A 70,050-nucleotide genomic window follows, 5' to 3' on the forward strand; every position below is an offset into this window, starting at 1 on the left:
TTCTTACTGTAGAGTGAGACACGTGCATTCTGACAACAAAGACATACACATGGGCTGAGAGGCATAGGCCATGTGTACACAGCAGACAGAGAGAGGAAACAGCAATTAATCCTGACTTGGGAAGCTTGTGGATGTCTTTCCAAAAAAGAAAGAGAACATTCCGAGCACCCAGCCTTTATTCAGAATAATTAGGCCAATGGCAAAAGGGCATCTAGCCAAAAGCTAGAGGGATTGAGTGAATGAATGAATACCCTGATGTTTCAGGTGATGGTTCTCACTGTGAGAGAAGGAAGATGTAAGTGGGGAATGCGAGAAGGCAGGGAAGAACTCTATGGTATTGGATTGGAATTGGAGGTATTGACATGAGTTTATGATATTTTTAAATTCCTATTTCTTATATTTGCTGGAAAAGCCTTTAGGCAATGATATCTCAATAATAGTAGGCATACCCACTGCCCAGATTTTTGCTATATACTTCCCTCACCAAATGAACCTGGGGTTTCTTGGAGAAAAAGCCAACTCCAGGGCAAGGAAAGTACAAGATGAGCCTAAAACGTCTTGTTGAGTCTTGAACTCCTGCAAGTTCAAAAATGTTGGGAATAGGTCAGAAGGACACAGGGTATAGCATGAAAGTATTACCATAGGTCAAATCAGAAACGATTTGAGCATGTTAGACAAAAATGGGAAACAACCCACATACCCAACAGTAGAATAGATAAATTGTGATATATTCATACAATGGAATACTCACAGTAATTTTTTTAAAAAAGGAATGTAACTGAGAAGAATGTCACAGTCAAAATGATGAACGAAATAAGTCAAGCACAAAAAATGGTATATCATATGATTCTATTTATATACAGTCAAAACCAAGCAAAACTGATCTATAGTGATAGAGGTGAGAATAGTCTTAACCTGGGACATTGGAAAGAGGGTTGACTGGGAGCAGACTCAAGGGTACCTACCCTCCATAGTGTTGGAAACAGCATAGCTTGCTCTTAGTGGCAGTTACATGAAGATACAGACATAGATGAAAGTACAGACATGGACATAGATGCAGGCCCTGCTTCACGGATACGCAACCAGGGGAGCCACACAGGGTTCTGTGCTCAGAAGAGCCCCACACTTTGGAATTTAATGGTCTAGGGTCACCATCTTGAAATTGTTGCATTTATCTTTGAGTTGGTTTTGTAAGCGAGGTCTGGTCAAAATTAGCTGGGAGTCGTGACGTGCACCTGTAATCCCAGCTACTCAGAAGGCTGAGGCAGGAGGATCGCTTGAACCTGGGAGATGGAAGTTGCAGTGAGCCGAGATCGCACCACTGCACTCCAGCCTGGGTGACAGAACAAGACTCCATCTAAAAAAAAAAAAAAAAACAAATTGTTCTTCCCATATGAGTGGGCAGCATTTAATGTGTTAATTTGTTGAGGGCTTGTATAGAACAAAAAGGTAAAGGAAAGTTGAATTTGCTGTCTGCCTAACTACTTCAATAGGAACATCGATCTTCCCTTGCCCCCAGTGCTCCTGGTTCTCGGGCCATCAGAACTGGATCACATCTACAGCAGCAGATCTCCTGCTCTCAGGCCTTCACGCTATACCACCGGCTTTCCTGGGTCTCCAGCTTGCAAAGGGTAAATCATTCCCAGCCTCCACAATCATGTGAGCCAATACCTTATAATATATCTCTTTCTATAAACATATATGAAACTAGGGGCCATATATAGTAAGTGTATATATATATATATATGTATGTATTTGTCTTGTTTCTCCAGAGAACCCTAAGACGCCACCTTACCCAGGTGATCAAAATAAATGTCACCAATGCCATGGCAAACTGACAGCGTGAGCCACCAGATGTGATACACTGAAAAGGACACAGAGTCACTTACGTGGTATTCCTACGAAAAACTCCTATCCTGATCCTGAATCTAATAATGAGGAATGAATACAAAACTAAGGGACATTTTATAAAACAACTGACTCATACTCTTCAAAGATGTCAGTGTCACGAAAGACAAAAAAAAAAAAAAAATGCTGAAAGGACTGTTCCAGGTAAAAGAGACTGAGTTATTATCAACTAAATACAACGTGTGATTCTGGGTTCGATATGGGATCATTTCTTTAAAGCCATAATGAGCCAGCCATGATGGTTCATGCCTGTAATCCCAGCACTTTGGGAGGCCAAGGCGGGTGGATCATCTGAGGTCAGGAGTTCGAGACCAGCCTGACCAACATGGTGAAACCCCGTCTCTACTAAAAATATGAAAATTAGCTGGGCATAGTGGTAGGCACCTGTAAGTCCAGCTACTTGGGAGGCCAAGGCAGGAGAATTGCCTGAACCTGGGAGGCGGAGGTGGTGAGCCAAGATCGTGCCACTGCACTCCAGCCTGGGTGACAGCACGAGACTCCGTCTGAAAAAAGAAATGCCATAATGGACATTAATGGGATAATTTGCAATATTCGAATATAGACTCTAGATTAGATAATATTCTATTTTAAATTTCCTAAATTTGAAAACTGCACTGTGGTTATGTAAAAATGTCCATTTGCCTCAGAGGTACATGTGGAAGTATTTGGGGGTGAAGAATCATGATGTCTGCCACTTACTTTCAAAATGGTTTTACAAAAATAAAACGACAATTAGAACCCTAATGCAAGCACATATATGTATATACATTGAGAGCGAGAAAGAAAATGTGGGAAAAGCCACAACTGGTGAATGTAGGTGATGATATATGTTCATTGTATAGTCATTTTCTATTTTGCTATAATGAATTACCACAAACTCAGTTCTGTAAGTCAGAAATCTGATGCTGGTACCACTAGACCAAAAGGAAGGTGTCAGCAGGGCTGCATTCCTTTCTGGAGGATCCAGGCGAGAACCTATTTCCTTGCTTTCTTTAGCTTCTAGAAGCCACCCACATTTCCTAGCTCATAGTCTCTTTCCATCTTCAAAATGGCAGACACAGTCTTTCTCACATCGTATCACTCTTTTTTTTTTATTTGTTTATTTGAGACAAAGTTTCGCTCTTGTTGCCCAGGCTGGAGTGCAGTGGCACAATCTCGGCTCACTGCAACCTCTGCCTCCCGGGTTCAAGCGATTCTCCTGCCTCAGCCTCCTGAGTAGCTGGATTATAGGCATGCACCACCACGCCCAACCAATTTTGTATTTTTATTAGAAACGGGGTTTCTCTGTGTTGGTCAAGCTGATCTTGAACTCCCAACCTCAGTTGATCCACCTGCCTCGACCTCCCAAAGTGCTGGGATTACAGGCGTGACCCACCACGCTCGGCTGTATCACTCTTACATTGACTTTTCTTCTGCCTCCATCCTCCACCTTTAAGGACCCTTGTGATTACATTGGACCCACCCAATAATCCAAGATAATCTCCCTATTTTAAGATCAGCTGATCAGCAACCTTAATTTCATCTATAGCCTTAGTTTACCTTTGACATATAACATAACATATTCACAGGCTCCAAGGACTGGAATGTGGACATCTTTGGAGGACTGTTATTCTGCCTACCACAATTGCAGTAAACTTTTCTATAGGTTTAACTTTTTTTCAGAATAGAAACCTAAAGAAAAACCTTTATTAACAGAAAATCCCTAGGAATTTGCAAAATGGCTGCTAGAATTAATAAGTGAGTTTAGCAAGGTCATAGGATACAAGGCCAACAAATAAAAACAATCCTATTTATACATACTAGCAACAAACAATCAGGAATTGAAATTTTAAAAATACCATTTTTAATAGCATTAAAAACTATTAAATACTTATATATAAGAAAATATGCACAAGATTTGTATAGCAAAACCTACAAAACATTAGTGAGAGAAATGTTTTAAAACTTAAAGAAATGGAGAGCTATACCCTGTTCATGGATTCAGCATTGTTAAGGTGCCCATTCTGCCCATTCTCACTTTTTTTTGTTTGTTTGAGACAGTCTTGCTCTGTCACCCAGGCTGGAGTGCAGTGGCGCGATCTCGGCTCACTGCAACCTCTGCCTCCCAGGTTCAAGCGATTCCCCTGCCTCAGCCTCCTGAGTAGCTGGGATTATGGGCATGCACCACCATGCCCAGCTAATTTTTTTGTATCATTTTTAGTAGAGACAGGGTTTCACCATGCTGGCCAGGCTAGTCTCGAACTCCTGACCTCGTGATCTGCCTGCCTCGGCCTCCCAAAATGCTGGGATTACAGGCGTGAGCCACCGTGCCTGGCCTCCTCACATTTATCTATAGAGTCAGTGCAATTCCAGGCAAAATCCCACTGGACTCTGCTGTTGAAATTGACAAGCTGACTCAAATTTATATAGAAAAATAGGCCGGGCATGGTGGCTCATGCCTGTAATCACAGCACTTTGGGAGGCCGAGGCAGGCAGATCACCAGGTCAGGAGATCAAGACCATCCTGGCTAGCATGGTGAAACCCTGTCTTGACTGAAAATACAAAAAATTAGCCGGGCACGGTGGCGGGCGCCTGTAGTCCCAGCTACTGGGGAGGCTGAGACAAGAGAATGGCATGAACCTGGGAGTCGGAGCTTGCAGTGAGCCGAGATTGTGCCACTGTACTCCAGCCTGGGCAACAGAGCGAGACTCCGTCTCTAAATAAATAAATAAATAATAAAAATAAAGAACCTAGAATAGGCAAAATAATTTTTAAAAAGAATAGCAAAGTTTGAGGGCTCACACTACCTGATTTAAAGACTTATTATAAAGCTGCTTACCTTAACACTGTAAATCAAAACAATATGTAACTGACATAAGAATAAACATGTAAATAAATGGAACAGAATAGAAAACTCAAAAATATACCCAAACGTCTATGACCAATTGTTTTTTGACAAGATATCCTTAAAGAGCAGAAAGCAGTAACTTCTCATGAGCTGAAAATGTCCATCAAGGCCTGAGCCTTTGAATAGAGAAAACCTCACCGCTGCATAAGAAGGGGCAGGATAGCGCTTTGTCCAGAAGAGGCTCTTCTTCAGTGAGGCTAATCTAGTAGATCTCCAAATCTCAGCCCTCTGAGATCCATTCCCAAGGCTGCTGAGGCAGCAGGGAAGGCAGGTCGCTGTCCGCGGTGCTGAACGCACAGCTTCCCCCTTATCCTCCTGCGCTTCCATCCTGGCACGCTGGGTAACCACAACTCCCGATGCCCCTGATTTTCCTTTGTTATGTTCTATCTTGGGGCATCTTTTCCTATTTCTATGTGCTATCTTTTTCTTAATAGGAGAAAAGGCATACAAATTTAATGTGCATACACGGGAGCCTTCAGAATGAAGACCCAGCTTCCCCATGAGTTACAGAATCTTACATACCATTTTGAGGTTACAGAAAGAACAGGAGCTTAGATTCTGGTAAAACAGATTATGAGAGGGGGAAAGAAGCTTGACTAGCAAAGGTGTCCTTGTTAGGTGGATGAAGCCTCCCTTGGAGAGAATAGATGGTAAAGATGTGAGAGTCCCAATCGCTCTTGGATCTGGGGAAAGAATAGAAAGGTGGGGGAGGGGAAGGGCATGGCAGCATTCATGGAGATTCTCTACAGATGCAAATTTCCCCACTTAAGGCAGTTTTGCAAGGCCGCTTCTGTCAAGATGACCAAGTGGCAGCCATTTCAAAATATGTCAAAGAAATATATTTTGATGTAAAATATTTTAATTTCCTTCAATTCTGCACTTTGAAACTTCAAACAAATTTCACATATCGAAAGCCAAGCTAGGATGGCTGCAGTGGCTTGCACCTGTAATCACAGCACTTTGGGAGGCTGAGGTGGGAGGCTCACTTGAGCCCAGGAGTTCGAGACCAGCCTGGGCAACACAGCAAAACTCCATCTTTTTTTTTTTTTTTTTCTTGAGAGGAGTCTCGCTCTTTCGCCCAGGCTGGAGTGCAGTGGCGCGATCTAGGCTCACTGCAAGCTCTGCCTCCAGGGTTCACATCATTCTCCTGCCTGAGCCTCCCGAGTAGCTGGAACTACAGGTGCCCGCCACTACACCTGGATAATTTCTTGTATTTTTAGTAGAGGTGGGCTTTCACCACGTTAGTCAGGATGGTCTCAATCTCCTGACCTCGTGATCCACCTGCCTCGGCCTCCCAAAGTGCTGGGATTACAGGCGTGAGCCACCGCGCCCGGCCCCATCTTTTTCAAAATAGAAAAAATTGACCAGATGTGGTGGCACACACATGCCCAGCTACTCAGGAGGCTGAGACAAGAGGACTGCTTGAGCCTGGGAGGTCAAAGCTGCAGTGAGCCAAGATCATGTCCCTGCACTCCAGCCTGGGTGACAGAAAAAAAAAAAAAAAAAAAAAAAAGCCAAGCTGATAGCTTTGGAGAGATTTCAGTTAGAGGTTGTTAGATTGAGATAGAGAAAGGCGGGGGGGAAGACAAATTGGATAAATAGGTGCTCGTCCCATACTGTCAGAGGCATTCAAACCAGAGTGACTCCTTTTTGAATAGGGGCTGGGTAAAATAATGCTGAGACCTACTAGGCTGCATTCCCAGGGGGCTAGGCATTCTTAGTCACAGAATGAGATAGTAGGTCAGAACAAGGTACAGGTTACAAAGACCTTGCTGATGAAACAGGATGCAGTAAAGAATCTGGCCCTTGAGGCCGGGCGCGGTGGCTCATGCCTGTAATCCTAGCACTTTGGGAGGCCAAGGCGGGCGGATCACTTGAGGTCAGGAATTTGAGACCAGCCTGGCCAACATAATGAAACCCCGACTCTACTAAAAATACAAAAACTTAGCCAGGTGTTGTGGCACACACCTGTAATCCCAGCTACATGGGAGGCTGAGGCACCAGAATAGCTTGAACCTAGGAGGCAGAGGTTGCAGTGAGCCAAGATCATGCCACTGCACTCCAGCCTGGGCAACAGAGTGAGATTCCATCTCAATTTAAAAAAATAAAAAGGGCCAGGCACAGTGGCTCACGCCTGTAATCCCAGCACTTTGGGAGGCCAAGGAGGATGGATTGTCTGACGTCAGGAGTTTGAGACCAGTCTGACCAACATGGCGAAACCCTGTCTCTACTAAAAATACAAAAATTGGCCAGATGTGGTGGTGTGTGCCTGTAATCCCAGCTACTCAGGAGGCTGAGGCAGGAGAATTGCTTGAACCCAAGAGGCAGAGGTTGCAGTGAGCCGAGATCGTGCCACTGCACCCCAGCCTGGGCAACAGAGCGAGACTCTGTCTCAAAAAAAAAAAAGCTGGCCCAAACCCACCAAAACAAAGATGGTGACGAAAGTGACCTCTGATCGTCCTCATTGCTCATTCTACACTAATTGTAGTGCATTAACATGCTAAGAGATGCTATGGCAACATGAGGAAGTTACCCTATATGGTCTAAAATCTTCTGTAATGAGCATCTTAGTCCTGAGAATAGATCAGTTCAGTTAAACATCCATGTCTCATTCCAGGAGGTGGGGTTAAAGATGGGCTAGTCCTTTACATGTGATGTAGGCAATCAGATTTTTTTCTTTTTATTTTGAGACAGGGTCTCACTCTGTCACCCAGGCTGAAGTGCAGAGGCACAATCATAGCTCACTGCAGCCTCACCCTCCTGGGCTCAAGCAGTCATCCCACCGCAGCCTTCTGAGTAGCTGGGACTACAGGTATGTACCACTACATGCAGCTAATTTTCTTTTTTTTGTATGGGTCTCACTATGTTCAAGACCCAGGCTGGTCTTGAACTCCTTGGCTCAAGTGATCCTCCCACCTCAGCCTCCCAAAGTGCTGGGATTACAGATGTGAGCTACTGCACCTGGCCAGCAATCAGATTTCTAATAATAAGATTTCTGTTGTGAACCTTAAAGTATCTGAGACAGTATTAATCAATTTAGAAAGTTTATTTTGCAAAGGTTAAGGACGCATCCATGACACAGCCTCAGGAGCTCCTGAGGACATGTGCCCAAGGTGGTCATGGTGCAGTTTGCTTTTATACATTTTAGGGAGACATAAGGCATCAATCAATACATGTAAGATGTACATTGGTTTTAACTGGAAAGGTGGGACAACTAGAGTGGGGAGGTGGGTCGGGGCTTCCAGGTCTTAGGTAGGTTTAAAGGTTTTCTGATTGGCAGTTGGTTGAAAGAGTTATTATCTGAAGGCCTGGAGTCAATAGAAAAAAATGTCTGGATTATAGTAAGGGGTTGTGGAGACCAAAGTTTTATCATGCTGATGAAGCCTCCATGTATCAGGCTGTAGAGAGAATAGATTGTAAATGTTTCTTCTCAGCCTTAAGGTCTCTGTTGATGTTAAATGCTGGTTGGCTTTTCCTGAATTCCAAAAGGGAGGAGGGCATAATGAGTCATGTCTGACACCCACTTCCCATCATGGCTTGAACTACTTTTTCAGGTTAGCTTTGGAGTGCCCTTGGCTTCGAGGAAAGAGTCTGTTCAGATGACTGGGGCAACTTCGAATTTTATTTTTGGTTTACACTATAGAAACAGAAGAAAAACAAAGGTTAACTTTGGTGCAGTCCATTTGTAGACTAGTTTTTTTTAGAGCATGTAAACCAAAAATAAAATTCTAAGCCCCCCATCCCCCAAACCACCTGAACAGACCCCCCTCCTCTTGGTCAAGAACATTCCAAAGCTAACCTGAAAAGCTATTTCAGGCTATGATGGGAAGTGGTGGTCGGGCATGCCTCATTATATCCTACTCCCTTTTGAAATCACAGATAGAAAATATTCTTTTTTTTGACATTTCTAGTAGCTTTATTCATAACAGCAAAAACTGGAAACAAAGTATTAATATATTCATTCATTGAGCAAATGGTTAAACAAACTCTGGTACATCCACACTATGGAATACTATTCAGCAGTAAAAAAGGAATGAACGATTGATAAATGCAACAACCTGGATGAATGTCCAGAGAATCATGCTGAATGTAAAAAGATAAGCCCCAAAGATTACATGCTATATTATTCCATTTATATAATATTCTTGAAATAACAAAATTACAAAAATGGAGAATAGATGAGTGGTTGTTACGGGTTAAGGAGAGGGTGGGAGCAAAAGGGAAATGAGTGTGCCTATGAAAGCAAAACATGAGGGACCCTTGTTGATAGATCACTTCACATGGAAGTGATCTATCAATGCCAGTATCTTGGTTGTGATATTGGACTATAGTTTTTTTAAATGTTTTATTTCCATAGGTAACTGGGGAACAGGTGGTGTTTGGTTACACAAGTAAGTTCTTTAGTGGTGATTTGTGAGATTTTGGTGCACTCATCACCTAAGCAGTATACACTGCACCCAATTTGTAGTCTTTTGTCCCTCACCCCCTTAGAACCCTTTCCTCCTGAGTCCCCAAAGTCCATTGTGTCATTCTTATGCATTTGCATCCTCATAGCTTAGCTCTTACTTATGAGTGAGAACATACAATGTTTGGTTTTCCATTTCTGAGTTACTTCACTTAGAATATAGCCTCCATTCGGCAGAGCTTTCAGTGAGCCAAGATCGCGCCACTGCACTCCAGCCTGGGTGACAGAGCGAGACTCTGTCTCAAAAAAAAAAAAAAAAAAAAAAAGAATATAGCCTCCAATCTTATCCATATTGCTGCAAATACTGCAAATACCGTCAATTCATTTCTTTTTTATGGCTGATGGCTGAGTAGCTTTCCATCATATATATACACCACAGTTTCTTTATCCACTCATTGATTGATGGACATTTGGGTTGGTTTCACATTTTTGCAATTGAGAACTGTGTTGCTATAAACATGCATGTGAAGTATCTTTTTCATATAATGACTTTTTTTCCTCTGGGTAGACACCCAGTAGTGGGATTGCTAGATCAAATAGTAGTTCTACTTTTAGTTCTTTAAGGACTTTCCACACTGTTTTCCATAGTGGTTGTACTAGTTTACATTCCCACCAGCTGTGTAGAAGGGTTCCCTGTTCACCACATCCATGCCAACATCTATTATTTTTTGATTTTTTGATTTTTTTATTATGGCCATTCTTGCAGGAGTAAGGTGCTATTGCACTGTGGTTTTGATTTGCATTTCCCTGATCATTAGTGATGATGAACATTTTTTCATATGTTTGTTGGCCATTTGTATATCTTCTTTTGAGATTTGTCTATTCACGTCCTTAGCCCACTTTTTGATGAGATTTTTTTTTCTTGCTAATTTGTTTGCATTCATTGTAGATTCTGGATACTATTCTTTGTCAGATGAATAGATTGGGAAGATTTTATCCCACTCTGTGGGTTGACTGTTTACTCTGCTCGTTGTTCCTTTTGCCATGCAAAAAGCTTTTTAATTTAAGTCCCAGCTATTTATCTTTGTTTTTATCGTTTATTTGCTTTTAGGTTCTTGGTCATGAAACCCTTGCCTAAGCCAACGTCTAGAAGGGTCTGTCTGATGTTATCTTGTAGAATTTTTTAGTTTCAGGTCTTAGATTTAAGTCTTTGATCCATCTTGAGTTGATTTTTGTATAAGGTGAGAGATCCAGTTTCATTCTCCTACATGTGTTTTGCCAATTATCCCAGCACCACTGTTGAATAGGGTGTCCTTTCCCCACCTTATGTTTTTGTTTGCTTTGTCAAAGATCGGTTGGCTGTAAGTATTTGGGTTTATTTCTGGTCTATGTGTCTATTTTTATACCAGTACCATACTGTTTTGGTGACTATGGCCTTATAGTATAGTTTGAAATCACGTAATCTGATGCCTCCAGATTTGTTCTTTTTGCTTAGTCTTGATTTGACTATGTGGGCTCTTTTTTGTTTCCATATGAATTTTAGAATTGTTTTTTCTAGTTCTGTGAAGAATTATAGTGGTATTTTGATGGGAATTGCATTGCATTTGTAGATTGTTTTTGGCAGTATGGTCATTTTCACAATATTGAGTCTAGCCATCCACAAACATGAGATGCATTTCCATTTGCACGTGTGGTCTATGATTTCTTTCAGCATTGTTTTGTAGTTTTCCTTGTAGAGGTCTTCCACCTCCTTGGTTAGGTATATTCCTAAGTTGTTTTTGTTTTTGTTTTGTTTTGTTTTGTTTTGTTTTGTTTTGTTTTGTTTTGCAGCTATTGTAAAAGGGGTTGAATTCTTGATTTGATTCTCAGCTTGGTCGCTGTTGGTGTATAGGAGAACTATTGATTTGTGTACATTAATTTTGTATCTGGAAACTTTGCTGAATTCTTTTATCAGTTCTAGGAGCTTTTTGAAGGAGTCTTTAGGGTTTTATAGGTATACAATCATAACATCAGCAAACAGCAACCGTTTGACTTCCTCTTTACCGATTTGGATGCCCTTTATTTCTTTCTCTTGTCTGATTGCTCTGGCTAGGACTTCCAGTACTATGTTGAAGATAAGTGGTAAGAGTGGGCATTCTTGTCTTGTTGCAGTTCTCAGAAGGAAGAAAAGCTTCTTTAAATCTGATAGGAAATATTTACAATCTATTCTCTCTGAAGCCTGCTATCTGGAGGGCCCAGAAGACAGGAATATGTAGGAAAGTTTCAAACTTCCTAGAGACTTGTTGGTGGATAGTTTTGGCCAAAATGCTGATAGCGATATGGACAATGAAATCCATGCTGAGGTGGTCTCAGATGGAGATGAAAAACTTCATGGGAACTGGAGCAAAGGTGACTCTTGCCATGCTTTAGCAAAGAGACTGGTGGCATTTTGCCCCTCCCCTAGAGATCTGTGGAATTTTGAACTTGAGAGAGATGATTTAAGGTATCTGGTGAAAGAAATTTCTAAACAGCAAAGTGTTCAAGAGGAAGCAGGGCATAAAAGTTTGGAAAATTTGCAGCCTAATGATGTGATAGGAAAACCCCATTTTCTGGGGAGAAATTCAAGCTGGCTACAGAAATTTGCAAAAGTAACAAGGAGCCAAATGTTAGACATCAAGACAATGAGGAAAATGTCTCCAGGACATGTCAGAGAACTTCATGGCAGTCCCTCCCATCACAGGTCCAAAGGCCTAGGAGGGAAAAATGGTTTCCTGGGCCAGGTTCAGGGCCCCCCTGCTGTGTGCAGCCTTGGGACTTGGTGCCCTGAGTCCTAGCCACTCCAGCTGTGCCTAAAAGGGGCCAATGTACATCTCAGGCCATTGCTTCAGAGAGTGCAAGCCCCAAGCCTTGGCAGCTTCCACATGGTGTTGGGCCTGCTGGTGCACAGAAGTTAAGAACTGAGGTTTGAGAACCTCCACCTAGATTTCAGAGGATGTGTGGAAAGGCCTGGACGTTGAGGCAGAAGTCTGCTGCAGGGGTGGGGTCCTCATGGAGAACCTCTGCTAGGACAGTGCAGTAGGGAAATGTGGGGTCAGAGCCCCCACACAGAGTCTCCACTGGGGCACTGCCTAGTGCAGCTGTAGGAAGAGGGCCACCATCCTCCAGACCCCAGAATGGTAGATCCACCGATAGCTTGCACTGTGCACCTGGAAAAGCCACACACAACTCCAGCCTATGAAAGCAGCAAGGAGCAGGGCTGTACCCTGCAAAGCCACAGGGGTGGAGCTGCACAAGGCAATGGGATGCAAAGCTGCCACCTCTTGCATCGGTGTGCCCTGGATGTGAGACACAGAGTCAAAGAAGATCATTTTGGAACTTTAAGATTTAATAACTGCCCTGTTGGATTTTCGACTTGCATGGGGCCTGGAGCCCCTTTGTTTTGGCCAATTTCTCCCATTTGGAATGCATGTATTTACCCGATGCCTGTACCCCCGTTGTATCTAGGAAATAACTAACTTGATTTTGATTTTACAGGCTCATAGGCGGAAGGGACTTGCCTTGTCTCAGATGAGACTTTGCACTTGGACTTTTGGGTTAATACTGGAATGAATTAAGACTTTGGAGGACTGTTGGGAAGGCACGATTGCGTTTTGAAATGTGAGGACATGAGATTTGGGAGGGGCCAGGGGTGGAATGATATGGTTTGGCTGTGTCCCCACCCAAATCTCAACTTGAATTGTAGTTCCCATAATCCACGCATGTCATGGGAGGTACCTGGTAGGAGGTAATTGACTCACGGGAGTGGTTACCTCCATGCTGTCTCATGATAGTGAGTGAGTTCTCATGAGATCTAATGGCTTTGTTAGGGGCTTTTCCCCCTTTTGCTCAGCACTTCTCCTTCCTGAAGCCGTGTGAAGAAGGACATGTTTGCTTCCCCTTCCGCCGTGATTGTAATAAGTTTCCTGAGGCCTCCCCAGCCCTGCAGAACTATGAGTCAACTAAACCTCTTTCCTTTATTTATTTATTTTTGAGACGAGAACTGCTCTGTCACCCAGACTGGAGTGGTGCAGCGGAGCGATCTCAGCTCATTGCAACCTCTGCCTCCCAGGTTCAAGCGAGTCTCCTGCCTCAGCCTCCTGAGTAGCTGGGATTACAGGTGCCCACCACCATGCCAAGCTAATTTTTATATTTTAAGTAGAGACAGGATTTCATCATGTTGGCCAGGCTGGTCTCTAACTCCTCACCTCAGGTGATCCACCCACCTCAGCATCCCAAAGTGCTGGGATTACAGGTGTGAGCCACCACGACCAGCCAACCTCTTTCCTTTATAAATTACCCAGTCTCAGTTCATAGCAGCATGAGAACAGACTAATACACCAGGACATAGGGCTGGGGCAGAGATCACTTTACTAGCATCACGTGATTCCAGCTACAGATGGGCATATAACAGCCCCCTTCCCACAGATGACATGGAGCAAGTCTGAAGCACAGGGCACTGGCTCAGGCAGGTGGTCAGACCAATGGGGTGGTCCCCAAGGACACCAGTGCTCAGGAACCACAGGCCCCAAGCACACTCCTGCCAAGACAGGTCTAGGTCAAGATTAATTACATTAGAATCTCTGCAGAAGAGCCCTGAGCATCAGTACTTTGACCCAGAATTCTAGTATCCAGACAGCGGGAGCACAGCCTGCCCTGGGCTTGAATGCAAACTTCACCATTGAATGTATAACCCGAGACAAGGAACCTCAGCTCTCTTAGCCTCAGATTCCTGGTCAGTTTAATTTACTATGGGTCACCCCCATCCTACATTTACACTTGCACTTTCCCTTCCAGAATGACTTTCCTGCCAACCCAAATTCTAGTATCCATAAAGACCCAGTTCAGAAACCAGTTCCTCTGTGGCTAATCCCGTCCTGAAATCATTTCTCCTTCCCCTTACATGGTGGCATTTATTACATGTGTTATGGGCTTGGAGAGGAGCTGGAGGCTCTTTAGAAACCAGCTAGTCCAACCCATGACTTTCAAGACAAGAAATTGAGGAGCTGATCAAGGAAAAGACTTGCTCAGTGTCCTAGAGCAGGTGCACAATGAAGCTGTGATAGTCGGGGATCTTTCTGCTGCCTGGAGCACAGATGGGCATTTCCAGATCAGCCACTTGCCTCTCTGAGCTTCAGTTTCCTCACCCATAAAATGGGGAGGATAATGCCTACCTCCCCAGGGTTGCAGTGAGATTTAGATGATGGGCTTTGTAAACTGCAAGGTGATGTGTACTTGTGAGGGTTGCGTTACCCGTTACCTCCATGGAGATAGCATTAGAGGCATAGGAGCTCCTTGGGGAAGGGATCTGCCTCAGGCAGCAGGAAACACCCAGCATGCAACCGGTGCTCAGAAATCCAGGCAGGGAGGCTTGTAGCCGGCCCAGGAATGTGGCCCACAAATGGGAGCCATAGCTGCTCCAGGGATCTAGGGCTCAGAGAGGTTTCTGGCTGGGATACCAGGGGAAAGAAGAGGGTGGAAGACCCAGAACTTTAGCAGACTTGGTGGGAGACCATGATACAGGGGCCAGAGAGAGCTGTGACATCGCACAGGTCTGGACTCCAGTGGCAACTCTTCTGTGTTTTGCCTGGACTACTGTCTACCCAGGGGCTGATGTGAGGCTCACAGGAGGCCCCCCAGTCTGGTGCCCAGCACACTATGAAATGTAATTAACACACCTTCACTCCCCACTGCCCCTTTCTGAGCCGTCATCTCCGTCATTTGATATAGTCTGCAGTAAGCACTTAATTTTATTATTTTTTTTTAGACAGAGTCTCACTCTGTTGCTCAGGCTAGAGCGCAGTGGCACGATCTCGGCCTGCTGCAACCTCCGCCTCCCGTGTTCAAGAAATTCTCGTGCCTCAGCCCCCCAGGTAGCTGGGACTACAGGTGCCCGCCACCATGCCTGGCTAATTTTGGTATTTTTAGTAGAGACGAGGTTTCACCATGTTGGCCAGGATGGTCTCAATCTCTTGACCTCAAGTGGTCTGCCTGCCTTGGACTCCTAAAGTGCTGGGATTACAGGTGTGAGCCACCATGCCCGGCCATGAGCACTTAATTTTATCAAGTAAATATTCCATGAGGCGTGTGTTATCATCTCCATTCTATCCAAGAGTGGCCTGAGGCCTTGAGAGGTGAGGAACTTTCCAGGGTCACATCAATGCTGACTTGTAGAGATGGGACTCAATCCCAGGTCAGCCTGAATTCACAGCCCAAGATCCCTTTTCTGCTCCATAATGTGGGGCTGTGTCAGGAGGATCCTGGTAACAAGTTGGGGATTCTGACCTGGGTCAGTTCCTAGGCTGTCAGCTGGGCCACCTCTAGGCTCCAGGCAGGGCATCACACCAATGGTAGATGATGGCTCTGTAAGCCAGGTCAAGCTCATTCATTCTGAGGCTACATTAATAGAGGCAGTGGTCAGGAGGTGGGAGGTAAAAGACAATTTAGAAACCGTACTGGTCATATCACCTCTGGGGCACTGCTGGACTCCATGCTCCCAGGAGGTTGTGAACAAACTCGGGTTATGGGGCTGGAGCTCCCTGAATAGCATCACTGGGTTGGCCATGTCCCTGAGGAGTGGTTGTAAGGTGTGAGCTGTTCACCATGGAGAAGACTGACCTCAGAAGATCAACACCCTTCGGCCCCTCTCCCCAGGCAGGCAGAGCAAGCAGAGTCTGTGAGTCCAGGGTGCGGAGCTGGGACCCATGGGGAAGACGCAGGCAGTTGGATTTTAGCACCACGTGAGCAAAAATCCAAGAGTTAAATAAGATAAAAACGAGGAAAGTGCTTAAAAACAATGAAGTCCTGCCAGGGATGCTTGTGAATGGACTCTGCCATTGTCTAGTTGCCAGCAGATAACTTTGACGCATGAGCCACAGATAATAGAGATCGAAGAGACGTTTTCAGAGCAGAATGTTGTAAGCAACTGAGATATTCAACCATCTGAGCCAGAAACATTTCCCCACACACTGCTTGGCAAAGGAGAGCGATGGAGAGGGAGGTAGGAGGGGCCAACTATCTTTCCCTGGTCTAAGTCACAAAGCGAAGCAATGGGGACAAAGCACAGGTCAAAGCCCCCGCTATGTAAAGAACTGACGAGGGAGGGGTGATCAAGGGAGGCTGAGTGCCTGTGGGCCTGGAGGCCTGTGTCCGTGACGAGGGACAAAGGGCAGGGAGCAAGAATGTTCCTAAAGGCCTCTAAATCCTTCGCCTGGTGACCCAGGTGGCCGGGTCTCCCCTCTCCACCGGGAGAGGAAATGCCAAACCCAGTTCCTGAGGGTGGGGACAGTGCACAGAGCATCCCAGCTCTGCAGACACTGTTGTGGGAGCCGCGGACCACCTGGCTCCAAGTGGGACAACCTTTTCCTGCTGCAGGGACAGTGTCCATACCTGCCCCCACCCAGGAAACAGCCAGAGGGGCAGAGTCCTGCTCCGACCCAGGGGGTCCTGGAGGGAAGGGGACAGCCTCCTGCATGCTCACTATCTGCCCCTTCCTCCTCCTTTTCCAATCCCACTGCAGCACTGGGCCCTCCTTTCCTCCACTTGCTCCCTTCTCTCACATTTGTTCCCCAAATCCAAACTCCTCGCCATGCCCCGACAGTGCCCTCCTCACCCAGCCCCGACCTGCCCTGCTCCCCCCGCCCCCACTCACTGTGGGCCCTTCTCTCCTTCAGTCTCACCCCAGGGCCTTTGCACCTGCCGTTGCCTCCACCTGCAAAACCCAGCCTCTCATCCTCAGTCTCAGCTCAGCTGTCACCTCAGGAAGGCTTTCCTGGGCCACCTGGGCCAATGTTGCTCTCACCCCCACCCTGCCCCACTCTCACACGATTTTGTTTTCTTCACGGCCCCACCACTCCTGGAAAAATCTCATATTTACATTTTCCCATTTGCTGTTCAGCATCTGCTCCCGCACGCCCACCAGAATGTAAGGTTTCTTCAAGGCTGTGTCTCCAGGGCCTATAACTCACTAAGCATAAGCTGAATAAACGAATGAAAGAATGAATGAGTGGCTCATTGTCTCTTTATTTATTTAGAGACAGGGGCTCACTTTGTTGCCTGGGCTAGGGTGCAGTGGCGTGATCATGGTTCACTGCAGCCTCGACCTCCTGGGCTCAGATGATCCTCCAACCTCAGCCTCCCAAGTAGCCGGGACCACAGGCATGCACCACCATGCCCAGCTAAGTTTTTATTATTTTTTTTTACAGACAGGGTCTTGCTATGTTGCCCAGGCTGGTCATTTTCTCTTTAGTTCCCACGTGTATTCCTTTGCTTCCCATTCTCACTCACACCTCCATCTCTCCAACCTCCCCATCTCCACTGAGGCTGAGCATTTCCTTAGGGCCTGGCCAGGGGCACAGCATGGGTCATGCTCTGCCAATGGGGAGAGCAGTGACTCATGGAGAGGCCAGAGGCCTGGTGTCCCTGGCATCCTCTCTGCCCCAGGTAGAGGCACAGGTACGTCACAACCCTTCTGCAGGAATGAGGCTGTGGGGGCAGCAGGGGCCACTGGGCCCAATAGAAGCACCCACAGCTGGAATCCTGAAAAGACGCGGACCCCCACCTCTCCTCCTCCTGCTTCCTGCCAGGGCCTTCCACCCTCTGGACCTGATAGGAAGTCAGAAGTCAAGGTTTCCTGAGTGGGGTAGATCCCGGGGGTCACCCCCAAGGGCCACTGCAGGACTGAGAAAGAGTCTGGGGGGAGCATCCCCACCCCATCATCTCAATTGGCTCCTCTGGTCTCTGACGCAGGCATCAGGCACTTTCTCCGTCTTCTGTGAGGTGCTCTGTGGGCAGCTCCACGGCAGAACAGGAGCCCCTCTCCCCAACAATGCTGCCCTCCTAGTCCCCCCGTGGAAATTCTGGAAGTAAGACGTGTGTCTCTGTGGCTGTCCTCCTTTCTCTCCCTGATGAGATGGTGCAAGAGGGAGGGCAGGTGACCTGGGTACACAGTGACTGGGGACATGCTGACAGGCTGCGCCCCAAGGAACTAGCTCCAAGCTGCAGGGTCTCCATGGAGATTGGCAGGGCCTCTTCCCTCTGGGGCAGATGTGGGCACACAGGACAAAGGCCAGAGCAGGAATCAAGGGACACCAGTCACGGGGCTGGCCCTGCTCGGCCCCCTCAGGCCTGATGGATGGGCCCGAGCTCCTCCCTATGAGGAGCTATCTGGGGTTGGAGGGGGCTTGCTTCCAAGACTCCAGTGGCCGGAGGGCTGTGGAGGGAGGAGAAGCCACGGGTAAATGCCTGGGTCTCGGGAAGGATAGGTGAAATCACGTGGGTGCAGAGGCGCAGCCACAGTGAGCCCAGGTCACTCTTCCCCCAAATCCTGCTCTGAGGGAGGACCTATGGCCCTCAATGTGGCTGAGCTGGAAGTGTCAGGGAGGTCCTGGGATGACCACTCCCCAGAGAACTGCACTGATGTCCCTGCTAAACAGATAGCTGTCAAGTGGGTGGGGGAGGGCCGCAGGGGACCCCCCAAGTCTGGACGGCCGGTTAGAGGAGAGGGACCAGGCCACCGCAGGCCAGACCACACACAGGGCCAGCCTCGTCCGAGGTCACATGGGGACGTCTGGAACAATGGCAGGAGGACTGGCAGGGAGCTAGTGAAGCCGCAAGAGGCGCCTGTCCCGTGGGTGGCCCAGTGACTGCACCTGGCAGGTCATGCAGACTGACCGAGGTGACTGTCGTAGAGCGTCTAGCACAGGTCGGGCGCACAGCAGTGACCAATACACGTGCCAATGGCTGCGTGAGTAGGCCAGAGGGATGCAGGTAAGCAGGTGGGCAGGCAGATGGCATGGACGGCCTGCCCAGGGTCCAGGGAAGCAGCTGGTGCGTTCCCCCCAGCACAGCCACCCCCTCTCCATCCCTGCCCTCTGCCCACCTCACCTGACGGGCCCAAGGAGCTGGGCCTTGGTCCTGGAGAAAACCTCGAGGGCCACACTCCTCAGCAGGCCCTGCATCCACCACAAGTCTGCCGGCACATCGGGCAGCCACGCCACCAACCTGGAGGAAGGGGCAGGTCAGCTTTGTCCAGGTGAGCCTGGGGTGTGGCCTCACCAAGCCCACCCTCCCCACAGGCCCAGAGCAGAGCCGGGGGCCCCTGCACCTGAGGGCTGCCCAGGTTAGGGAAGAAGTGCCAGCAGCGTCGGCCACTGTTGCAGAGCAGGTCGGAGCCACAGGGGCACCTGCAGGGTTGGAATGATCCGAAATGGACTTTGAACTTGGCAGAGGTGGCCAGGCCTTAGGTTCCTTGACTCCAGAGGAAACAAGTAGGAAGCGCAGGGAGGGAGAGGGTGGACCTTTAGGGTCAGGCTGGCTTGAGGGTACAGCCCAGCTTCCCTCCCCATCAGCTGGGTGACCTGCACAGGTCAGGGAACCTGTCTGGGCCTCCATTTCTTCACCAGTCAAATGAGGACAGTCACCTCACCCATAGTTCCTAACGTCCTCCTTATCTCCGTCCATTTCTCTCTCTTCTCTCCAGGCCAGCCCCTGCCCTCCCCACCCCATGCCCCTTCGTCCACTCTCCTCTCAGAAGCTGCTGGCCCTCCGAAAACACAGCTAACAGAGCCCCTTCTTGCTCAAGATGTCCCCATGGTTCCCCACTGCCTTCATGATGGAGCCAGCCCCAGATTCAGGGTCCTTGGAACTGCGTCTTCCCAGCAGAGAGGAGAGACAGCATGAGTCTGTCTGCAGGGCCACAGCCCTGTGGGGCCAGGTGTGAGAAAGCCCTGGCAGACACCTCAGACACTGGCCACTGCAGGGCCTCAACCTGCACCACAGCACCCTTGGAGGGGCCCCTACACCAGAGCTCAAACTAGGCGTGTAGTCCAGAGAATGTGGTGTGATGGCAAGACATAAGCTGGACTGTCACCTCCCTTGTTCTGGACCTCCTGCCTCTATTAATGCAACCTACGTGTTGAACATATGTATTGTGAAATATACCAAGAGTGAACTTCTCTGTGGTCTGGGCAGGCTCCCCTTTGGGGCTCACACAATGAGTTTTTTTTTTTTTTCAACTGAAAAGGTTGGACTTTACATTTATACTTTTGGATTTCAACTTGTGGTTTCCGTAACCAGCTCAGCGTGAGGAGAATCTGTCGATAGAGAAAGCTCTCTTGGCTTTGGGCCACTGGCAATTTCAACAGCACGGCTGACCCAGTCATTAACTCAACATCAAGCAGGACAGAGACCTGTGGTTCACCGTCATAGACCTTCTTCCAGAGAATTTTTAAAAATACAGGTCTCCCCATGACACCTCGCTGCTTAAACCCTTCCCAGCCTTTCCACCACTCTCCGGACAAAGACCACACTCGGCTGGCTCCAGAGCTCCGTGCATCCGCCCCTCCAGCCTCCCCTGCGTCGCGTACGGCACACTCCCTGAGGCTCCAGCTCTATGGCCTCCCTTCCTGCTCCTCGAATGGGCCTTTCTCCCTCCTGCCTCTGGATCTTTGCACATGCTGTGCCATCTACCGAGAACGTTCTCCTTGTCCTCTTCGCCTGGTGGATGCTGACTCATCCTTCCGATTATAGTCTAAGAGTCATCTCCTCCGGGCAGCCTTCCCTGGCCAGAGAGTCCCTAGATTGAGCTGTGCAGCTGGAAGCCAGTGTAGACCTCTTCCAGGGAACCTCTAGGTGGAGCTGTAGTTACAGGTGAGTGTGTGATAATTTGTAGGTCGTGAGCTCCACCAGGCCAGGAGCTGGGTCTGCGTCAGGGCTGCTTCCATGGCCCCCAGCCAGGCCTTGGCCCCTGAGAGGTCCTCAGAAACTGCTGGTGGAATGAATGAACAACTGATGCAGAGGGGCACATTAACCAGCAAGTTAGAATGTTACTGAGAGCCTAACCACAGCCGGCCTGACTTGGAAGGGGCTTGTTTTACAGAAAAGGAACCCGTAGCGGTGGCTCACGCCTGTCATCCCAGCACTTTGGGAGGGCGAGGCGGGCGGACTGCCTGAGCTCAGGAGTTCCCCACTAGCCTGGGTAATAAGGTGAAATCCCATCTCTCTTAAAATACAAAAAAATTAGCCGGGCGTGGCGGTGTGCGCCTGTGGTCCCAGCTACTTAGGAGGCTGAGGCAGGAGAACTGCTTGAACCCGGAAGGCGGAGGTTGCAGTGAGCCGAAATCACGCCACTGCACTCCACCCTGGGCAATAGAGTGAGACTCCGTCAAAAAAAAAAAAAAAAAAGAAAGAGAAGAGAAAAGAAACCTGTAGCCCAGAGAGGTCAAGAAACTCAGGCCCAGCCACACAGCCAACCTGAGATTCTGATGGGTGGAGCAATGGTCCAAGGTCAGGGAGACAGTGTAGGGCCCAGGAGGCCGACCAGGAAGCCCCCGGCTTCCAATTGTACCCACCATGCCACTTCCCCACCAGTCTCATTTTGCAGAGGAGATCACAGAGGCTCTGAGTCATGCAGCCAACGCCACTCAGTGTGGGGACACCACCCTGGCTCCCCCCACCCCGCCCAGCCCTGACCACCCAGTGTGCCAGCCGCCCCTCCTGCCATGGGCACCAGTCTCTGCCACAAGCCAGGCCCTTCCCAGGCCCCCTGGCCGAGCCTTACCTTCTGCTGCGGAAGTAGATGTACTCGAAGGGCAGCGTGCAGGGTAGCAGCAGGTACGTCAGCACCTGTCCAGGCCCTGAGCGCCAGAAGCAGGCCCACCAGCTGGGATCCCTCGTACATGCTTTCTTCAGTGCTGCAAGAGAAGCCCCGACATGGCCCTGCCCACCTGGAGTCTGTGGGCTGGCAGCCTGAGCGCCCCCATCTCACACGGTAAGAGACTGCACCCCCTCCACCTTCTGCAGATGAAGAAGCAACACTGAGCAAGCCCCCACCACAGGCCAGCAGGTAGCTCTGCGCTCATCGTTGTCCATGAGACAGGTGGTGTATGCCCTCTCGTAGATGAGGAGACTGAGGTTCAGAGTGGAGAAGTGACTTGCCTAAGGACCATCAACAGGAAGTGGCAGGGCCAGGATGGACTTGAGGACTCTCAGGCTCCTGAGCTCTTTCTACCTCTCCTGCCCTTCTGGAAAGTCTGTGGCCTGCTAGGTTGGGACAGATGCTCTCACCACACTCTCTCAGCAACAGTAACACGACAGCGTTATTAATAACCACAGCTGCATCTGTGACCGCAGCAACCATTTCCTGGGTCCTCTATTCACTGACCTGACCAGAGTGGAAGGAACCAGCATCTGAGCTGGGACGGAGCCAGAGCCCAAGTCCCAGCCTCCAGACATAGCTCAGGCCACCACGTCCACTCTGGCCACTGCCCTCTGGAGACAGGGCATTTGAGGATTCACAGCACAGGCCAGAGACCCTGCTGCACATCCACCTGCCTAGTGTCCTAGGACAAGTCCTAGCTTCCTTCTCTGTAAACTGGGGATTCCGGCAGGACATTCCTCCCTGGGCAGGCAGGTGAGGATTAGAGATGAGATTCACAATTCCCTCCCCAGCTGGGGAGGGCACAGCGCCCAGGAGTTGGTGCTCCACCCGAGGCAGATCTCTGGTGCCCCCGTGTGGCTGCAGGGACACAGAATCTGCCGGGTTCCAGAATCCCAAGCTTGGACCTCAGGGGCTCGGCACAGGTCCACGCCCGTTTCTGCACGTCCTCGTGTCGTCTCCGGCATAGAAAGGGGCCCCCTCCTCATCCCCTTGCCCACCCCACTCCCTGATCTGGCCTCGACAGCCATCGCTCTCCTCCCAGCCTCCCACCCCTTCAGCCTCTTCCCACCCAGCTGGGTCCACCACCCCCTCCCGCCCACCTCACTCGCTCCTCCCACAGCTTTCAAGGCCACCTGCCCACCCTACAAGCCTCCCAAGCTCACCTCTGCTGCCTGCCCCTCATGCTGCAGCCACAGGGACCTCCTGGCTCTCCCTCCCCAACCCCAGGGCCTTTGCACGTGCCGTGCCCTCTCCCCGATGCTCTTCTGCCTCTTGGCCTGGCCAAAATCTCCTTTCCAGCTTCACTTAGATGCTGCTCAAACTCACCCCCCGCCATCATTACATGTGCCTGTGGGACTCTGTACTTTCCTGTTGTTGCAGTTGTGACATTTAGTCACACAGCAGGAGAGCAGACTAAATGGTTCTGAGTAGAACCCCTGGTTCTGCCATTTGCTACTGTGTGACCTTGGGCAAGTCGCTTAACTTCTCTGTGCTATGGTTTCCTCATCTGTACAATGAGAACAATTCTGTACTATCCTCAGATGGTTGTTAGAAGGATGAAATGAATTCATTTTCATCTGGGGAATCCAGAACCCTCTGTGTGTGCCTCTCCTATGTCTGTCAACACTCCCACCCTTTCCGGGGCAGTGGGCAAAGACATGGCTTTCGCAGGCACAGGCTTGGGTTCAAATCCCCTAGTTGCAGGCTCTGAGCCCTTGGTAAGTCCCTTCCTTTCTCTGAGGTTTGGTTTCCTCATCAGTGAAGTGGGTACAAATAATGCCTAGGCCCAGTGTTGTGGGGAAGAATGAATGATACCACATGTAAAAAGCCCATAGTACCACACTTGGCATTTAGTAGGTGCTCAGTAAATGAGTCCTGTCCTCTTCCAGACCACAAGTGCCTTCAAGGCAGGGTCCCTGAGCCCAGGCCCCTGAATGCAGGGCCCTGGTAGGTGAGCAAATGCAGGAAGAGTCCCTACCAGCCTCCAGCTCTGGCGAGAGCTGCTCAAAGTTGGGTACGTCCTTGACTTGCACACGGGGCACTTTCCAGTTGAGAGACAGGCCCCCCTTCCGGCATTGGTCACAGCCACCATCCCAGTTTCCATCAGCCCGGGCTGGGGGTTCTTTAGACACCAGTGTCCATAGCACTGGTTCCTTGGTGAGTCCTAGGTCAGGGGAAGGGAGAGGATAAGTCAGGCATCTGAGCCTCCCCAAGACGCCCCATGCTGCCCACATCCCCCAGTGCCCAAACCCAGTTCTGGGGATCCACTGTGCTGTGGGACGGACCCACGGCTTATTCCGGATGACTCCCTTCTGCCTTCCCCTGGCCCTGCTCTGCCCTGCTCCCTGCCCACTTTCGAGTGGCTCATCAGAGCCCAGACCCCAAAGACACAATCCAGAGTTCGATTTCTGGCTCCACCACCTGCAAGTCATGTGACCCAATGCCCTTTGCCTCAGTTTCCAGCTCTGTAAAAGAGGAAAAGTAAGACCTGCTTTATACAGTTACTCTGAGAACTAAACAAGATAAATACATAAAGCTTAAGCTCACATCTGGGCACATATTAAGCGCTCGCCAAATGCCTCCTGACTGTGTGTTTTTGGTTGCAACTTAGGACTTGAGCACATGAGTTCTGGAGCCAGGTGGCCTGCGTCTGAACGTCTACTCCACCAATTTGAAGAGCACTGTCCTGTGGATGATGTTCAGGCTCTCCAGCCCAGACCTCTCTGGCACACCCACTGCCCCAGGAACACACACACACATATACACACACACACACACACACCTCCTGCCATATTGAGTTATGTGCCGTCAAGGTGCCTGCCTCTGTGCCTTCTCTCTTGTTTTTCCCTCTGCCTAGAATGCCCTCTTCTTTTGCTGGAATCTTCAGTTTTGCTGGTGTCTTCATAACTAGTCAAAACCCAGCTTATCTGTCACTACCTCCAGGAAGCCCTCCTTGCCTACCCCCAACTCCCAGGCTGAGTCCAATGCCTCCTCTGGACTCCCACAGCCTTGAGCATCCCTCCGTCACTGCACCCATCTCCCTGGGTTGTCTCTCTCTGAGCCTGTCCCCCTGCACCAGGCTGCGGGCTGCTCAGCAGTAGAACTTGTATGTGATTCTTCTCTGAGTCCCCAGTACTCAGCTCAGGTCCAGCCCAGAGCAGAGGATGAGGAAGAGAGTGAGTGAGCCCAGGTCTCTAGCAGGTCAAAGGCCCAAGAGGCAGGGTCCACCTGGCACCATGTGGGACAGGATCCCCAGCCACTGTGGACTGCCACCTACCACGTCTCTCCAGGAACCTCAGGGCATCCAGGTAGCCTTGTCTGCAGCTATCAGCCACTACCTGCCAACACACAGGGCAAGGGTGGGATGGGCAAGGCCTGGACCTGCCCCTCGAGCGGATGTCACAGGCCAGAGGCTTATCTTCAACTGGAGATAGTCCCAGCCCAGCCTATTTTCCCCAAGTGACCATTCAGCAGGGCTCAGGGACCCCTGGGGACCTTAGCACTGGGCAGGAGGGGCCAGAGGCCTGCAGGCAGCACAGATCTGCTTGGCTAGTTCTGTCCCTGCAGGCCCATTGCATCTCCCCTCTGAGACACCCTGGCTGCTCTTGCCCCAGCCCCTCCCTTCTCTTGCCTCAGTTTCTGCCTCTGGAAAATGGGATAACAAGGCCTGGGATGGCTGGGACTTTGTCTGGCCCTTTGTAGGGCAGTGGATGGGGGTTCTCTTTGCCCCTTTGATGTTCACTTCCAGTACCAGACTGAGGTGGGCTGAGGAACCAGGAGCCCCACCTGCCTGTCTGATTAAAGTCCTACTGGTGGCAAAGGGTGCTGTCCCCCTCACATCCTTGCTGTGAGACTTCAGCGTGGCAGTGCCAACTCTCTGAGTGCCTCAGCTTCCTTATCTAGAAAATGGGGCTGGGGTTTCCTGCCCACCCAGGGGTGTGGGAAGTACCAGGGTAAATGAACATGACTTTGTCTTGTGACTTAGAAAGCACTACACAAACCTGAGAGGTAGAAGGGACAAGGAAGAGCCAGGATGTGGTTGGGGCAGAGGAGAGTGTGTGTGTGTGTGTGTGTGTGTGTGTGTGTGTGTGTGTGTGTGTATGTGTGTTTCTTTCTTTCCTTTTTTTTTTTTTTTGAGATGGAGTCTCACTCTGTCACCCAGGCTAGAGTGTAATGGCATGATCTCAGCTCACTGCAATCTCCATCTCCCAGGTTCAAGCAATTCTCTTGCTTCAGCTTCCTGAGTAGCTGAAATTACAGGCATGCGCCACCACGCCCAGCTAATTTTTGTATTTTTAGTAGAGACAGGGTTTCACCATGTTGGCCAGGTTGGTCTTAAACTCCTGACCTTAAGTGATCTGCCAGCCTTGGCCTCCCAAAGTGCTGTGATTACAGGCATGAGCCACCATACCCGGCCGGGAGGAGTATATTTCAATAGTTGTCGAATTGTCTATTTTCCAGTAATACCAAGGGGTAAAAAACCCTTCCTTCGTTTTTTTCTTTGCATTTGTGCCTTGCCTCCACAATGGATGGTCAAGTTGGCCACAGTCAAGGACAGTGGTCAAGAGCATGGGCCTGAGCCAGCTGAAGGTCTGAATCCTGGTTTTGCTGCTGCCAGGCTGTGTGACTTTGAAGAAGTTGCTTAACCTCTCTGAGCCATAGCATCCTCCCCTGAGAAATGGAAATGATACCGGTACCTGCCTACAGACCCTGGCCCAGAGGAGCACAGGCAAAGGCCCTGCTCAAAGGCCAGCTGAGCAGAGTTGGCGCGACTGTGTCCCATTGACATGGGGCCAGTCCTCACTCATCACTGGCTCAAGGCGGCAAGAACAGTAAGGACACAACTGAACCCCAAGCTTAGGATTCAGGTGTTTGGCCGTCAGACTCGGGACATGTGTTGTAACTGCCTTCAGGCTCGGGGGGCAGTGGGGGCCAGAAGCACACAGAGTCTGACTCACGGGGCCCTTGACCTTGGCCAAGCCTCTAACACCCACAGGGCCAGACCTACCTCGACGCTGGGGGGTATGAGACATATGAACCCCAGGAAGAAGTTCTCGGTGGAGATTTGGAAGCTGAAGTTGAAGGCGTTCAGCTCATGCAGGCTGGGGGAGGTGCTCTGGGGGCAGATGTCCACTGTCCCATGGAAGGGCGACACCGTGATGGTGGAGGGGCAGTCCGCAAAGGGCAAGCTGTTGCTCAGAGCCCCATCGATGTAGCGCTGCAATTTGTGGGGGGGCAGGTGGATGGTGCCGCCCTCTCAGAGGGCCTCCCACACTGGCTGCAGCCGGTGACCCTCCAGCTGTCCCTGAGTCACCAGGGCCACTCCAGCCCAGGAGGCTGAATGCCCCCCAGGAGCAGGGGGAGAGCCTGGCACACAGTAGGTGCTCAAGGAGCGCTGGTTTCCTCCACCAGAGCACCTCTCCACGGTGTGCACCCCAGGCTGCCCAGAGCACAGAACAGGGTTCCAAAGTGCACTCACCTCCCCTCTGAACTCGGGGGGGATCAGCCCGCAGTAGAAAGGAACGTATAAGGTGCAGACCAAGGCCTAGGAAGAGAAGAGTCAGCGGGAACACAATTGTGCATGCTTCTTGCATTCAGAACCTCCCCTGGGCACGGTTTCTAATCCCAACAGCCTGCAAAGGAGGTGTCCTCAGTCCTACGTCCAGATGAGGGAGCTGAGGCATCTCCTCCCAGCCAAGCTCTCCAAGGGAAGCAGGGATTGGAGCACCTCTGTCTTGACACCCACCTCCTCTTTCTGTGGGTGTGCAGGGAAGGAGGCCAGGTGCAGGCTCCTGAGGAAGCCAGCCAGGGACCCCAAAGAGTGGCCCAGACTCCTTGCCTGTGTAGCAGTTGGGATGGGGCCTGGCACATAGTAGCTGCTCAGTATACATTAGCTGCCATCACTGTTATCAGTCTGTGGGAACAAAACTGTCACCTGCATCTCCATCTGGTCAGGGCCAGGATGGGTTCTGCACCTCCCAGAGAGAGGTGGGGTGTTTCCAAGGGTTCCATGAGACAAAGTCCTATATTCAAAAGATTGCAAGCTCTGGGTTGGTGGTTCTCAACTAGGAGTGATTTTCTCCCCTACAGGACACCTAACAATGTCAGAGACATTTTTGGTTGTCACACTGTGTGCCTGCACTTGAGCGTGCACGTGCACACTATTGGCAAATGTCAATAGTGTCAGGATCTATGTGAAGCATCTTTTTTAGACATCCTATTTCATTTCAATATTGGATGGTTCCTTACCTCCTTACTTGGAGATGAGTTCATTATCGATACCGCCTGCCCCCCAGAACCACTGAGCATAGAAGCCCCAGGAGGCAAGGGTTTCTGTCTGTTTTGCTCCCTGTTACAGTCACAGTGCGTAGAACAGTGACTGGCACATAATAGGTGTTCAATAAATGTCAGCCCACCGCCAAAAAGCGGCGGGAGGATGGAGTCGGGTGGAGGCTGGGGCTAGCCAGCTGCCGTCTGGAAAGAGCAGTCCCTGTGGGGGCCCTGACTTAGCAGCCTGACTCTGCCGTTCCCCAGCCAGAGCCTTCTGTGTGCAGCAACCTGGAAAGTCTCCAGACCCACCCTGCCGACCCTCTCTGGGCCTCAGTTTCCTCACCTACAAACAGGTCCGCCCGCCCTCCCTCCTTCCGCCCCTGCAGAAACGTCTGCCGGGGAAGTACCTGGATGTCACTCTGGACTAGATGGAGCCCGCCCACCTGCCGCCCACCAGCCAAGCCCTGCCCCCCCCCGCCCCGTCCACCTGGATGAGCTCATCGCGGGTGGCGAAGTCAGTGACCAAGAAGTTGCGGCCGTCGGGCCAGCGGGTCAGCGAGATGCCCAGCCGCTGGGAGGCCAGGACGTGGGCGTCAGGGGGCAGAATGTCCTGCAGCTGCCGCTTGATGTGCTCGATGGGCGCGTAGGCCGGGTGCAGGATGCTTAGGCTCAGCTGCTCCACCTGCCTAACCATGCCCAGGAGGTGGGAGCAGCAGAAGTCTGCAGTGGGGGCAGGGAAAGGGAGACCTCAGCGCCCAGGGGTCCTGCCAGCCCCTCCACACCCCCACCGCCCTCCTAGGTGCAATGGGAGCGGGGTCCTCCCCACTCCAGCTCAGAATTTCTGAGCTCGGCCCTGGATTCAAATGATCCGTTCACCTTTTCACTTTTTGCCCCGCCGACCTGGGAAACAGAGTTTCTGGCTCTGAGCCACGATCCCTCCTCTGCAAATGGGGGTCACCTAGTCCCCAGCCCTCGGTGTTCTCATGGGATTAAATGGGGCTGTGCCGGGGGTAGAGGGCGCAGAGCACAGCGCCGGGCACCAGCGTCTCTGGGCTCAATCCGCTTTCGTTAAGGTGTCCCCGCCCCTTTTCGCCCCCGCAGTCCGGGACTCACCGACCGACTCGCCGCAGACGATGCTGACTGCGTTGAGCGCCCCAGACGAGGAACCGTAGATGCGGCGGGCGCCCTGGAGGAGGCGCGGGGCGCGCTGGCGCAGGCATTCGGTGGCGCCCACGTGGTAGGCGCACAGGTAGCCGGCGCCGGAGAAGGACAGGTTCCAGCTGCCCTCCTCCTCTAAGAAGCCCATGGCAGGTGGACCGGGCGCGGTGATCGGGACGAGGAAGGGTCACTCCGTGACCCGGGATGGGGCCGGGATGTAGCCTTGGACGGGGCTGGGCCCAAATGTGGGCTCTGGAGGGAGCCGGGCTGGGGCTGGTTCTCCCTGCGCCGCCCCCGGGCTGCGTCACCTGCGCCCCAGCCAATGAAGTCCCCGGGTCGCGATTAGCCCCCACTCCAGTTGTGCGCCAGGTGTGCCCCAGAAGTGCCCGCGCGCTGTGTATACGCTGGCGCCGCCCCCACGCGCCCGCCCCGGATCCACATCGGGTCATAGGTTTCTGGGTGACACGGCAGGGGAGTGGGACCAAATCTTGCCTGATCTCTGGTAGTCTGGGCAGGTGTTATTCCAGTCCTCATTACGCAAATGAGGCAACTGAGGCTCAGCCCAAGATGGTGACAGCCAGGAAGTGGCAGAGTCGGACCCAGGACACCTGGTCTTTGGGGTCAAACCAGGCTTAAGTCCGCAGCTGTGCTGGTTCCAGGGAGGGACTTGAGGGAAAGGGAGGTCTCGGGGCCAGCCCCAGCTTCCATGATGTGGGTTTTCCCGGCTCCTGGCTCTCTCGGGTCAGCACTTTTTCAGCCCAATGTGAGGAGGCGTGGATGTGAGAACTTACAGAGGCCTTTCTGCTCTCATGGAACCCTGCACCTCCAAACCTTAAATACAGAGCCACCAGCAACTGTCCAGCCCTAGGGTGGGCCCTCCAGCAGAGACAGTGGGATCCCGGCTGGCAGCAGCCACCCACTCCCCCAAGTGTGTGAGTAGGGACCAGTGTACTGCCCGTGGCAGGGAGCAGATTCTGAACGCTGGAGAGGCCAAGGCACTCCTTCGGCCAGGAAGAGCCTCTGAGAGAACTCACCCACAACCCTGTCACCTGGATAGTTGTTCTGGAAATCAAGCAGGGCAACAGATGAAATTAAGTACCCACAAGAACTCCTCCAACGGATCCACAAGGGTGACACAGAAGAGAAGGCTGATGGCGATATTGCCAGAGCGGTGGTCATAGACGACCCCCTGAGGGGAATGGGTGAGGGAGACACAGTGGGGTCTTCCACAGACCATCAGAGGGTCTGGGACGTGCAGGTAAATGCAGAACGAGGTTTACTGCACACTGGCATTTATGCAAATATTTTAAAAACACTCTCTAGGCAGGGCGCAGTGGCTCACGCCTGTAATCCCAACACTTCGGGAGGCCGAGGCAGGTGGATCACCTGAGGTCGGAAGTTCAAGACCAGCCTGGCCAACATGGTGAAACCCCGTCTCTACTAAAAATACAAAAGCTAGCTGGGCGTGGTGGTATGTGCCTATAATCCCAGCTACTTGGGAGGCTGAGGCAGGAGAATCACTCAAACCCAGGAGGCGGAGGTTGCAGTGAGCCAAGATCGATCGCACCATTGTACTCCAGCTTGGGCAACAGAGCTAGACTCTATCTCAAAAAAAAAAAGAAAAAAAGAAGGTAATGTGGAAATGGAGAGTCAACATTTTGCAAGATTCTCAGTAATAAGAGGATTCAGAGACTCATCAACAGAGGCTAAACCAGGTAGGGAGCATGGACAGGATATTAACATCGTTTCAAAGAATCACCCTCACAAATTACTGTTAATTACAAAAGTCAATATAGGTCTCAGTGGATTAACTCTGTTGTAAAGCCATAGCCAGTAATCAAAGTTATCATCACCAATACAGCAATAACTGGATATTAGGAGCTCCCTGAGGACAAACATTACATGGAAGACAGAATAATGACGCTCCAATGATGTCCACATCCTACTACTCAGAACCCGAGGATATGTTATTTCACATGCCAAAGGGGACTTTGCAGATGTGATTAAATTACGGATCTTAAAATAGGGAAATTACTCTAGATTTTCTGGGTGAACCCAATATAATCACAAAGTCCTTAAAAGTTGGAAGAAGCTGGGTGAGGTGGCTCACACCTGTAACCCCAGCACTCTGGGAGACCGAGGTGGGAAGATCATTTGAACCAAGGACTTCAAGACCAGCCTGGGCAACAAAGTGAGACCCTGTCTCTACAAAAAAATAAAATAATTAGCTGGGCATGGTGGCGCATGCCTGTAGTCTCAGCTACTAGGGAGGCTGAAGTGGGAGAATCACTTGAGCCCAAGAGTTTGAGGCTGCAGTGAGCTATGATTATGTCACTGCACTCCAGCCTGAGTGACAGAGTGAGAGAGAGTGTCTAAAAAAAAAAAAAGTTTGAAGAAAAAAGGCGTGAGCTGCCCCCGGCTTAGAGAGTGTTTTTAAAATATTTGCATAAATGCCAGTGTGCAATAAACCTCGTCCTGCATTTACCTGCACGTCCCAGACCCTCTGATGGTCTGTGGAAGGTCCCACTTGGAGAAAGATTAGAGATGTACTGTGCTGTCTTTGGAGACGGAGAAGGGGCCACATACCAAGGAACACGAAATGTTTCTAAAAGGCAAGGAAATGGGTTCTTCCCCTGAGCCTCCAGAAGGAACGCAGTTCTGCTGACATTCTCTGATTTTAGCCCAGTGAAACCCATTTTGAACTTCTGACCTCCCAAACTGTAAGATAACAAATGTGTGTTGTTCTAAGCCACTAAATTTGTGGTAATTTGTTACAACAGCAATATGGAATTAATAAACATTACCTCTGTAGTATTCTTGACAAAAATGCATAACCAAATATAATTATGAGGGAATATAAATGTAAATTAGGGGACATTCTACCAATAACTTGCCTGTATGTACTCTCCAAAAAATAAAAAATTAAGACCATGAAAGATAAAGGAAGGCAGATTAAAGGAGACTGAGCAGACACCGCGACGTAATGGAAGACATGATGCTATATTCAACCCCAGCTGGGGATGGCAGGGGTGGTGCAGAGAACTAGCCATAAATAACATTATTGGGACAACTGGCAAAATTGAAATATGAACTGTGAATTAAATTATAATGCTGCATCTGGCTGGACATGGTGGCTCACACCTATAATCCCAGCACTTTGAGAGTCCAAGGCAGGGGGATCACTTGAGGCCAGGAGTTCAAGACCAGCCTGGGTCATGTAGTGAGACTCTGTCTCAAAAAAAAAAAAAAAGTACTGTGATTATGTAAGAAAAAGCCCTCACTCTTAGGAAATACACTGATCCATTGAGGAGCAAAGAGGCTTGATATCTGCAAATTCACCACAATTAAGAAAAAAAATCTTTGTATCTATAACCATCTATATGTGTACATCTACAGGGAGAAAGCAAATATGGCAAAATGGTAATGATTGGAGAATGTGGGCAAAGGGATTCTGAGTGGTTTTTTTTTTTTCACCATTCTTGCAACTTCTCGGCAACTGTGAAATTATATCCAAATGAAAGAGAAAAAAGAAAAGAAAGGTCAGGACTGACCCATAGGAAAAACTGACTGACCCACATTGACAGATAGGAAAAGAAGGAGATGCTGAAACAGGATCCATGGACAGAGATACAAGATGTCAGAGGAAAAACCAGAGCAGGAGGGGACAGAAGAGGGACCTCACTGAAGCTGGGACCCAGATCTCTTTATTTTTTAATTTTTATTTTTGAGATGGAGTCTTGCTTTGTTGCCCAGGCTGCAGTACAATGGCATGATCTTGGCTCACTGCAACCTGCACCTCCGGGGTTCAAGCGATTCTCCTGCCTCAGCCTCCTGAGTAGCTGGGACCACAGACGCACACCACCGTGTCCAGCTAATTTTGTATTTTGAGTAGCGATAGGATTTCACCCTGTTGGCCAGGCTGGTCTCAAACTCCTGACCTCAGGTGATCCACCTGCCTCAGCCTCCCAAAGTGCTGGGATTACAGGCATGAGCCACCGCGCCTGGCCTGGGGCCTGGATCTTTAAGAGCCCAGCAGGCTGGGTCGCCTTGGCCATCAACGAGGAGGACCACCAGTGTGGCGGGGAGCAGTGGAGGAGGACAGTTATCTGGAAATCTTTGTATGTGCAGAGAAGCTGTGGTTTAAACACAAAAGGAGGTCAACAAGTCACATGGCCCAGGCCTTCAGAGAAGAAAGAGGAAGGAGAGGAAGAGGAGGAGAAAGAAGAGGTGGTTGGCATAGCCTAGACCTTGGTAGCAGGCAGACTTGCTCCCTGTTGACCTATAGCTCCTCTCTGTATCCTGGCGGCTGCACGTGGCTTCTAACACGCCAGGATTTAATCTCCCCCTGGGCCCCAGACTCCAGGGTACCTGGATCCTGGACTCTGCCAGGAGGCCTGGGGCAAGTCACTACCTCGGTCTGGGTTCTAGTTCCCCCACCTGTAAGTCAGGGAAATTGAACTATGTCAGCATAGTTTCAGAGAACGCCCCAGGGGTGCCATTTGACGGTTGTCATGTTGACATCCATTGACTGAGAAACTCCTGAATGACTAAGAGCTGCTGTGAATTCAGGAATACTTGGGAAATGGTAAGCAATTGATCAGTCACAAGTACTAGAAAAAAAAATTCACCCCTGTGTGCACAAAGCATTCTATTGACCTAGAACACAGACTCTTCTCTGCATATCCGGTGCCCAGCACGGAGCCTGATGCACTGTAGGGTTTGTGAAAGGAGTAAATTGTCTAGATTAACACAAGAGGAAGCAGGCAAGCTGTGGGTCTTTGAAGGTGGAGGGGTGCCTGCCTGCTGGTCCATCTCCATGGGAGGTGGGCACTGGAATTGGAGCACACCCAAGACCCACCTCCATTAGCCAAGGAGAAGAATTTCCTGTGGAATGTTGATCAAAAGGCTCGGGCCACCGGCTCAGAGGCTTTGCCCGTGAGACAGCCAGAGTGGAGTTATTCTGGACAAATGGAGCTTGAGGGACAAGCGGATCTGTTCCTAGGCCTGCTGTGCAGGAAGCGCAGGGCAAGAGAGAGAGAGACAGACAGGCCACCTGAGAGTCAGGAACAGAGGCAAATGGAGACACAGACAGAGGCCTACTCAGCAGGCAGGGGGAGGCGGGAGCCAGGATGGCAGTTCCAGGCCTCCCTCAGAACACTGGGTCCAACCTTGTTATTGTCCCCAAGAAGTGAGCAAGGCTGGAAAGGAGCCGATCCTTATCAGGCACCCTTCCAGGGCCAGGTGCTGTGCGAAGCACTTTCCCATGCACCCCTCCTAGCCCCGTGAAGTGAGATATTATCCCCATTCACAGACAGGGCGCTGCAGCCTGGGGAGGCCGTGGGCCAGGCGGCTGGTTTGGGCTGAGCCGGTGCGGGGCACCACACCTCCTGGCCAGGGCTGTCCCTGGAACACCGGCTCAGTTCTCCAGGGGAAGAGGCAACCAACTCTTCATGATATCACCACGACACAGCCACAAAAGGGAAGAGTCAAGCCCCAGGTGACCCTGTTAACAGCGTCTGTTTAGCCAGTGCCCTGGGGGGACCTGAGAACTGTCCCAGTGATTGAGATCAAGGGACAGGAGAAGGCTGGCTGTCCTGAAGCTGTCGAGGAGGACCTCTGACCGCAGTGACTCAGCTCCAGCCCTCATGCCCACCCCCAGACCTCACCCACCTCTGGGGTGCCAGGTGCAGCTGCTTACTTCCCTTTACAGAGCTGGGTACAGACTTGTCTTCTGTGCCCCGGCCTGGCCCCAAAGAGGGGCCAGGAGCCGAGGCATGACCCCAGCCCCTACCCAAGTCATAATGAAGGGGAACCATGGTCGTAGGAGGCTGAAGACCCCAGAGCTGGGGTCCCTGGGAGGACAGTAAACTGCCCATTGTATAGATCGTAATACCAAGACCAAATGCTCCATCCTTCCTTTATTACACCCTACCTTGATCTGAAAAGGATTTAAAAGGACTTCAAAACACATCCTTCACATGATTTCTTTTTTGTGTAGGGACCAAGAGAAAGTAGAAAAATGAGACTGACATTCTACCATAAAGACACATGCCCGCAAATGTTAATTGCAGCTCTATTCACAACAGCAAAGACATGGAACCGATCTACATGTCCATCAATGGTGGATCGGATAAAGAAAATGTAGTACATATACACCATGGAATACTATGCAGCCATAGAAAAGAATGAGACCATGTCTTTTGCAGGAAAATGGATGCAACTGGAAGCCATTATCCTTAGCAAACTAATGTAGGAACAGAAAACCAAATACCATATGTTCTCTCGCTTATAAGTGGGAGCTAAATGGTAAGAGCACATGGACACAGAGAGGGGAACAACACACACTGGGGCCTCTCAGAGGGTGGGAGGAGGGAGAGGAGCAGAAAAGATAACTATTGGGTACTGGGCTTCATACTTGGGTGATGAAATAACCTGTACGACAAACCCCATGACATGAGTTTACCTATGTGACAAACTTTCACATGTACCCCAAACCTAAAACAAAAGCTTAAAAAAAAAGACCGAGATAGAGGATTGAACGCTTAGCAAAAATCTAGGGCAGAAGAGGTGTCTGAGCTTCATATCGGAGGGAGCAGCAGCTGGGGTGACCCAAGGGAAGGAGGGACATTCAGCTGGAACCTTGTGGGCTGTGACACTGAGCTGCCGTTCAGGGACTTGCCAGTCTCTGGAGGAAGCCCAGGTTGGCCCTGGAACCAGCCCTTTCCCTACATTATGCCCCCCTGAGTGGGACCCCAGATCTTCCCTCACTGCACTCATCCCTGAAAGGGCACCCAGGCTGCAGGAATTCTGAGGAGGGGGCTCACTGGAGGCAGGTCAGGGAAAGTGGCCTGGAGGAGGAGTATGGGCACGGCCTTGAAGGGAGGAATTGAGGAGGCAGAGATTGGAGGCGGGTGTTTGAAAGCCAAGGCACAGAAGTGGGAACGTGCCAGGCATGCCCAGGATTCCACGAGGGACCCATGGGATTAGCATGGAGGCCGTGGAGGAGGGGGATTCCAGATGAGGGGCAGCAAAGAGCCCTGGGAAAGCCCTGGAGGGGACGAGTGTGATAGAGAGTGTCTATCTGTGTGCCCTGCCAGGTGACTGGTCCCATGCAGGCAGGTGCCCACTTAGTTCCCATTGAATAAACTGCAGGAGCCAGGCAAAGGGAAGCCACTGAGGTTGGGCACGTCCTCATCCTGGCCCCGCGCTGTCACTCAAGTCTTCTCTCCACTTCTCTCCCTGGATGAGGCTGCTGCCAAACCTTCCCACAGGCCCCAACGCATCTTCCCTATGTCTCTGCCGCGTGACTACATACCTTCAGCATTGTCATGGAAGCTCCCACCTGGAATGTTCCCTCACCTGTAGCAACCATCCCCCCGCTCCAGACAGCACCACTGCACCTTCTGCTGGCTCACCCGCTCTCCAAGCCTCACCTACCACTACAGCCTGCTCAAACACCCCACCTCCTCCCTCCTCCCCTGATCAATCAATTGGAAAGTGTTTTATAAACTGTAAAGCTCCAAGCACTTGGGTTTGTAGTGATTAGGGCTGCCTAGGCTCCAATTCTGGCTCCAGCATGTCTTGGCTGGTGAGCCTGGTTAATTTAACTGATCTGTGCCTCAGTTTTCTCATCCATCAAGTGGGGATAATAACACTACTTACTCCGTAGGACCGGTAAGGATTAGAGTTAATGCAAGTGAGGTGTTTGGAATAGCATCCGGCACTGGATAAGCACACAAACAATGGTTACTATGGTGATTGTTTTAATCAAGTGGCACACAATCAATGGCAACCACTATGTTATTTATTCATTTATTTAATTTTGAGACAGAGTCTCACTCTGCACCCAGTCTGGGGTCCAGTGGCGCAATCTCAGCTCACTGCAACCACCACCTCCCAGGTTCCAGCAATTATCTTGTCTCAGCCTCTCAAGTAGCTGGGACTACAGGCACGCGCCACCACGCCTGGCTAATTTTTGTATTTTCGGTAGAGACAGGGTGTCACCATGCTGCTCAGGCTGGTCTCGAACTCCTGGCCTCAGGTGATCTGCCCACCTCAGCCTCCCAAAGTGCTGGGATTACAGGCAGGAGCCACTTCGCCCATCCCTGTGTTACTGCTTTAATCACATGGCACATATCAGTGCCTTCTCATGTGAGCTCCTTGAGGGCCAGGTCCTCCATCTGTGCCTGGAAGAAGTGTGGCACAGTGTTTGTGGACTGAATGTTCAGCCCATGGCCTGGGTGGGTCATTTTCAGAGGAAGAGGTGGGAGGATCTGCTTCTCTTAGTTTCACACCCACTTCTTCCTTGACCTGGGAGTGAAGGGCAGCTTGCCCGTGGGCACTGGGTGCAGAAGGCACCCCTGGGACAGGCCAGCCCAGCCTCCCCTCCCACAGAGGTGGGTGGTACCGGGCTTTGCTGATCCCACACCAGAGGCAGCATCCTTGCCTCAGAGACTGTGGGCCTGCACAGACTCACCCACCTGGGGGTAGGTACCCCAGGCTATCTCCATTGTGGGAAGGACCCAGCCCCAGCTGCAGGGGGTAATTAGAAGCCACATGCTGACTCTGCTCCAGGAGGGAACCAGGTCACAGCAGGCACAGCCAGGAACATTTCACCCACAGTCGTGACTGTGCGGGAGGCAGACTGAGCCTCCCTGGAACAGTGGACCACCAGTGTGAGTTCAGGAAGGGAGGAGTTCAGGGGCTGGGAGTTCAGTGGGGACGTGTTCCGGAGGTTTTGGAGAAAAAGCAACGTGTGAGCAGGGCCTTGGAGGTCGATCAAGGGTTCACCACGGGGAGAAAGGGAGATGGGCACAGAGGGGAGAGTTTGAGCAAAGGCACCAGGCAGGGAGGAGTAGGGAGGAGTGAGAAGCCAGCCAGCAGGAGAGAGCAGGCATGGCGGTGAGGGCAGGTGGTGCGGGGCTGTGGGAGGAAGCATAAGGCCTGGAGCCAGGCTGAGTTTCTGCATACTTGGTGCTTCAGGAATTGGGTCTTGCATTTTGGCATGAGCTGTCTGAGGCCCCCCCACCCAGAGACAGCAGGCAGCACAGAGTTCAGGGTGGGTGACTAGTCAACATCAAGTGGGAAAACAGTCTGGCTGGTGGCATCACCAGAATGATGGGGCTGGTGGCAAGTCTAACAGAAAGTGTCCAGAAGCACGGCCTTCCCCAGCAGCACCATATTCTCAGGGCAGCTGCCCTGGAACCAGCAGCCGAACCAAGGCAGGCTCACTTCTGGGGTGGCTTGGGAGGTAGCAGGAAGGGCAGGAGCCTGCAAGGGAAGATGTTGGGAGTTCAGGCTTGCTGGCTGTGTGACCCTCAGAAAGTCTCCTACCCTCTCTGTGTCTGCCTGACCTGGCCATCCACAGGACAGTTGTGGGTGAGCTGGAGTCAAGGAAGATGCACCTGGTCCACCCGGTCCTTTGTCATATTGTCCAGGCCTCTGGGCTTCTCATTCTTGGAAATAATGCTAATTCTATTACACCTCCCTAAATCCAAAGCAAACATAACCAAACCTACTGGGCCACCCTGAGGCCAGTCTTGCACGGAAGTGTCTCCGAAACGAAGTGGGGTTTGCCTCCACAGAGCACTGGAGGCCCCTTGCAGGTTCTTCAAGGCAATAGGGGGCAACAGGTGGGCCCGTCCTAGGGCCCTGCACTTACATTCTCAGTCTCCCAAACTCCCTGCTACAGAGAGAGGTGACTGGGAGGGGCCTGGGGGCATCTTGGATGCTGGAAATGCTTCGTAGGTTGATCTGATTACGTGGTTGTTTACCTGCAAAAAAAAAACCCCCACGTGAATGTGATTGCATTCACAATCAACGTACTTGACCATGTGAATGTCATAAAGCTTAAAAAATAAGCCTTGGGCTGGGCATGGTGACTCACATCTATACTCCCTGCCCTTTGGGAGGCCGAGGTGGGCGGATCACCTGAGGTCGGGAGTTCAAGACCAGCCAGCCAACATGGCGAAACCCCATCTCTACTAAAAATACAAAAATTAGCCAGGCGTGGTGGTGCGCGCCTGTAACCCCAGCTACTCAGGAGGCTGAGGCAGGAGAATCACTTGAACCAGGAAGCAGAGTTTGCAGTGAGCTGAGATCTCACCACTGTACTCCAGCCTGGGTGACAGAGTGAGACTCTGTTCCCCCCGCCCAAAAAAAAAGAAAAAGAAAAAAAGAAAAATTCAACAAATCCCTCACAAACTCTTATGAAAAATAGAGGAAGAAGGAACATTTCCCAACATATCCTATGAGGCCAGTATTACCCAGATACCAAACCAGACAAAGACATTAGAAAAAAAGAAAGTTGGCCGGGCGCGGTGGCTCACGCTTGTAATCCCAGCACTTTGGGAGGCCGAGGCGGGCGGATCACGAGGTCAGGAGATCGAGACCACGGTGAAACCCCGTCTCTACTAAAAATACAAAAAAATTAGCCGGGCGTAGTGGCGAGCGCCTGTAGTCCCAGCTACTCGGAGAGGCTGAGGCAGGAGAATGGCGTGATCCTGGGAGGCGGAGCTTGCAGTGAGCCGAGAGCACACCACTGCACTCCAGCCTGGGCGACAGAGCAAGACTCCGTCTCAAAAAAAAAAAAGAAAAAAAGAAAGTTAAAAACCAATATTTTTTATGACTATAGGGAAAATTCTCAAGAATAGGAGTTCCAGACCAGCCTGGGCAATAAAGCGAGACCCCATCTCTACAAAAATAAAAATTAACCAGGCACACACGTGTGGTCCCAGCTACTTGAAAGGCTGAGGCGGGAGGGTTGCCTGGTCCCAGGAGTTCGAAGCTGCAGTGAGCCGTGATTGCAGTACTGCACTCCCACCTGGGCAACAAAGCGAGACCCCATCTTGGAAAAATAAAATAAAAAGCCCCTCCCCACCAGCCACATGGTTCTAGCTTGTCCCCTCCAAGCCCCCTCCCCTGCCTCCTGGACTCCACCTTTCTTTTCCGTGAGTCCCTCTGCCCCGGCGTTTTCTCCCCAGGTAGAACACCTGCCTCAGCCCCTCGTTACTCCACTCAGTAGAACAGCGGTCCGAGCATGTCATGTTTGGGGCCTGGCCACATTCACCGATTGCTTACAGGCCTCTGGGTGTCACACGCCTCAGTTTCCCCTCTGCAAGTGGAGATGTGGCAGGACGGCCCTCATAGGGTTACCTTTGGGATTGAAAAGGATGACTGATGTCTGTAAAACACCGAGCAGGGTCCCTGGTACGTGCTAGTTATCACTTACTCTTTTTAAATTCCTGTGACAATGTGGAGCCTGGCTAAAGTCTGGGGAATTTTAGGTAAGTGGATTCAATCCCAGCCCCAGAACAGCTCCCTCCTCCAATCTGGGAACAGGTGCTAATAACCGGTTTGACTAGTGTGCAAAATCAGCCAGGGGCCTCAGCACCTGCTGCTCTGCCCCCGCGGACAATGGGCACCCACGCGTTTGCACTGCAACCCTGGAGAGTGAGGGGAGGGTGTGGAGGATTGAAATGGCTCCTGTTGGGGGAGGGACATGGGGCAGCACTGGCTCCTGGCTGAGGCCCAGGGCGCTACCCAACTTCCACTAATCCGGGGTTTTCTGAAGGCAGGTCTGGGAAAGTGGGTGCTTGGTGTCACCAAGCGGGGAAGGGTGACCAGGCATCCATTATTTGGTGATAGGACTGAGGGCTGATGTGTGCATGGTGACCTCCAGGAGGCACTAGGGGCCACGTGCACCGTGGCCTGTTTCCCGGACAGCAGAGGCACAAGGATGAGGGGCCACAGTCAGGTGGGGAAGGGCCGCTCCTGAGACCAGCCTGGGCAATGGAGCGAGACCCTGCCTCTCACCAGCCACATGGCTCTAGTTCGTCCTCTCCAAGCCTCTCCTCTGCCTCCTGGACTCCTGGACTCCACCTTTTCTTTTTTGAGAGTCCTTCTCCCCCCGCCGTTTTCTTCCCAGGTACAGCACCTGCCTGGGTGCTTTTTATTTTGATATAATCTCCCATTTTCAGAAAAGTTGTGCGAATAGTATAGTGTTCATGGCTACTGTTTGCCAAAATTTCCTGATATTAGCATTTTTATTTATTTATTTATATTTATTTATTTATTTTTTTTTGAGACTGAGTCTCACTCTGTCACTCAGGCTGGAGTGCAATGGCACATTCTTGGCTCACTGCAACCTCTGCCTCCCGGGTTCAAGCGATTCTCCTGCCTCAGCCTCCAGCGTAGCTGGGATTACGGGCTCACGCCACCATGTCCAGCTAATTTTGTTTGTTTGTTTTTGTGGGGTACAGGGTCTTGTTCTGTCACCTAGGCTGGAGTGCAGTGGCTCCATCTCAGCTCATTGCAACCTCCGTCTTCCGGGTTCAAATGATTCTCCTGCCTCAGCCTTCTGCGTAGCTGGGACTACAGGCATGTGCCACCATGCCCGGTTAATTTTTGTATTTTTAGTAGAGACAGGGTTTCACCATGTTGGCCAGGCTGGTCTCAAACTCCTGACCTCAGATGATCAGCCTGCCTCAGCCTCCCGAAGTGCTGGGATTAAAGGTGTGAGCCACTGCGCCTGGCCCTGGTATTAACATTTTTAAATAGGTTTGTTTAATACCAAAAAAAATTTTTTTTAAGTGGGTTCCAGCAGAGATGGGCAAGGCAGGAGCTGTGGGGTGGATGGTACTGCAGGGGCTGGGTGGTAAGAGCAGTGCTGGGGGCGGGCACAGAACAGCCACAGGCGTGGGTGAGCACCAAAGGCCCTGGATGCCGGAGCTGGGCACTGCTGTCAACTTCGTAAGATAAGAACAAGGAGTGAAATGTGGGGTCAGGTGTGCCCAGGAGGCCCCAGATCAGCCACCAGCTAACAGGAGGGGAAACTGAGGTGCAGAGGGAAACTGCTCAGTCAAGGTAATGTGGAGACTCCCAGTTCCTCCTCCTCCTCTCACTGCCTCCATCCCCAGGATTGGGAAGACCTCATCTCCCCTGTGCCCTGTCCACCTTTTCCCCTGATGCCTTAGGGCATAGGGCCAGGGAGCTGGGCCAGCCCCGGAACAAGCTACGGACTAGACGAGGGATCTGAGACATTGTAGACAGAGGCAGCAAAGTCCCAGGGCCTGACACAGCTCACCTTGACAGATTGGTATTGATCCAGCCCTGCACACTCGCAGGAGCTAACGCCACAGAATCTTGCACAGCACTTGGTCTGAGTCACGGCTCCCACTCTACTCACTCCAGGACCTGGGCGCCCAAACCCCTTTCCCGACATTCAAGTCCAAATGTCTCCTGACCCCTTTGAATTTCTGCCAGTCTCCTCCTCTGACCAGTCCAGGACTGCAGGCAGCCGGTTCCAGGATGCTGCCAAGTCTGACAACCATTCTTCTAGCCCATAGTGCCCTAGATACCAGGACACTAGCTAGCCAGGCCACGAAGCCAGGAGCAGCCACGGCCTTAGGTCAGAGGCTCTCCTTGTGATCGGGATGGAGGGCAGCTTCCCACGGCCCTGGGCAGCTGTTGCCAGCCCAGTGATGGGTGTGGAGCTGGGAGCTGGCCTTTTGGGGAACTGAGGACTTACCTGGCCTGGGAGAGCTGCTCAGGGCGGTTCTGGTTTTTGGGAATACAGCTGAGACCCAGACTGACCACTAGTCTCATGGGGTGTCCATCCTGTGAAACTGACCAAAATGAAATGAAAGGAAGAGAATGAAATAAAAGTCAGCAAGAGATGGGTGAGCTAGTGAGAAAGGCTGTAGCAGAGGCGTCATGGAGAGGGAGCTACTCCGTATTTCGTGGCCAGGAAGGCTTCTCTGAGACCTAAATGACAAATAGGATATCTGGGGCTAGGGCCTCCGCCAGGCAGCAGAAGCAGCATAAGCAAAGATGTTAGAGCAGATTGGCTGTTCAAGGAAGCAGGACCCTGTGTGGGGGAGTGACAAGGAGGAGGGGGCCAGTCTGGAGAGATGATGGCTGATGCGGATTGAGTGTGTCATGTCCCAGGCACCCCTGGAAGCATTTTACCTGGGTTAATTTCTTCAGCAAACCACTGCCATCAGCCCTGTTTTGCAGACTGGGAAATAGAGGCACAGTGAGATGTGAGATGAAGTAACTTTCTTTTTTTGTAGGGCAAGGGACGGAGTCTTTCTCTGTCATCAGGCTAGAGTGCAGTAGTGTGATCTCGGCTCACTGCAACCTCCACCTCCTGGGTTCAAACGATTCTCCTGCCTCAGCCTCCCATATAGCTGGGACTACAGGTACCTACCACCACGCCTGGCTAATTTTTTTTTTTTTTTTGTATTTTTAGTAGAGATGGGGTTTCACTATGTTGGCCAGGATGGTCTCGATTTCCTGACCTCATGATCTGCCCGCCTTGGCCTCCCAAAGTGCTGGGATTACAGGCATGAGCCACCGCACCCGGCGGCGGTGAAGTAACTTTCTTGATCTCCTGACCTAGTGATCCGCCCGCCTCTGCCTCCCAAAGTGCTGGGATTACAGGCGTGAGCCACCACGCCAGGCCCTTAGGTGAAGTAACTTTCTAATCATTAGCTGATGACCTCCTGACAACTCAGGAGGTGAGGTGCTTGGATTATCTGCATTTCGCACTGAGGCCCAGGGAGATGAAGCAACTTGCCCAGGTTAACCCAGCTGGGAACCGGCAGGCGGAGTGGCTCCAGTCTGTGCCCCAGGCTGCCACCTGTCCTTTCAGGAGGCCCTGTTGTGCCAGAAAGCATTGCACAAGGGCTCTGGGTGGGCTGTCGCCCTCCCCTGGCCCCGGAAGCCCTCTCCTTGCCTGTCTTGGGTGGCTGTGTTGCCAGGCAGTCAGCATGGGCTTTGCAAACTGACAGACGTGTTTCTAACCTCAGCTCTTCCACTGACCAGGTCAGAGACCTTGAACAAGTCACTTGACCCTGCTGTGCCTGTGCCTACTGTGTCCCCTCCAAAGCTCAGGTTGAAATTTAATTGCCATTGTGACAGTATTAAGACGTGGGACCTTTAAGAGGTAATCAGGGCCAGGTGTGGTGGCTCACACCTGTAATCCTAGCACTTTGGGAGGCCAAACTGGGCGAATCACCTGAGGTCAGGAGTCTGAGACCAGTCTGGCTGACATGGCAAAACCCTGTCCCTACTAAAAATACAACCCAATTAGCTGGGCGTGGCAGCAGGTGCCTGTAATCCCAGCTGCTTAGGAGGCTGAGGCAGGAGAATCGCTTGAACCTGGAAGATGGAGGTTGCAGTGAGCTGAGATCACACCATTGCACTCCAGCCATTATCCTGTGGGTCTGGCCTGTCTCGCTCTCCCTTCCTCTCCGTGTGCCATGTTATGACGCAGCCAGACATCCCTCACTTGATGTGGCCCCTCAATCTTGAACTTCCCAGCCTCTAGAATGGTGAGCTAAATAAGTCCCTTTTCTTTATAAATGATTCAGTCTCAGGTTTTCTGTGATAGCAGCAGAAGACCGACTAAGACAGCACTCTGTCTCCCCATCTGTGAAACGGAGGTGTTCAGGGCCACCTCTCCCTGAGCAATTGTGAGGATGAGATGAGGGATGTGCCAAAGGTGCTGGGCACAGCAGTGGCCGTCACGTCCCAGGACGTGGGGATGGTGACTGTCTGTTTCCCACAGTTGCCAGTCATGACAATAACCAAGCCACCAGCTCCTGGTGCCTTCTGAGGACTCAGCTCCAGAGAGCACTTAACCCTCGACACCCCTGCTGAGTGGCAGGCATATCACCCCTGCTTAACAGTGAGCTGAGACTCAGAAAGTTTGCGTAAATAACCCAGGGTCCAGCAGTCAGGAAATGTCAGTGCCAGGATCAGAACGGGGGGGTCAGAAACCCTCCAGTCACGCTTGCCCTGTGGTTCCAGAATCGTGCTTTCCTTTCTGTGTGCGCCCCACACTCCCCTGCACAGGGACCTGGAAGCCACTAGGCCCCTCACAGAACCTGAGCTCAGATAGGAGCACCCCACGAAGCCTGGGCTCCATCCTCCTGGAGGGGAAAAATCAAGCTTCCTGGCTTGGAAGACAAGGAGGAGGGGATGGGGACTGAGCCCCCAGCAGAGCCCTCTCAGGGCCCAGAGCCAGCCAGCAACACAGTCAGGGAGAAAGTTGCCCAGGAGCTTTGTCTCCAGCACTCTCTGGGTACCCATCATGGGTAGGGGTGGGCTTAGGGGGGCTCCAAGTAACCAGCCAAGGGCTGTATGGACACACCACCCCTGGAACCTGGGCTGCCAAGAGACACGGCACCCAGTGGGGGAGGTACCAAGCCTGGCATTGGCCAGGGTGCTGGACAAACCATAGTGTGGCTTGGTGGCCCAGTGAGCAGGCAGAGGAGGCTACAGGACAGACAAAGGCAGCTAAGGAGTGGGAGCAGGAACCAGGGCCTTGTCACCCTGCCATCATCTTGTCATCAAGCCCACGAGGACCTGTCACCCTGCCAGGACAGACACCTGAGAGGGGCTTTTTTTTTTTTTTTTTTTTTTTGAGACAGAGTCTTGCTCTGTCACCCAGGCTGGAGTGCAGTAGCACGGTTTCAGCTCATTGCAACCTCCACCTCCTGGGTTCAAGTGATTCTCCTGCCTCAGCCTCCCAGTTAGCAGTGATCACAGGCACCTGCCACCATGCCTGACTAATTTTTGTATTTTTGGTACAGATGGGATTTCACCGTGTTGGCCAGGCTGGTCTTGACCTCCTGATCTCCAGTGATCTGCCTGCCTCAGCCTCCCAAAATGCTGAGATTACAGGTGTGAGCCACTGCGCCTGGCCGAGAGAGGCTCCTGATGCCTTCTCACTCACCCTTGGCTGGTGGCCACCTCCCACCAATTCTCCCTCCTCAATCCTGACCCAGCCTTTGCTCCACGGTCCAGCCACCCTCCCTCTCACCATGAGTGCCTGCTGGTGCTATAGCCTTCCAACTGGACCACCGCCTCTCTCCCCCATTTCCCCATTGGATTATTTGGGGACCAGCCCACCAAGGACCGCCTTCAGCTTCTGTGTTCTTCCAAGTGCTTGGCAGAGGTTGGAGCCCCTTCATGTTTCCTGCAACCCCAGTTCTCACTTGTGCTCTTAAGAAAAAAACTCGTCTGAGAGTATCCACTCGTTCTCACACGAGGACCACTGCACTTAGGTCACACAAACGCAGCGTGGATCCCAGCCTGGCTTCTGATTCCCTGTAGAAACCAGCCCCACAGGGTCAGTGGGCTTCTCCCCGTGTGCGGCGATGAGAGAGTGTAGAAATAAAGACACAAGACAAAGAGATAAAAGAAAAGGCAGCTGGGCCGGGGGGACCACTACCACCAATGTGCAGAGACCGGTAGTGGCCCCGAATGTCTGGCCGTGCTGTTATTTATTGGATACAAAGCAAAAGGGGCAGGGTAAAGAATGTGAGTCATCTCCAATGATAGGTAAGGTCATGTGGGTCACATGTCTACTGGACAGGGGGCCCTTCCCTGCCTGGCAGCCAAGGCAGAGAAAGAGAGGAGACAAAGAGAAAGACAGCTTACGCCATTATTTCTGCATATCAGAGACTATTAGTACTTTCACTAATTTACTACTGCTATCTAGAAGGCAGAGCCAGGTGTACAGGATGGAACATGAAGGCAGACTAGGAGTGTGACCACTGAAACACAGCATCACAGGGAGACGGTTAGGCCTCCGGATAACTGCGGGAAAACCTGACTGGTGTCAGGCCCTCCACAAGAGGTGGAGGAGCAGAGTCTTCTCTAAACTCCCCCGGGGAAAAGGAGATTCCCTTTCCCGGTCTGCTAAGTAGCGGGTGTTGTTCCTTGACATCTTTTGCTACCGCTAGACCACGGTCCGCCTGGCAACGGGCATCTTCCCAGACGCTGGCGTCACCGCTAGACCAAGGAGCCCTCTGGTGGCCCTGTCCGGGCATAACAGAAGGCTCGCACTCTTGTCTTCTGGTCACACCTCACTATGTCCCCTCAGCTCCTATCTCTGTATGGCCTGGTTTTTCCTAGGTTATGATTATAGAGCAGGGATTATTATAATATTGGGATAAAGAGTAATTACTACCAACTAATGATTAATGATATTCATGTATAATCATATCTAAGATCTATATCTGGTATAACTATTCTTGTTTTATGTTTTATTATACTGGAACAGCTCGTGTCCTCGGTCTCTTGCCTCGGCGTCTGGGTGGCTTGCTGCCCACATTCCCCATGACCTTCAGGAGCTGACCCTTGCTCCCTGGTCCTGGGCATCTGTGGAGCCCCAGCTCCAAGCCAAGCCACCTGGATCTCTTGCCCCACCTTCCTCTCTGGGTGACAGGCACCCTACCCCACCTCAGGACTATTTCTAGAGGCTAGAAATTCCCCCTAGCAGGCTCAAGTTCCTGCTGCTCTTTATTTGGGAGCAGCTGCTTGTTTCCTGCTCTGTGGGATAACCTGAAGTCTCACATCTTAACCTGCCCATTGGCTCAGCCTAAATGCTCATTTCCGGGTGCTGCCTTTTCTGACAGAAAGAGGGCGAGCCATTTCCACTCTGCCTGTGCCTCAGAAAGCCTGGGCAGCAGTCCAGGGCTCCCCACTGGATTGCACCCAGCTTGCTGCCAGTGTGGCAGGGGTCCTGGTCTCAAGGGGAGGATGCATCATTAAAGCTGGTCTGGTCTCTAGCTGCCCTGTGGCCCCCTTCATGGTTTCTTTAAGAGGCGTCTGTTTTGCTCATCACAAATGACTCCAGGTCACTTTAAATGAATGTGAGGCTTTTCAGGCTAAGCCCAGTGGCTCATGCCTATGATCCCAGCACTTTGGGATGCTGCAGCAGGAGAATCTCTTGAGGCCAAAAGTTTGAGGTTAAATAAGTAAACAAATGTAAGACTTTTGTAAAAAGATTACTCATGTGTTTCTACATACTGATCCACATTTTGCAAACAGAAGTTCCAGTCGTTTTGGTATGCCTTAAATTGTTCCAATTTTGTTTTGTTTTGTTTTGTTTTGTTTTTGAGACAGGGTCTGGCTCTGTTGCCCAGGCTGCAGTGCAGTGTCATGGTCATGGCTCACTGCAGCCTTGACCTTGTGGGTTCAAGTGATCCTCCCACCTCAGCCTCCAGAATAGCTGGGACTACAGGTGTGCATCACCACACCCAGCTCATTTTTTAAATTTTTTGTAGAGAAAAGGGTCTCCCTATTTTGTCCAGGCTGGCCTCAAACCCCTAGGCTCAAGCAATCCTCCCACCTCAGCCTCCCAAATGCCGGGATTACAGGCATGAGAGCCACTGTGCCCAGCCTAAAATTGTTCCAGTTATAACGATTGGATTTCAAGGGTGGGGTTGCATTAGAATCACTTTCCCCAAACCACGGATTCCCTATGCTACCCCCACCCAACACACACAGATTCTCAAATACCTCTTCCTCCCCGCAGCCATGGCCCAGTCACCTGTCAGAGCTGACAATCCTTACTGAGGACTGTGGTTGCAGCCCGTGGGAGCCAGCCTGCCCCACAGACACACTGGGGTGGAAGAGGGTTGAGAGCAGGCTCTGAAGCAGCTTTTTTTTTTTTTTTTTTGAGACGGAGTCTTGCTCTGTCACCCAGACGGAAGTGCAGTGGTGCGGTCTCGGCTCACTGCCAGCTCCGCCTCCCAGGTTCACACCATTCTCCTGCCTCATCCTCCTGGGTAGCTGGGATTACAGGCGCCCACCACCACACCCGGCTAATTTTTGGTATTTTTAGTAGAAACGGGGTTTCACCATGTTAGCCAGGATGGTCTTGATCTCCTGACCTCGTGATCCACACGCCTTGGCCTCCCAAAGTGCTGGGATTATAGGCGTGAGCCACCGTGCCTGGCCCTGAAGCAGCTTTTATGGAGAGGCACAGTGAAAGGAAAGACTGGCTGAGAGATCATGGTGGCCAGCTGGGGGCAGAGGCAGTGGAGAGAGACAGGGCTGATTTGCAAGGGACATGGTGGGGACTAGAAGGGCTGGGGTGGGAGCTGGGTATGGACACCAGGTCAGGAGGAGTTGTTTTCGCAGGCCGGACTCCTTCTGTTCATTAAAAGTATTTCTAGGCCAGACGCAGTGGCTCACGTCTCTAATCTCAGCACTTGAAGCCAAGGCAGGCCGATCACCTGAGGCCAGGAGTTCGAGACCAGCCTGGCCAACATGGTGAAAACCCGTCTCTACTAAAAATACAAAAAATTAGCCGAGTGTGGTGGTGCATGCCTGTAATCCCAGCTACTCGAGAGGCTGAAGCAGGGGAATTGCTTGAACCCAGGAGACGGAGGCTGTAGTGAGCCGAGATCACATCATTGCACTACAGAGTGAGACTCCATCTCAAAAAAAACAAACAAAAAAACAAGTATTTCTGGTCTCTTTCCATCCAGCCCTGAGGGAAGCCATGGGGCAGAGAGTTGCTTCTGGCTCATGCTGGCCACCTCCTACCAGTGCGTCCTGTCTTGGCACTGGCCACCTGGTCAGAGGTGAGTGGCTCTGCCCAGGGGCTTGTCAGTCACCAGGGGAGGGGACTGTGGCATTGAGGACAATGGGTTATGCTGCTAAGCCAGACAGGCTGGCAGAGGGCACAAGGCTGGCAGGGCCAGACACTGGGGGGTCTGAGGCCAGGGCCAGAAGGGATGCTTCCCTCCGACACTCACCCATCAGCCTCCTTGGCCTGCCCCAGGGGGTGTGTGCAGGTGCATGCAATGTCACCTCCTCTGAGAAGCCCGCCCTGACTCCCTTTCCTCCCTCCCATCTGAGGTGGCCATTCCCTTAGTGAGGAGATAATCTGACAACCTGGGTTCAAATGCTGGTTCCATCTCTTAGCTAGCTGTGGGTCCTGGGTACAGTGCTCTGGGCCTCAGTTTCCTCATCCATAGAAGAGGGGTAATAGTACCACGTATCTCATGGAGTTACTATGATGAGCATGACACAAAGTCCAGGTGCACCTCCTGCCCTCAGTGCCTATGACGTAGTGTGCTGTCACAGTACATGCCATTGTAATTAGTTATTAAAGCCACAACTGCCCTGTACTACTCTGCTAGAGCTCTTCCTATTTTTGATTATACATTTATGTGTTTTGGCCACCAACCCAGAAACTTCCAGAAAGCAGGGACCATGAATCACTCTGGGAAACAGTGTTAATTATAATCTTAGCAGTCATAGTGATTGTAACACTAGCAGTTACTGTTTCTTGAACATCTACCCCATGCCAGGTGCTGTCCAGCATGTTCTGTGGAGACATTAATGGAATTGTCACAGCGACCCTTCCAGGGAGGAAGTCTCATCCCCACTTCTCAGTCCTGCCCGAGGTCACAGAGCTGTCTGTGGTGTTAAGCTTTCTTCATCTGACCCTGTGGCCAATCCACACATCCGCCATGCCATCTGTCTTCCATGAGGCTGCAGAGACTCAGAAAGTGTTGGATGGAAGAATTGGTTTTTTTTGGCGGGGGCTGGGTGTGGGAGCCCAGTGTTTTAGATAATGAGAAAACTGAGATAAATTCCTGATAAACATGCTCCCAACAGGTCTACAGCAATGTGCTATAATATGTGCCCTTTAAGTTGTAAGAATTAACAGCAGAGCCCAGATGTGCAAGCCTCCCTCAATCTAAGCCCTTAATTATCATTTATTTATTTATTTTATGTTTGAGAAAGAGTCTTCCTCTGTTGTGCAGGCTGGAGTGGAGAGGTGCAGTCATGGCTCACTGCAGCCTCAAACTTCCAGGCTTCTAGCGATCCTCCCACCTCAGCTTGCTGACTAGCTTGGACTACAGGTGTGTGTCTCCATGTCCTGCTAATTAAAAAAAATTTTTTTTAAGAGATGGGGGTCTCACTGTATTGCCCAGGCTGGTCTCGAACTCCTGGGCTCAAGTGATTCTCTCTGGCCTTGGCCTCCCAAAGTGCTGGGATTACAAGCAAGAGCCACCACATCCGGCCCTCAGTTTTGTTTTGTTTCGTTTCATTTAAAAAAAAAATTCAGCCGGGCACGGTGGCTCATGCCTGTAATCCCAGCATTTTGGGAGGCCAAGGCAGGTGGATCACGAGGTCAGGAGATGGAGACCATCCTGGCTAACGCAGTGAAACTCCATCTCTACTAAAAATACAAAAAAATTAGCTGGGTATGGTGGCAGGCACCTGTAGTCCCAGCTACTCGGGAGGCTGAGGCAGGAGAATGGCATGAACCTGGGAGGTGGAGCTTGCAGTGAGCCACGATGGCACCACTGCACTCCAGCCTGGGCGACAAAGCGAGACTCCATCTCAAAAAAAAGAAAAAAAGAAATTCACCTCTGTAGCAGCCAGAAGCCTTTACTTTTTAGCAAGCTACTGTTTTGAGGATGAATTCTCCTTACTGGCCAGTGGGGTGGAGTAAGACTGACCTCAGAATCAAGAGCACAGAGCAAGTGGAAAGTGTGCTTGGGGCAGCGTGAGGCTTGGAGGATAGCTTCTGCAGAGCTATCCCAGGCACCTGTTTCATTTGGTCCTCTGTGTGTGGCTCAGCCGTGACGTTGGAGCTCTGGCCTTCGTATTCCCACTTTATAGGCGGGGAAACTAAGGCGGCAAGGGTGTGGCTCAGCCAAGGTCACACAGTGGGTCTGAGCCAGATCAGAGGCCTCTAATGAGGAGGTCTGGGCCCTAATTGGTGTCCCCTCCCTTCCCCCAGAGTGGTGATTGGACCCTGCCCCAATGGGTGCCAACCTGTTCGGGTGCCAGGGTGCCTGTTGGTTCAGAGGGTTGGGGATGGAGTTGTTTCATGTCCTGCTGACCCCCTCCCCTCTTTCTTCCTACAGGTTATGCTCCAGGCCCCCCTCTTCCCAAATGGCATCTGAGTCCTGCGGTGGGCTGTGGGGTCTCTCTATACTCATACCAAGCAGCTGTGGCTCTTACGTGGGATGTGGTCAGGCCCTGGGGCATCTGAGAATGCTGCCCCATGTTCAGCCTCCTGTGGGGGCTGGCCCAGGGCTCCACAGCAAAACCCAGGCTGCCTCTGAGCCCTGCCAGAAGGCCGGCACCAGAGACGTTTCTGCAGGATGTGGAGAAGATGCAGGGATGGGGAGTCCCCAGGTCCCCATGAACTGACTTCTCTCGGCTCCACACGACGCAGAGTCTCCGCTCCATGTCAGCCTCAAGGCTGAGACTGGTGAAGTATGATTTCTACTTGCTGCAGTCACAAACCCCTGTAAGAGTTTGAAGAAAGCCTCTGTGGGAAGGAGGATATTTGTCCCGACTCACAATGTTGGGACCACAGCGCCAGGGGAACCTGCGGGGCCAGTCTCCAAAGTCAGTCCAGAACCCCAGTCTGCAGTGAGTGGCTGGGACCTCGCCCCGGTAGACACACTTCTGGTGTGTTTAAAGAACGCTGGGTGAAATTGACTCCTGTTTTTTCAGACAATCCTCTCTCCAACAGAAGATTATGGCAGTGGATGCCTTCTGAAGAGGGAAATGTCCAGAATGGTTGAATGGAGGGTGTCCCCATTCCCACGGTGACTGTCCCTGCGTGAGTTCTTGAGTTGAACGTGTGTCAAGTGGATGTCACAAGGGTTCACTTGTCAGGGGGTTGGGGTGTCAGCAATGAGGTGTCGTTGTGCCTTTAAAAAAAATTTCAGGCCATGTGGGGTGGCCCACGCCTGTAATCCCTGCACTTTGGGAGGCCAAGACGGTTGGATCCCCTGAGGTCAGGAGTTCGAGATCAGCCTGGCCAACATGGCGAAACCCTGCCTCTACTAAAGATACAAAAAAATTAGCCGGGCGTAGTGGTGGGCGCCTGTAATCCCAGCTACTCAGGAGGCTGAAGCAGGAGAATCCCTTGAACCTGGAAGGCGGAGGTTGCAATGAGCTGAGATCTCGCCATTGCACTCCAGCCTGGGTGACAGAGCAAGACTCCATCTCAAAAACAAACAAACAAACAAAAAACCCACAAATTTCAGATACCTAAGAAGCCACAGAATGTTCAGATATCGACATCATTTTCCTATTGTAGATGGGCTCAGCTCTGCCCTCTGCCCAGGGGTGAACACCGAATAGCTAGGACCGTGTCTTCTGCATAGTCTCCTTTTGCAGATGTGGAAACTGAGCCAGCCAGATTAACTGTGATTAGCCAGTCAGTGTGGTATGGACTTGGCATTCCACCTGGAGCCTTTCTGGAGACCTACTTGGTGAGGGAGAATGAGGAGGGCTGGGGGAGGGACCCAGAGAAGGGGCCGGGGTGGGGGCCATGGCTCAACCTGGAAAGCAGGGGGAGAGGATGAGGACCTGGCTGCTGCTTGGCCACAGCTCTGGGCAGGGTTAAAAACACTTCCCGGCTCCCTCCACCATGCTCAGGACAGAAATGAGCAGACCTTTCTGCATCCCGATGTCCAGCCTACCTGGGCCAGGTCTTTGGGGCTCCATCCTCTCCTTAATAGCAGGGGGGTGGTGGGGAGAAGGGCCACTGCATAGGCATCTCAGGACCCAGCAGCTCTGCCTGGATGAGACCTTCGGAGGGTGCCTTAGGAGGAGACATGGGCTGCATGTGGTATCCAGGGGTGGACACCACAGCTTCCAGCTGGAACCAGCCCTCAACAGGCCCATGCTTGGATGTGTGGGCAGGTTCTGTGCCGAGGAATAAAAATTCAGCCGCTAGCAACCCCAGGTCTGCACTGGACTGCCAGGGGAGGTGGAGGGGGTCTTGTGGCCTAGGCATTACTTTATAAATACCACGGAGGACAGCAGGTGTTGGGTGTGGCCCGGGAGGCTGAGCAGTGACCTTATGCATCACCATCCCCACATTGCTCCAAACCTGCATCCTCCACCTAAGGTGACAGGGACCCTCAGTCACACACCTGCCTCTCCACCAAGCCCCTGACATCAGAAACATAGTGAGGTGTCCCCCTCCTTCTTGGGGAAAAGATGGAGATGCACCAGTTGGCTCCTCTTGTCACTTCAGTCCCCTGATGTGTTTGCACCTCTCAGAAGGACAAATCCCACACCGTTGCTGCCAGCTGACCACTGCAGCGCTCACAGGCTTCCTGTGAGAAGCCTTGCCTCAAAACATTACCAGCGTGAGCTTGGCTGGTGTTTCCAAGGGGCCCCTTGACAGAGGGATGTGTGGGCCGGGTGCAGGGGCTCACACATGTAATCCCAGCACTTTGGGAGGCCAAGGTGGTAGGATTGCTTGAGCCCAGGAGTTCAAGACCAGCCTGGGCAAGATGGCGAGGCTTCGTCTCTATTAGAAATAAAGGGAGGAAGAGGGAAGGAAGGAAGGAAGGAAGGAAGGAAGGAAGGAAGGAAGGAAGGAGGAAGGAAGGAAGGAAGGAAGGAAGGAAGGAAGGAAGGAAGGAAGGAAGGAAGGAAGGAAGGAAGAAAGAAAGAAGGGAGGGAGACAGGGAGAGAAGGAGGCCACTGCCCTCTCAGTCACAATGGATGATTGCTTCCTGGCCTCGGTGCTGGCCGGTGGGCACATTCCTCCTCCCACCATTCTCCTCTTCCCTAAAGATTGGCGCCAGCAAGAGCCTTTCTGTTTTGGATAATCCAGCTCTTCATCTCTCCCTGGTCTCCCAGTCCCTCCCTGGTCTCCCCATCCCTCCTTGATCTCTCCATCCCTCCTTGATCTCTCCATCCCTCCCAGGTCTCCCCATCCCTCCCTGGTCTCCCCATCTGCATACAAACCCACTTTAATGCCTCTGCCTTTTAAAAAGCCCGCTAATGACCCCGTCCCTCCCTCCAGCTTCTGCTCCTTTCCCTCTTCCCCTTCACAGGAAACAGAGCCCACGCCACTGACAGTCCCCATTCTCTGCTTGACCCAGCCCTAACTGGTATTTGTCCCAACCTGAGATTGTGTTGTCCGTATTGCCAAAGCCAGTGGGCAGTTACCTGTCCTTGCTGCTCTCTCAGGGCTTCCATGCATCAACTGGCTGCGTTCTCTCCCTGCTTCCTGGCACCTCCTCCCCTTGCAGACCTCCCTGTGGATGCTGCCCCAAGACTCTGTCTTCTCTGCTTCTCTCTCCCACACTTTCCAGTCTCCTGGCTTTAAATATCATCTCTACCCATGACCCTCAAATTGCTCCTCTGGTTTCTCCGAGCTCCAGACCTGGACACCGACTATCTGCCTGGCCGCTGCACCTGGCTGTCTAACAGGCGTCTCCAGCTCAGTGTGGCCAAGCAGAACATTAAGTGACTCTCCAAATCTACCGTTCTTGAGTCTTCTCTGTCACCATCGTCCTTGCGTCTTCTCTTCCCTCACATCATCCCCAGTCCACCAAGACTCTCCGTTTTCTCTACCTCCAAAGTAAGTCTTGGTATAGTTTGGACATTGTGCCCTCTAAATCTGATGTTAAATTGTAACTACCAGTGTTGGAGGTGGGGACTGGTGGGAAGTGGTTGGATCATGGGGGCAGATCCCTCATGGGTTGGTGCTGTCCTCGAGATAGTGATTTCTCTCGGGATCTGGTTGTTTCAAGTGTGTGGGATTGTCACAGGCCTTTGAACCAGAGCGACTCCTCCCTGGATAGGGGCTAGGTAAAATAAGGCTGAAACCTCCTGGGCTGCATTCCCAGATGGTGAAGGCATTCTAAGTCACAGCATGAGACAGGAGGTCAGCACAAGATACAGGTCACAAAGACCTTGCTGATAAAGCACGTTGCAGTGAAGACACTGGCTAAAACCCACCAAAACCAGGATGGCCGTGAGAGTGACCTCTGGTTGTCCTCACTGCTACACTCCCACCAGCACCATGACAGTTTACAAATGCCATTGTAACATCAGGAAGTTACCCTATATGGTCTAAAAAAGGGGGGCATGAATAATCCCCCCCTCGTTTAGCATATCATCAAGAAATAACCATAAAAATGGGCAACCAGTAGCCCTCGGGGCTGCTGTGTCTATGGAGTAGCCATTCTTTCATTCCTTTACTTTCCTGATAAACTTGCTTTCACCTCATGAACTCGCCCTGAATTCTTATTCTTTCTTCTTCTTCTTCTTCTCTTTTTTTTTTTTTTTTTTTTTTGTGAGACAGAATCTCACTCTGTTGCCCAGGCTGGAGTGCAGTGGCGTGATCTCGGCTCACTGCAAGCTCCGCCTCCCGGGTTCATGCCATTCTCTTGCCTCAGCCTCCCGAGTACCTGGGACTACAGGCGCCTGCCAACATGCCCAGCTAATTTTTTGTGTTTTTAGTAGAGACAGGGTCTCACTGTGTTAGCCAGGATGATCTCCATCTCCTGACCTCGTGATCCACCCGCCTCGGCCTCCCAAAGTGCTGGGATTACAGGCATGAGCCACTGTGCCCGGCCTGAATTCTTTCTTCTGCGAGATCCAAGAACTCTCTCTTGGGGTCTAGATCAGGACCCCTTTCTAGTAGCAGCACCTCCCTCCACCTGTTGCTCCTGCTTTTACCATGTGACACACCTGCTCCTCCTTCACCATGAGTAAAAGCTTCCTGAGGTCTCACAAGAAGTCGAGCAGATACCAGTGTCATGCTTGTACAACCTGCAGAACCGTGAGCCAATTCAACCTCTTTATCTTATAAATGTTCCAGTCTCGAGTTGTTTGTTTGTTTGTTTGTTTGTTTGTTTTTGAGATGGAGTCTTGCTCTGTCACCCAGGCTGGAGTGCAATGGTGCGATCTCGGCTCATTGCAACCTCCACCTCCCAGGTTCAAGTGATTCTCCCACCTCAGCCTCCCAAGTAGCTGGGATTACAGGCTCGTGCCACCAGGCCAAGCCAATTTTTGTATTTTTAGTAGAGACAGGGTTTCCCCATGCTGGCCAGGCTGGTCTCCAACTCCTGACCTCAGGTGATCCACCTGCCTTGGTCTCCCAAAGTGCTGGGATTACAGGCGTGAGCCACCATGCCCGGCCGTCTCAGGTATTTCTTTATGGGCTTGCAAATGGCCTAACACAGCCTCAACTCCATCCACTTCTCACCATCTCCAGCTCTGCCCCACTTGTCCAAGCTGCCACCTCTCTGGGCTCCTGCAGTACCTGCTATGTGGTCCTCCTGCTACCAGTTCCACCTCCCCAGAGCCCCTTCTTCAAAAGCCACAAGCCCAGCTTCTTCACTTATTCCCATGAGCAATGCAGTGGAACCTTGCAAAATTTTCTGGAGAACTATTTTGTTCATTTGTTGTCTTTTATTCTTTTACCACAATCCCTGGTTTTTTTTTTTTTTTTTTTTTTTTAAGATAGAGTCTCTCTCTGTCTCCAGGCTGGAGTGCAGTGGTGCAATCTCGGCTCACTGCAACCTCCGACTCCCTGATTCAAGCAATTCTCCTGCCTCAGCCTCCCGAGTAGCTGGGACTACAGGCACGCACCACCACGCCCAGCTAATTGTTGTATTTTTAGTAGAGGCGAGGTTTCACCATGTTGACCAAGATGGTCTCGATCTCCTGACCTGGTGATCCATGCGCCTCAGCCTCCCAAAGTGCTGAGATGACAGGCGTGAGCCACCACACCCGGCCTGGAAAGGGTATCATTTTAGTATTCACTCATTCATTCATCACCTGTTGAGAGCTACTGTGGACTAGATTCAGGGCTAGAAGTTGAGGACTCTGTACCAAGCAAGACAGACATGGTCTTCACTCTCCTGGAGCTTACAGTCAGGCAGAGAGTCAGCCGGAGAAAGCAATTTCTCACGTATTTTATCTGAGTCCAGTGAATGAGTGCCCCGAAAGAAAAGTTCAGGGGCCAAAAGAGCTTTAATTGTAAACTGGGCCAGCAGGGTGTCTTCCCTGAGGAAATGGCAATTTGATGACAACCTGAGGCCCCGGGAAGTTACAGAACCCAGAAATTGGGGAACCTGGGTCTCAGGGGCAGACAGGGCTTAGAGGCTTCAAAGGCCTTTGAACTTTACCTTGAGAGGAAAGAGGAGTAGGGAGGGACAATATTCGCCTTGCATCGTAATCAATTAAGCAGGGGCCAGGTTGGAGGTGGGCAAGCTCGAGGCAAGGAAACTCATTAAGGGGTTACTGTAGTAACCTGTAAGAAATGACACCTGCCAAGGACAGTGGCCTTGCAGCAGGGGAACACATGACTCTGAGCTTACGTAGGGTTTTCCAAGGGGTGCACAGGCACAGCTAATGTTAAGGGAGTCGTTTCCCGAGTTCTTTCCTAAAACCGTCCTCCTGAGACTCTGCCTCTGTAGAAGACCCGAGATCTGTTCTCTTTCTCCCCCTCCCTCAGCGTTGTCCCTTTTCTCCACTACTCAGAAGAAAAGTCTTGCCAGGGAAATGTGGGGCTGGGATGGGCTAGGGAAGCGGCTATTTAGGTGCAAAACACAAGGACGATGGAAGCACCAGGGTTGTGTTGAACTCTGTTGCCTGAATAACAAATCCTTTTGCAACTTAAGGGACTTCTAATGCTTCACCTTTCACAAAGCTGAGTGAGACCCTAAATAAGTTTGCAGCTGATAAATCGTTAAAAATCTGGACATTTGAGTATCACTTGAGCCCAGGAGTTCAAGACCAGCCTGGGAAACATGGCAAGATCCTGTTTCTACAAAATATTAAAAAAGTAGTCAGGGATGGTGGCACGCACCTGTGGTCCCAGCTACTTGGGATGCTGGGGTAGGAGGATCACTTGAGCCCAGGAGGTTGAGGCTGACGTGAACTGAGATAGCAGCACTGCAGTCCAGTCTGGGCAACAGAGTGAGATCTTGTCTAAATAAATAAATAAATCATAATCATCATAATTTTTCTAGACAGATATCTATGTCGTTTTTGGATAAATGAGTGACCCTGCTATGACAAACTCTCCTTCCCACTCTTTTATTTATGTGAGTGGCTTCTTAGCATTTGCTTTATAAAAATTAAGTTATAAGCGTGAACCTAGGAGGCGGAGCTTGCAGTGAGCCGAGATCACGCCACTGCATTCCAGCCTGGGCGACAGAGCAAGACTCCGTCTCAAAAAAAAAAAAAAAAAAAAAAAACCATTAAGTTATAAATAGAATTAATACTGAGTTCTGTCTCATTCTAGTAAATAAGTAATGCTTGTGTATTGAGAATATTTGTGATGATAACTCAGTCCAGCAGGAATAAATGTTTTAACAGAACCTTTTGATCACAGAAACATTTACATTTTTCTATTTAGTTTTGTTATAGAGCCATGATCTCTAAAAACCTTTCAAGCATAAAAAATTTATAAAATTCTATAATAGAAGTGGATGGCAAAATGAGTTCAAGGACAAAAAAAAGAGTGATGAGAACATTTTGCTGTTGAAGGTGAGCTTGTTTGTGTATTTTTAAATGTATACAGTAGGTTTCAAATTACTGGGGAATATTTAACACATGATATATTTAAAAGAGCGATTGAGTTTACACACACACACACACACACACACACACACACACACGAACCTGCATTCTTTGCAACTATTTACACTTACACTCATAAAGAAAAATTTTAGGTTGGATGCAGTGGCTCATGCCTGCAATCCCAATGCTTTGGGAGGCTGAGGTGAAAGGATTGCTTGAGCCTGGGAGTTCGAGACCAGCCTGGGCAACATAGTGAGACCTCATATGTAATAGAAAAGAAAAGGAAAGAAAAGAAATTAGATATTGACAGTGTTCAGAAAACACCACCCCAAAATATAGCACCTGGGCGTGTTGAATATGTTGAGCTGAAGGAATTTGAGAAACAGCAGGTTCAGGAAGGACTCCCTGACCTCCTCCTTCTCCCCTGAAGCCATAAGATCCTCCAGTGAGAGGGGCCTTTCCTATGCCCAGAGGGAAGGGGCACCCTCATCTCTGAAGATGGAATGTTGTCAAAGGAATCAAACCAACAGGCCTTGCTAAACTTTCCCATTTCCCACCCTTGGCTCAGACCCCTTTGTCCATTGAGTTTCGCATGCCTCTCCACCCTACATCAAACCTGGCATCAGAACTCTCAGCTTATGTGTGTCTTTGGGTCTTTATTTCCTTATGAAGGCTCCTGAGTCATGGAAAACTTATAGTAAATAAACTGGTATGTTTTTATCTTGTGAATCTAAATTTCATCAGTCCAAACTACAGGGCCCCAGCCAAGGAACCTAAGATGGTGCTATTGTTTGAATGGTTTTCGTCCCTCCAAAACTCATGTGGAAACTTAATCCCCAATGCAATGGTATTGGGAGTTGGGGCCTAATGGGGGTGTTTAGGTCTTGAGGGTGGAGCCTCAAGGATGGATTAGTGTTGCTATAAAAAGAGGTCGAGGGAGTGGTTTGCTCACTTTCAATCTTCCACCGTGTGAGACACAGTGTTCCTCCCACTCCCCCCTCCCTCTTCTGTCTTCTGCAGTGTGAGGACACAGCAAGAATGCCCTCACCAGACACCAGATGCTGGTGCCTTGATCCGTGTGAGGACACAGCAAGAGGGGCCTCACCAGACACCAGATGCTGGTGACTTGATCTGTGTGAGGACACAGCAAGAGGGCCCTCACCAGACACCAGATGCTGGCACCTTGATCCATGTGAGGGCGCAGCAAGAAGGCCCTCACCAGACACCAGATGCTAGTGCCTCAATCCTGGACTTTCCAGCATCCAGACTGTGAGAAATATATTTTTGTTCTTTACAAATTACCCAATTCTTTATAAATTACAGCAGCACAAAATGGACAAAGACAGATGGCTAGAAGAAAATGATCTCCCACCCCCCCCCTTTTTTTTTGAGATGGAGTCTCACTCTGTAGCCCAGGCTGGAATGCAGTGGCACGATCTTGGCTCACTGCAACCTCTGCCTCCCAGGTTCAAGCGATCCTCCTGCCTCAACCTCCCAAGTAGCTAGGATTACAGGTGTGTGCCACCATGTCTGGCTAATTTTTGTGTTTTTAGTAGAGATGGGGTTTCACCATGTTGGCCAGGCTGGTCTCAAACTCCTGACCTCAAGTGATTCACCCACTTTGGCCTCCCAAAGTGCTGGGATTACAGGCGTGAGCCACCACACCCTGCTAATGAAAGTTTTTATATTTATGTATTTAATTTTTTTGAGATGGAGTCTCGCTCTGTCACCCAGGCTGGAGTGCAGTGGCATAATCTCAGCTCACTGCAACCTCTGCCTCCTGAGTTCAAGCCATTCTCCTGTCTCAGCCTCCCCAGTAGCTGGGACTGCAGGCGCATGCCACCATGCCCAGCTAATTTTTGTATTTTTAGTAGAGAATGGGTTTCACCATGTTGGCCAGGCTGGTTTCAAACTCCTGACCTCAAGCAATCTGCTCACCTTGGCTTCCCAAAGTGCTGGGATGATAGGCGTGAGCCACTGCGCCTGGCCTGCTCCCCTGTAATATTGATTTTAAAACGCACAAGGGAATACACTGTTTTTTTCCAGAGTTTTTGGGGTCCAAGAGCAAAATTCCTGGAGGCCCAATCCAGATGAGGATAGCAGCAGAGGAGGTGGGGAGAAGCAAATGTTTGGAGGGTCTTTAGGAGGGTGGTCACCAGGGCCTGATGGCAGGCTGGATGTGGGGTGGGAGAGAATGAGGTGGACCAAAGAGGGTGCTTAGGTTACTGGCTTAAGGACATGGGGAGGGGTTACTAAGATGGGGAAAATGGGAGAGTTGAAGGTTGGAGAAAGAAAGTGATGCTCTCCTAGCTGGGTGTGGTGGCTCACGCCTGTAATCCCAGCTGTCTGGGAGGCCGAGGAGGCAGGCAGATCAGGAGTTCGAGACCAGCCTGGTCAACACAGTGAAACCGCATCTCTACAAAAAATACAAAAACTAGCCAGGTGTGGTGGTGCATGCCTGTAATCCCAGCTACTTGCGAGGCTGAGACAGGAGAATTGCTTGAACCCTGTGGGGCAGAGGTTGCAGTGAGCTGAGATCGTGCCACTGCACTCCAGCCCGGGCGACAGAGCAAGATTCCTCCTCAAAAAAAAAAAAAAAAAGGAAGTTGATGATGGTCTCCCTTTCCCCTCTCAGTCATCCACGTGCCCAGCACTACTGGGCTTCAGTGGGTGTCAGAGAGATTTCCAGCTTCCTGCCGTGTTTGGCCCTGTGGTCAGCTGCCCTGCTGACCCTCAGTTTCCTTGGCCCATGATCCACTCTGCTCAGGAGACATCCAGAGGACCTTACAGCCCCAACATGGCCCCTGTAGGGCCTTTCCCCCTGCGACAACTTGCTGGTCCCATGGGGGCTATCTCCATAGCCTCCTCCCTTGTCCCTCTTCCCCCAAACCCATCTCTCCACTCTGGTGAACTCACAGACCCAAGACTTTTGAGCAAAGCTGCTAAAGTGGGGGTAGGGAGGCTCCAGATATTCCAGAAAAAGCAGGGGTAAGTTGTCAGGGGGGTTGTAAAATACTGAGTTTGGTTCTGGATGTGTTAACCCGGTCGTGGCCACAGCACATCCAGGAAGACAGCCAGGGGCAGCAGGCTCTATTAGATTAAACAGTGGGAAGGACTCAGCAGAAGTGCTTGGCAGGCACAGCCAGTGTGGCTGCTAAACCCGGCTCTGTGGCCACAGATGCTCTGGACCTAGAGACGGCCGTTGTCACATGGTGGACAGAAGGCATGGAGTCCAGGCCTTGGCCAGCACTGACTCCATCACCCGGGCTAGCTAAAGGACAATGTCTGTGTGGAGTATCCTGAGGGGGGATGAAAAAGGCAGTGCCTACTGGAGACCATGCTGCCTGGGCAGAGGAGAACCCATCATCATTGACAGACAGGAGGATGCTGGGCCCCAGCAATGTGGCCTCTGGCGTCTGTCAGGGAGTGTCCATCTGACTTCACCATGCCTGGTGAATAAGCCCTTCAGGTCACCCAAGACTCTACACTTTCCCAGCACTGCTAATGTGAGCAATTCTCTTCCCCCAGAACCAGGACAGTTGGAGGGAAGGTGTGTAAGACAGGGAACTCCCTGGTTTTATTCTGGGGACAGAGCCAACCTGAGAAGCATCCCAGCCACAAGGACGAGTGCCGATGGGTGGGGACCTGAGGCCTGGATGGAGCTGGAGGGGAGTTCGTTCACAGATGCAAGAAGGGACCACATGAATGGATAGACCCAACAGGGTCCATACATACGGTGGAATATTATTCAGCCCTAAAAAGGAAGGAAATTCTAACCCCTGCTACAACATGGGTGAACCTCAAGGACATGATGCTCCATGAAATAAGCCAGACACGAGGACAAATACTGTGTGATTCCACTCACAGGGGCCCTAGAGTAGATAGATTCATAGAGACAGGACGGTGGTTGCCAGGGGCTGGGGGAAGGGGCATGGGGAGTTAGTGTTTAATGGGGGTTGTTGCAGTTTGGAAAGATAAGAAAGTTGTAGGGATGGATGCTGGTGATGTTTGCACACAATGTGAATGTACTTAATGTAACTGAACTATACATTTAAGATGGTTAAAATGGCAAATTTTATGTCATGTATATTTTACCACAATTTTAAAAGGGAAAAAGAGTTCATTGCAGCCAGAGCCAGGACACTGGGCCAAGGATGGAGGTGCAGAGGTGAGGCGAGGCTGGCACTGGGCCCATCAGTGTTCCCTGCCTGATGCTTCCAGCGTGGGTTGGGAAATGTTGGGCCAGGTGTGTGGAGGTGGAAGGTCCAGATGCAGCCTGGGGCACTGGGAGGAGAACAGCAGCAGGCAAAGGGCTGTTCTCACGTATGTTCTGTCCCCCACCCTGAATCTGGTTTCTATCCCCTTTTTGCCCATGGCTAGAATTAGCCAGTTCTCTCATTGACAGAAATGTCTCTGTGAACAGATCAAGATGTCCGGCAGGTTGGCAGAGAAGCTGAGACCTCCCACAGAGTCAGTGCTCATGGTGCTGGGTTTGGTAACTGGGTGAGGGAGGCCAGCTTTCATTTTCCCAGCGGTGTAGGGAGAAGAGGTCAGGCTGACACTGTCTGGACGCAGCATGCCCACACAGAGCTGGCATGGTCAGGGGTGGCAACGATCTGTATTTCCAGCTTTAGAGAGGAAATAGACACTAGAGTTCGAGCACCTCCTTGCTCCCCTTCGTGAATGTTGAGGTGACGTACCATCAATTCTTGTGATTCATGGTGCTTACATTTATAAAGTCTCCACAGACACTGGATCAGCCAAGCCTGAGTCATTGCTCCCAGGGGAAGGATGGGGTTAGGTTCCATCCAGGCTCTGGGCACATTTTTATCAACTGATGGATACATAACCTTGTTTTATGTGTGTTCCTGGTTAAAGACACCTTAATTGATAACTTTTTGTTGTTGTTGTTTAGGTTTTCTTTTTTTGAGACAGAGTGTAACTCTGTCGCCCAGGCTGGAGTACAATGGTGCAATCTCTGCTCACTGCAAACTCCACCTCCCGGGTTCAGGTGGTTCTCTCACCCCAGCCTCCCAAGTAGCTGGGACTATGGGCATCATGCCCAGCCAGTTTTTGTTATTTTGTAGAGATGGGGTTTCACCATGTTGGCCAGGCTGGTCTCGAACTCCTGGCCTCAGGTGATCCACCCGCCTTGGCCTCCCAAAGTGCTGGGATTCTAGGCGTGAGCCACTCTGCCCGGCCGATAACCTGTATATTGTTGATTCGTTAACCTTGAACCCACAGCAAACAGCAGTAGAACTCATGCCTAAGGAGCTTCTCTAATGCATGGACTTTTTGTTTTTATCTGAGGCAGGGTCTCCCAAAGTCTGATATAGAAAAGTGGTCCTGGACAGGCGCGGTGGCTCATGCCTGTAATCCTATCACTTTGGGAGGCTGAAGCAGGCAGATTACCTGAGTTCAGGGGTTCAAGACCAGCCTGGCCAACATGGTGAAACCCCATGTCTACTAAAAATACAAAATTAGCCAGACATGGTGGCGTATGCCTGTAATCCCAGCTACTGGGGAGGCTGAGGCAGGAGAATCACTTGAACCCAGGAGACGGGGGTTGCAGTGAGCCGAGATTGCACCACTGCACTCCAACCTGGATGAGAGAGTGAGACTCCATCTAAAAAAAAAAGGAAAGTGGTCCTTAGCGTTCACTTATAGATATTGCCAATCAGTCCCACATCATCTCACGGGTACTGGGAACTGGAATTTGAAGACCACAAGGAAATAATGGACATTTACGACTCCTGGAAAATAGCACTTCCCTACGCAAGCATCCATGCCATCTGATGATGTTTTGACACACGAGTTCACTTTTCCTCCTTCCCAAGTGCCTCAGCCACCAGTCCTCTCCATTCTTCCAAGTAGTGTCTGTCTGATGTGAGCAGGGCACAGCCACAACTCTTTGTACCATGGGCAAGGCAGTAACTTTTCTTTTGGGAGAATTGTTCAAGAGATACAAAGAAGTCTCCCTGGGGCCTGAACACTGAGTTCAAGATAAGAAATGTTTATAACTCTGTGCTGGCAGCCAGGAGCTGGATCCCAATTGCAGATGGGGCTATGCGTAGCAGTGAGAGTGGGAGACACAGAGACAGGGACTGAGAGAGAGAGAGAGAGAGAGAGATGGGATCAGGGATAAGGGCAGTACTGCCAGGCACTGTGCTGGGTGCTTTCTGTTCATCACATTTAACTTCACAATGCCCTTACACAACTGTTTTCTCCCCCATGGTACACATATAAAAACTGAAGCTCTGAGAGATGAAATAATGCTTGCGAGGCTTGTGCACTGGCTGTCTGATGCCAAAGCTTGCAGTCTCAACCATGATATCATGTGCCTGTCCCACTGGAGGCTGGATGAGGGGCTGAGAGAGCTGGACCATGAAACCCTTGCCCAGCCGGGTCCTCTCTTTGTCTCTGGAAAGTGGGGAGGGCCCCCAGCTGCTATCTACGTGCAGTGACAAAGAGGGGGTGAGTCCTCAGCCCTGCTCCTGTCCTGCCCTCATCTGGGTCACACTGGGGATGACAGATGTCCAGTGTGGCTGGCCAAGAATGAATGCCGGTGGACAGGAAGAGAACACGAATGCCCGTGGCTGGTGGCAGGGTAACTCATCTCGGGCCTTCGGTCACAGCCTCAAATTCCTGTGCCAGGGCCTGGCCCTCCTGTCATTAGTCCTAAGACTGGTCATGCAATGCAGGAGGGATGGGTGGGTACAGAAGGCTAGAGGTTCTGACCCCAGCTGTCCCCTCCAGAAGACTCAGTTCTTCAGCCCAGAAGCCTCAGTTCCGCCGCAGCCCTGAGCGTGAGGTGGGGGTGGAGGGCAGTTAGGGCAGGACTGTAGGTAATGCCTCTCTCCAGCAAAGCCAACACGTCAGGAACAGATGGGACCCCTGTCTGCTTCTCAGCTCTCCTGACTTTCCCTGGGACTTAGGACCTGACCCTGCCTTGCTCTGGGCCTCCATCTACAAAGTGTCTATGTGATGAGGCAGTCAGCCCAGGTATTCACTAAGGCCTGAAGCTCCCATGCCCTGGGATTCCTGCCCAGAGAAAGGAGGCAGCCCTGCTCCCAGCTCCCCTGCCCCTCCAGGCAAGGCAAAAGCAAGGACTGCAGCAGACTGGGGAAGCTCAGTTGAACACGAACCACCCAACCAGTCCAGGTGCTTCTCAGGTGACATTTGGAATCCTGACAGCAATGTCACCTGTTTTACAACACCGCCAGTCATTCTGCAGTTGAGGACACTGAGCCACAGAGAGGGTGGAGGCCTGACCCCAAAGCTCACATACTCTGCATTCCCTCCAGGTCTCACAGAGAAAGGGGAGGGATTCCTGGTCCACTCCAGTTGGGGGCGCTATGGCCTGGCAGACCAGGGTCCTCCAGTGAGGAGCTCTGGACCAAGGTCTAACTTGTCCCCATGTGCTGCTGTGGGCTTTCTCCACCCAGTGCCAGGGGTAGGTCAAGGTCAAGGGGCCTCTTAGCCATCTCGTAAGGGCATGCTACTATCCAAATGTTTGTGTCCCCACTAAACGTCATCTGTTGAAATCCTACACCTTAAGGTGATGGTCTTTGGAGGTGGGGGCCTTTGGAAGGTGATTTGATGAGAGGGTGGCACCCTCAGGAATGGCACTGATGCCCTTATCAAAGAGGCCCAGAGGTGACGATGTGGCAAGATGGCACCTTCTATGAGCCATGCCTGTCACCAGGGACCAAATCTGCTGGCATCTTGAACTTGGACTTTCCAGCCTCCAGAACTGTGAGACAGAGAAATAAGCCAGGCAAAGTGGCTCACCTCTGTAATCTCAGCATTTTGGGAGGCTGAGGTGGGCGATCACTTGAGGTCAGGAGTTCTAGACTAGCCTGGCCAACATCTCTACTAAAAATACAAAAAATTAGTCAGGCGTGGTGACGCATGCTTGTAATCCCAGCTACTCGGGAGGCTGAGGCAGGAGAATCGCTTGAACCCGGGAGGCGGAGGCTGCAGTGGGCCAAGATGACGCCATTGCACTCCAGCCTTGGGGGGAAAAAAGAGAGAAATAAATCTCTTGTCTGTAAGCCCCTCCGTTTATGGTATTTTGTTTTCGCACCTGAACGGACTAAGGGACTAAGACGGAGCACCAGGAATCATCTATGCCTCAGCTTCCCAAACCACTCCCCACTCCCCAGTTCCTACAGGGCGCCGACCCCAGCCCCAGCACCCGTCATTCACATTTTTTACTTATAAAGGAAACTTTGAAATGGACACTTCCTGTTACTGTCATTCAATTAAAAAAATCCCCAGCATTTGAAGGCAATCATGCAGAAAGCCTGCAACAACGCAGACAGTAGCCTCTTCAGGGGTGGTGCCTGCTGTAGGCTGGCTCTCCCCGGGTCAAAAGGGACGTGATAAAGTGTCAAAGGGATGTTAAGGATCAAGCGACCCCCCTCCCACCCCCGACTTAAAGGATGACAAAGAAAACAGAAGGAAGCCGTTTCTCTCCAGGACATGCAGTGTCTGTTGGAGTTTTGGAAAAATGCTTTCTCTCGAGTCACTGGGGGGAGCTCCCAGGCTGGACCCCCACCCCCGCACAGGTCCTCCCCCATCGCCCTCCCAGCCACCGCCCCCAATCCGCCTCCCAGCCCCGGTGCCCGCCACATCCCCCTCCCAGACCCCGTCCCCGCCCCAATCCCCCTCCCAGACCCCGTCCCCGCCCCCATCCCCCTGCCAGACCCCATCCCCACCCCCATCCCCCTCCAAGCCCCGCCCAGGAGGGCGTCCTGCCCGCTCATTGGGCCTCCCGCCGGCTCATTTGCATGGTCCGAGGGGGGCGGGGCTGACGTCGCGCTGGGAATGCCCGGGCGGAGACACGGAGGCCGGGTAGAGAGCGCTTGCGGGCGCCGGGCGGAGCTGCTGCGGATCAGGACCCGAGCCAATTCCCGATCCCGACCCAGATCCGGACCCGCGCCCCTGCCCCGCTGCCGCCATGTACGACGCCGAGCGCGGCTGGAGCTTGTCCTTCGCGGGCTGCGGCTTCCTGGGCTACTACCACGTCGGGGCGACCCGCTGCCTGAGCGAGCACGCCCCGCACCTCCTCCGCGACGCGCGCATGTTGTTCGGCGCTTCGGCCGGGGCGTTGCACTGCGTCAACGTCCTCTCCGGGATCCCGCTGGGTGCGTCTGGGGCCGCCGCCCGGGCTCCGCGTGCGGAGGGTGCGCCCCCTAGGCCGGGAGGCGGGGGATCCCCGGGAGGAGCGGGCACCGGACGCGGACACGGCGGGGTGCATCCCGAGGGTCCCCTCCGGGGCAGATGCTTCCTGCGGGGGCGCTGTTCCTGGGCCCGGGAAGGGGGCGTTGGAACCCCGAGCGGTCCGGGCGGAAGCCTGGGACTCTCGTGCGTCCCCACCCCTACCCCCATCAGGCGCCCGTGCATGAAGGGAGACGCTCGCCTCTGGACTGAGAGTCGGAGCGTCTCGGAGCGACGGAGAGTAGGGAGCGGGGCCCGGGGCGGAGGGTAGTGCTGGCCCCTGCGGACTCCGGGTCCCCTGTGTCCTCCGGGTCCCCTGTGTCCTCGCGGGAGGTGCTGGGCGGGCTGAGCTGCCAAGGGGCCGATTTGCCCTGGGCCCGACAAAGAGTGGGGCTTTGGCCGGTGCTCCAGGGTGGGCTCCTTCCCTCTGGGGATTGAGGGACTCAAGACACCCCACGCCTGCGCTTTTCTTTTTTTTCTTTTCTTTTTTTTTTTTTTTTGAGACGGAGTCTCGCTCAGTCGCCTAGGCTGGAGTGCAGTGGCGTGATCTCAACTCACTACAAGCTCCGCCTGCCGGGTTCAAGCCATTCTCCTGCCTCAGCCTCCCGAGTAGCTGGGACTACAGGCGCCCGCCACCACGCCCGGCTAATTTTTTGTATTTTTCAGTAGAGACGGGGTTTCACCGTGTTAGCCAGGATGGTCTTGATCTCCTGACCTCATGATCTCCCCACCTCGGCCTCCCAAAGTGCTGGGATTACAGGCGTGAGCCACTGCGCCCGGCTGCCTGCGCTCTCTGGGTCGCAGCCCAGCCTTCTGGGGGCCGGGTAGCCTCCCAGAAGGGCAACCCTGGGCATCCTCCAGGGCAGGCTAACTGGAGTCTGGTGGGGAGGGGTACCTTGAAAGAGGAAAGTTGTTTCCTCCTCCTCCTCCAGTGTTTGGGACCCTTCCTGGGGGCTGGAGTGCATCCCTGGACACCCCCCAATCCCATCCTCTCCTCTAGTTTCCACTGACTTAGGCCCACCCTCCCCTCTCCAGCTCAGTACTCCTGGAAGTGAGATTCTGTACATTTGAATCTTGTCCTAATGAAATATTTGTCCATGTGGGTACCTGTGTGTGTGTGTGGTGGGGGTGCAGACGGAGGGTTTGTTTCTCACTAGCCCGAAGTACTGGGGTGTGGATGTGGTATGCTTCCTGGGAATTTGTGTGCCCAGTCCTGGAGGCAGGGAGGGGGTTGTGAGCCAGCAGGCAGGGGCTGGGGCAAGTAGCATTGTGGAGCTATTGACACCCAGACGTCCCCAGGCAGATTATGCCCCCATGAGGCCCCTTTTATCTGGGCTTCCTTAACAATGGACTCTTTGCCCTGCCTGCCAGAGCCAGCAGGGAGGGACTGTTCAGTGGTGAGGAAG

At 51.5% G+C, this 70,050-nt stretch overlaps 2 protein-coding genes and 1 long non-coding RNA gene across 5 annotated transcripts in view; 2 read left to right on the top strand and 1 right to left on the bottom strand.

The window, feature by feature from the left end:
- Positions 1-1,495: 1,495 nt before the first annotated feature.
- On the top strand, positions 1,496-7,601 carry LOC131381958 (uncharacterized). Its single transcript, XR_009211049.1, has 3 exons — positions 1,496-1,659; positions 1,773-2,052; positions 7,491-7,601. It is a non-coding gene; the product is annotated as an uncharacterized LOC131381958 (long non-coding RNA).
- Positions 7,602-17,218: 9,617 nt separating this feature from the next.
- PNPLA5 (patatin like phospholipase domain containing 5) lies at positions 17,219-29,583 on the bottom strand. 3 transcript variants are annotated; one of them, XM_032138982.1, is made up of 9 exons: positions 29,258-29,583; positions 28,632-28,864; positions 27,354-27,419; positions 26,883-27,092; positions 25,152-25,212; positions 23,853-24,038; positions 21,776-21,908; positions 19,102-19,218; positions 17,219-18,427 (listed from the first exon to the last, which is right to left on the bottom strand). In XM_032138982.1, the coding sequence occupies exons 1-9, from the start codon at positions 29,448-29,450 to the stop codon at positions 18,337-18,339; spliced, it is 1,290 nt and encodes a 429-aa protein (XP_031994873.1). In that variant the 5' UTR covers positions 29,451-29,583; the 3' UTR covers positions 17,219-18,336. The 3 variants fall into 3 exon arrangements, with proteins under 3 accessions (XP_031994873.1, XP_058287298.1, XP_031994874.1); XM_058431315.1 differs by lacking the exons at positions 27,354-27,419; positions 28,632-28,864 and having other exon boundaries at positions 17,278-18,427; positions 26,883-27,063; positions 29,254-29,450; XM_032138983.2 differs by lacking the exons at positions 28,632-28,864; positions 29,258-29,583 and having other exon boundaries at positions 17,278-18,427; positions 26,883-27,063; positions 27,350-27,468.
- Positions 29,584-68,320: 38,737 nt separating this feature from the next.
- Positions 68,321-70,050, top strand: part of PNPLA3 (patatin like phospholipase domain containing 3) — a 23,646-nt gene continuing 21,916 nt past the window's right edge. Inside the window, exon 1 of the mRNA XM_032138992.2 lies at positions 68,321-68,571. Within this exon, the coding sequence (XP_031994883.1) occupies positions 68,385-68,571 (187 nt within the window). The 5' untranslated portion in view covers positions 68,321-68,384. The remainder of the gene's footprint in view (positions 68,572-70,050) is intronic.

Source organism: Hylobates moloch, unplaced genomic scaffold (genome assembly GCF_009828535.3).
Source record: "Hylobates moloch isolate HMO894 unplaced genomic scaffold, HMol_V3 SCAFFOLD_19, whole genome shotgun sequence".
In the NCBI taxonomy this organism is placed as follows: Eukaryota; Metazoa; Chordata; class Mammalia; order Primates; family Hylobatidae; genus Hylobates; species Hylobates moloch.

Excerpts from the sequence above, each read along its gene's own strand:
- PNPLA5 (XM_032138982.1), bottom strand. The coding sequence starts at position 29,450 with ATGGGCTTCTTAGAGGAGGAGGGCAGCTGGAACCTGTCCTTCTCCGGC. Across the intron at positions 27,093-27,353 it reads CCCCCGAGTTCAGAGGGGAG|CGCTACATCGATGGGGCTCT; the intron begins GTGAGTGCACTT and ends CACAAATTGCAG. Across the intron at positions 21,909-23,852 it reads CTCGCCAGAGCTGGAGGCTG|CACTGAAGAAAGCATGTACG; the intron begins GTAGGGACTCTT and ends CTTCTCTTGCAG.